At 46.7% G+C, this 63,015-nt stretch overlaps 4 protein-coding genes, 3 long non-coding RNA genes and 1 pseudogene across 17 annotated transcripts; 2 read left to right on the plus strand and 6 right to left on the minus strand.

Annotated features, from left to right (window-relative positions):
- Positions 1–8,388: 8,388 nt before the first annotated feature.
- Positions 8,389–9,594, plus strand: LOC112271829. Its single transcript, XR_002965305.1, has 2 exons — positions 8,389–8,526; positions 8,745–9,594. It is a non-coding gene; the product is annotated as an uncharacterized LOC112271829 (long non-coding RNA).
- Positions 9,595–12,370: 2,776 nt separating this feature from the next.
- Positions 12,371–13,870, minus strand: LOC100835740 (phosphoenolpyruvate carboxylase kinase 2). Its single transcript, XM_003572873.4, has 2 exons — positions 12,987–13,870; positions 12,371–12,872 (listed from the first exon to the last, which is right to left on the minus strand). Exons 1-2 carry the CDS (start codon positions 13,789–13,791, stop codon positions 12,826–12,828), a joined length of 852 nt encoding a protein of 283 aa, XP_003572921.1. The 5' UTR covers positions 13,792–13,870; the 3' UTR covers positions 12,371–12,825.
- Positions 13,871–20,955: 7,085 nt separating this feature from the next.
- Positions 20,956–27,852, plus strand: LOC104583840. 10 transcript variants are annotated; one of them, XR_001407330.2, is made up of 6 exons: positions 20,956–21,493; positions 21,591–21,997; positions 22,468–22,548; positions 22,832–22,976; positions 25,020–25,383; positions 26,965–27,583. It is a non-coding gene; the product is annotated as an uncharacterized LOC104583840 (long non-coding RNA). The 10 variants fall into 10 exon arrangements; XR_002965466.1 differs by lacking the exon at positions 25,020–25,383 and having other exon boundaries at positions 20,957–21,493; positions 21,591–21,799; positions 21,876–21,997; XR_731889.3 differs by lacking the exon at positions 25,020–25,383 and having other exon boundaries at positions 20,958–21,493; positions 21,591–21,676; positions 21,876–21,997.
- On the minus strand, positions 23,671–26,350 carry LOC100836048 (wall-associated receptor kinase 1). The gene is made up of 3 exons (XM_003572874.4): positions 25,426–26,350; positions 25,155–25,322; positions 23,671–25,069 (listed from the first exon to the last, which is right to left on the minus strand). The coding sequence occupies exons 1-3, from the start codon at positions 26,348–26,350 to the stop codon at positions 23,877–23,879; spliced, it is 2,286 nt and encodes a 761-aa protein (XP_003572922.3). The 3' UTR covers positions 23,671–23,876.
- A 972-nt stretch (positions 27,853–28,824) lies between the features above and the next one.
- LOC106866473 lies at positions 28,825–29,650 on the minus strand. The gene is made up of 2 exons (XR_001406847.2): positions 29,416–29,650; positions 28,825–29,232 (listed from the first exon to the last, which is right to left on the minus strand). It is a non-coding gene; the product is annotated as an uncharacterized LOC106866473 (long non-coding RNA).
- A 645-nt stretch (positions 29,651–30,295) lies between these two features.
- Positions 30,296–33,392, minus strand: LOC100821612 (probable anion transporter 7). 2 transcript variants are annotated; one of them, XM_003570315.4, is made up of 2 exons: positions 33,133–33,392; positions 30,296–31,989 (listed from the first exon to the last, which is right to left on the minus strand). In XM_003570315.4, the coding sequence occupies exon 2, from the start codon at positions 31,783–31,785 to the stop codon at positions 30,475–30,477; it is 1,311 nt and encodes a 436-aa protein (XP_003570363.1). In that variant the 5' UTR covers positions 31,786–31,989; positions 33,133–33,392; the 3' UTR covers positions 30,296–30,474. The 2 variants fall into 2 exon arrangements, with proteins under 2 accessions (XP_003570363.1, XP_010235946.1); XM_010237644.3 differs by having other exon boundaries at positions 30,296–32,079.
- A 3,023-nt stretch (positions 33,393–36,415) lies between these two features.
- On the minus strand, positions 36,416–47,661 carry LOC100836359 (annotated as a pseudogene).
- A 6,317-nt stretch (positions 47,662–53,978) lies between these two features.
- On the minus strand, positions 53,979–55,827 carry LOC100836663 (protein G1-like6). Its single transcript, XM_003572875.4, has 2 exons — positions 55,472–55,827; positions 53,979–55,326 (listed from the first exon to the last, which is right to left on the minus strand). Exon 2 carries the CDS (start codon positions 55,258–55,260, stop codon positions 54,526–54,528), a length of 735 nt encoding a protein of 244 aa, XP_003572923.1. The 5' UTR covers positions 55,261–55,326; positions 55,472–55,827; the 3' UTR covers positions 53,979–54,525.
- Positions 55,828–63,015: the final 7,188 nt, after the last annotated feature.

Raw genomic sequence — 63,015 nt, forward strand, 5'->3', positions numbered from 1 at the left:
AGCACTTGAACTAAGCATGTTTCACGTAGGAGTATTTTACATGCTGGGAAAGCAGAGAGTGAGACGACGACACTTTTCGAGAGCTGAACCTAAAACATGTCCCAGAATAGGAACGGAGACCAGGCAGGAGCCAGCGCCCAGCGAGGAGGAAAAAGGCCAGCAGAGTGTAGTGATTCGAACAGGAGAGGAGAAAAAAAGAAGACTACAAAGTATAGGCACGTACTAGAAAAGCACGCAGGCTGCTGACCTGGGGTCTCCTGACTTTATAAAGGAGGAAGGATTGGAACGAGGACGAGGGGCACGAGCAAATGCATCTCAGCATCATGATGATCTCGAGTGGAGCAGTAGTTTGTATTGTTCCTCTCCATAATTTTTATCGTTGTTTTAGTTCAAATTTTAGTTCAAATTTATACTAAAACAACGACAAGAATTATGGGACGGAGTAAGTTTTCTCTTTGCCTATTTGTATGTGGCCGGCCACTTTCTTCGGCCCTGCTGCGATGTCTGTCCTTGAGAGCCGGGCCGGGGAATGAGTATGAGGTCAACTGCAACTTTGGCCGTGGTACTGAAAGGTAAAAAAAGGCTGGCGAACTGAGTACATCGTTCGAACCAAAGCGAATGTGTTAGATTTGCTAAACCGGCCGGGAGAATCATATGAGCGTTTCGTCCTGGAGGCCTGGATAGGTTCAAATTACTATAGCTCGGATGCCTACAGTGGCTCCATTCCATTCTCTGTGTGCAGTGTAGTTACAGGGAGCAGGGACCAGTCTCATTCACTCACTCCCACACAGTAGCGAGGTGTCGATGCCCAGGGCCGGCGGTGACAAAGAAATGGACAAGCAACTAAGCAAGCCCTCGTTTCTAAAAAAGAAAAAGAAAAACGAAAGAAAGAAAGAAAGAAGAAATGGATGAGCGGCGATTAAAGTCAAAGCCGTTCGATGTGTCCCGTGCTGTCAATTCACTGCGCCCCGCACACAACGCCCCATCCGCACATCCTCCGTTGCTTTACGTGTCGCCGAGGACCGAGGCCACCACGTTTACGTTACGTGCTCCCCGACCCGGCCAGAAAAGAACACGAGCAACACGGCCACAAGGTAGCTGCAACTGCAGCGCGTAACGTTGCGTGTTCTTTAGTTTGGGTACGGTGTTCCCTAAAAGAAAATAGTTTGGGTACGGTGTTAATTGGAGAACCATTTTTTAAGGGTTTGCGAACCAATTTTACCCGGCCGCGAGCGAGACGAGCAAAGCGCGCGCGCGGGGCCAGTGGTAGTAGTGGATGGTGACGCGAACTAGAGAATTAAACTGACACTGCGCATCGAGCGAACACAAATCCATATCCCATGCTCAGCCAATTTGCGACCATGCGTTGATTTTCTCCCGAGCAGCTGGAATCACGATGCTAATCTTGAACATCGGCCTCTCATTTCATTCTACGCACCGGGCCTACTATTGTACTTGGTAAACCACGAACGTGCGCACGTCCGTCCGTGACCGTCCACCGCATTATTTGACCCGGAAAAGATTGATTAGTCTGCCTTGTGCGCGGCAAATCCGATGATCCTTTCCTCCTTCACCAAGCGACGCCGCTCGTCAATCAGTCAGTGCGCGGCATCTGGACTGCACCCAACTCAAGTGGAGTAGTAAAACGACCAAGGAGGCCTGGCAGTTCACCGATCGATCGATCCCCACACGAGATAATCTCGGCGAGATTGCCTCCTTTGTTTTGTTGGGGCTCAGTTTAGATTTACCTGTGCCAGCCCAAGACGGCAGGCGAGATGCCTTCATGCCATATGCCCATGCCGTGCCGCCTGGCAATGGCATGGCTGACCCGTCCACTCGGCCGTGCGCTTTTCTTTGACCTCGCCCATCAATCTTCCATCCATGATGACGGATGGGTGCGTGCCTACGCGCTCACCCACTCCGACATCACCACGTACGTACGTTACGTCCCCTTGCTGCCTGCCCCATCCATGCAAATCCTTCGTCCATTTGTTTTTGTTTCTTCAGGCCGGCATCATGCAATCTTCAATTCATCCATGGATACATGTACTCTGACCCCCGTATGTCGCACGTCATCGTCTGCGTCTCCGGTATAAAGAAGGAGAAAACAAGAGACATTTCGTGGTTACAACTTTGAGAGGGAGAGAGAGATTATATTTTATAGGGTCGATGCAGGCATGCAGCGGGAACAATAGGCAATGGAGCGAGGGACGTCCGAATAATCCCCTCCCCTCCTCTCCCGAGTCCCGAAGCGGGCCAAGGCCACGACGGGTCAAAGTTGTTTTAGGATCCAGAGATGTGATGTGGACTCTCCCGTTTACTGTTCAAACACCGGCACATGGATCTCTGAACCCGGCTTGCTTGCTTGGATAATGCAACAAAATTCGCCGTCGGCCTGCTCCTCTAATTAACTCTCTTTACTGTGTGCTGGGTCCTCCGTACGTTAGACTTCAGGCTGTTATTTTATTTTTTCCTCGTGAGATTTTTGAGACAGGTAACCACGTCTGACACGTCGTAGTAGTAGTCTTGTGATCTTAAATAGCTCGATCGGTTCGAGAAAGTTTGATTGGTCTACGTACGACTACGCTTAACTATGACATCTAAGATTTTCATCTTTGCCCTACCGGTAAAGAAAGTGGGGTAGTTACCATCAAATGCAATGAAACGCGGTTACGTATATGCTTTGTGTTACAGTCTCGCTTTGTCCCCAGGGCACTACTCCACCATGCATTGTTGCAGATGCAAATCGCGGTCGAGGTCATAAAAAGGCGCAAGTTCAATTTCTTCCGGCCGGCAGTGGATTGGATAAACGATCGATCGAGCCGTCCCTTTCACCGCGCAAATGTTTATCCCATCTCCCCCACTTCAGCACCGCTGATCGAAAGCAGACAAAACGACGACGAACAAGAACGAGCGTAAATCCATGTGGAACGCATTAGCCTAATCCGGCAATCAGCGCAATTAAACAGGGTCCTTTCGCGTCTGTCTCTGACAGGTAGGCCCTGCCGCCGCGCGCAGCCTGCTCGCGGACCCGTTTGCCAGTGACCCGTTCAGAATATTCCGTGGAACCGCGAGACGGGAATGCGTCGTGTCGCCGTCGCGCCAACTCAGCACTCGGAGTGTGCCCGCGGATTTGGGTCGTTAGCTAGAGACCAAAACAGGAGTCTTCCCCCCGCATTGCACATGGCGTGCGACCCTCCAAATTTAAGCAGTCGTGATCACGCATTTGTATTTCCATTTCCATACGAAGCGATTTAAGCTTTGCTTCTTCTTCTCCCAAGTCGCTGTTGAATCTCGTACGCTGAGATATGTGTCGAATATGTGTACGAGTAGGGGTACAATTGGACTTGGATTAGTGGAGGGTTAGGTGTTGGAGTCGAACACGTGAAACCCGGGCCTAATATATAAAGCCACCGCGGTGTAGCCCAAAGTGATCATGACAACATATAGCAATACGCTCACAGGGGGAGCCGGCGGCTTGTGCCGGCGCCCAGGGTGGCCGGTATTGCGGTATTATGGGGGGAGAAGCGCCCGTAGTCATGCTCCGGAGATGTAGGCTTCGTCCGAACCTCGTTAACAAATATCGTGTCTCGGTGTCATCCTTGATCGTGCATCCGCCGATTTTCGTAACAAGTGGTATCATAGCGAGGTTGGAGGGGATGCGGGAGATCTTGTGGAGGTGCGACGATCATGCTCGACGGGTGCCACGAAACGTCCAATGCGGTGCAAGGTGGAGCATGGCGGCGATCGGATTTCCGATCGGTGGAGTCGGACACTTCAGGCGGCCTGAACCGTTCGATGGCTGCAGTTGGCAAGGATCGACCAGGCGTGGTGATCGGGCCGACACAGTGGCCGGGAAGACGTCGCGGATCGGACGACGGCTTTGGCTCGTGTTCAGACCGGCAACCAGATGCGGGGGCGACCGGATAGATCGGGGTGGGATGCATCGTGGTATAGCGGTGGATCGGGTGTAGCACGGCGGCATTGTGGCACGTTGGACGAGTTGTGTCGATGATGATGCACATGGCCAGGGTGCAACACGGGCTTGTGCATATAATTTGTACAAGGATGCGACTGTTGTTACATAGTGCCGGCGACGTGGTCATGCGGCAGGTGAAAGACAGCTGAGTTATCTCATCAGACGAGGCTGTAGCATATGGATTAAAAGTCTGAGTCAAGGGGCCGTGACTGTGTGTACCTACAGACGAAAAACAACCAACAGAGGCCAGCGCGGCGTAGCACATCCGAAGAATCGCACGACGAAGGGAGCCACGTGAGGGTACAGTTGCAAGCCTATTCCGTTTCAAATTGGATAAGGAGAAGGATTAGTGCAGGTAATGTGATTTGGCTATTTGGGCATGGATTCCAAAAGAAATAAAGAAAAGGTTTGCACGAAGGCTCAGGTGGGAGAGCAGGGCTTTGTCTAGAATACTAGTCTCTTGTCGTGGCGTGAGTTGCTACTCATGACGGATTCGAGTAGAAAAAAGGCACGAGGCCAGCTGCTTGCAGGCACAGGGGAGGTCAGGGTTAGCTCCGAGCGGCAGACTGGAAGGCTTCCGCGGGGTGTAGCAAGGGCAGAGGAAAGGCGCCAGGCGTGCATGCGCGTGTCGTGGCCGACGGGTTTGCAACGCAGGGCAGAGGCTGTGTAGGCTTCGGTGTGGCGCGGAGGGCAGGCCAAGTAGGACACGGGCACTCAGAGAGGTAATCCATAAGATGATTCAACGTGGCAAGGCAAGGCAAGGGTACGAACCAAAGAAAGTCTGGATACATGCGAGAACCAGAGATCAGGTCGTCTGTTGTAGATCTAAATTTTTTCAGTTCAGTTCTGCGGGAAGGAAAAGAGGTGATTGCATATGGAGGGTCTAGCTATTTCAGGAGTTTCTTTGAAGAGCAGGCAGTGTTGGTTTGTCAGGAGTTTTGACAGGACGTTGGATGCGGTGCAGCATGGCTTTAGGCGACGAGAGACGACACGCGTATAAGGCTTGGAGTAGCCTGGAGCGTGTCGTGAGGATCGTGTGTCAACAAGGCGTCGAGCAATACATTTGGTGTTGGATGGCACGACGCAAGGTGGAGCACGGTTACAGTCGAACAATTTTGGCTGGGGTCAGACGACAGTCTGGTGGATCGATAGAGATGTCGGTCGGAACAGAAGAGGATGGTGAAATCGGCGAGAAGGACGTAGGAGCGTGAGGGTTGATGGTGTCCGAATTCTGTGGCGTGGCAACACGTGGCACAGTGGGGCCTGAGATGGTGTGGGTATGCTACCCAGTAGATCTTGGCCAAGATTGCGGATGCTCGACGCGGTAATAGCGGCGAGGTGTGCGGTAAGCACGGGACACGGCTACAGATCAGGGCATTTGCGGTCAGACAGCAGTTTGACATGTGTGCAGGGGTGCTGAAAGCAGTGTTGGCGAGTATCAGATTCAAGTTGGTGACTGGGTCTATCGGGATGGCCTGAAGGTCTGAAGTGATGGACAAAAGTCGACCAAAGGGAATCTGAGAAAGTGTTTTAGAAAAGTCTGAATTGTCAAAAGCTTAGAGAGCACATGGCCTTATATTATGTGATGTTCGATGCACATGGCAAAGTGCAGGTGACGGGATGCAGAAGGAGGCGGAGTGCGGTGGCTGTGGGACATGTAGACGACTATCCGGAAAGGATGAGACAACTGTGAAATTGACTCAAGGTGACTCAAGGGCGATGGCGACATTCCTTCAAGTTTCATGAGGACAGTCAACGATTGCGAGGATAATGAGTTCAGGTAACTCTTATGTGGCACCTAACATGTGAGTTGTTTACTTTCACATAGATCAAGGAAGAGGCTATCAGGATGACGATACACGGTGTTGTCGGGTATGGTGACCTTATGATCGGTGTGTGATGGCGTTGAACGAATACTCCGGGAAGTTAGGAACACAAGGCAGGAGTTTGGATGAACTTATTTTTCATGGGAGCATTGATTGTTAATGAAAAGGAAGGGACTACGGTTGCAGGTGGAGTCATGTGATGTCAAGAAAGTAGCAGTGAAGCTCATGTTCAAGTCCAAAGTACATGAAAGTTCGTGCATGACGGCTTCAAGGTTGCGAGGAACATATTCGTCAAGGTGGAGTTTGTTGAGATATGTGTCGAATATGTGTACGAGTAGTTAAAATTGGACTTGGATTAGTGGAGGGTTAGGTGTTGGAGTCGAACACGTGAAGAACCGAATATATAAAGGCACCGCGGGGTAGCTCAAAGTGATCATGACAACATAATAACAATAGTCTCGCAGGGAGAGCCGGCGGCTCGTGCCGGCACTCGGGGTAGCCGGTGTTGTAGTATTACGAGGGGAGGAGCGTCCGTAGACATGCCCCGAAGATGTAGATTTTGACCGAACCTCGTTAACAAATATCGTACCTCGCTGTCATCCTTGATGGATGGAGGCCTGTTATCCGTTCTGCAAAGCGTAGCGCATTTTCTTCCCCTTTTTCTCCTTTTGGATAGAGCCGTGTCGTGTCCAGTTAGGTTGCGGTCAGCCGCGCGACCGTGCATCGCCGCGACCCACCCAATCCCAATCTAAGACCACCCCGCTGCACAACCAACACGGTCCTCAAAGGACTTAGTAACTGCTCTGTATACCCGTGGTGTATCATGAGATATTTTTTTCGTACTACTACACGTCTATGGAACTCACGGAGCTTAACCCTCCATTCCATCATATAAAGAGCACCATGAAAATTAGTTAACACAAAATTTTAGATAAGAATCGCTGTCTTTTTTTTGCGGCGAAACATAATCACTCTATTAGTTTGTGGATTATAAGGCAATACAAATCCACGTCAATTATGTCAATTATTTCCAGACGGAGGAAGTATGAAAGATATGAAATCATAATTACCAGCAAGTACTTTTGAGACGAAATTAGTATATTGTATTAACAAAATTATTCATGATAAAATATATTTTTAATAAATGAAATATGACATATATTATGGAACCGATGGACCAGCACTAAGAGACAGTTTTCGATGGCTTCCATCTCAGGACGTCTTGACAGTAACACACCGTGGAGTAGTACGTACTAGTTCAGATACGGTTTCTACGGTCAAGTAGTAGGGTAGCTAGCTAGCTAGTGCTGCTAATAGTCTTGGAGATGCTCTTTTCTTGTCTTCCACATGCGACGATCCCTAGCGATTGACTGGATGTACGTTGTTTGCCTCATCTGCACGCTACGAATATGCTACTCGATCCTACCATTCAACCGTCACGCATAAGGTTAACATTAGGGTCAGACAGTCGTTTTACTATCATTTCTCTAAAAAAAACCACACTTGGATGAACACTAGAGTCTAGGAGTCACTCTCCAGAAAAAAAATGTAAGCTGCCTATCCAGAAGTTACCTGCAACCATATAAAATCTCCAGTATATAGACCTCAGAACCTTATACACCACCCTTTGGATTCACTGATGGAGTGAAGTGATGCGGTGAGTGCTGGAGCTTAGTAAGTGCTTAACTCTTTTTAGGACAAGGTACCACGTTTGCCTCTTGGCCAGGCTGTCCAGCTACTGATGCGTACGTTCATGTGGTGTGGTTCTGGTAGGATTATCTGAATAGGAAGGCCGTGGCTTGACTAGCTAGATCGTATCGGACGAGACGTCCCTTCAGTGAAGCAGCACATATACGGCCCGGCGGCCGTGCAGGTGCGCAACCAAGGTCAGGTCAGATCGGAACGAGGAGCAATAGCAGGGCCGGCCGGCGGGAAAGCGCAAGCATAGCATGGGGCTTCGAACGCTTGTTTGGCCCTTCTCGTGAAGGAATATTTTCTCCGGTGCGGCTCGAATATTAATCGCCCCCTAGGTGTTGGACGGTTGCAGAGTTGCTTCTGCGCGCGCAGAAAGTTATATTCGTCGATCCCATGGTTTGGCGTTACGCAGAGAGACATGTGCGTGCGTGATGTGATTAGGAAAGCCTTTGTGTCTGTGCGTCTAGTATAGTAGGAGTATCTGGCAAGCGAATACGTGTATTTATCTGCTCCCTCCATCGCATATTAAATGTTTTAAATTTATCCAAATACGAATGTATCTATACCTGAAAAACGTCTAGATGCATTTAATATGAGACGAAAGAAGTACTGTGTACTCCACGGTCGTTCGTGACTTTGTGGACAGATACGGCGCTGTCCATTTTGACAAGTGTCGTCAGATACTGACGAACTAATCGCCTGGCCTGTGCGAGAACGAGGAGTCGACCCATTTCGAATTTGGCAGCTTTTCTTATCTCTTACTGATGAGAGCTAGAATTTCATGACTTCGTGAATGTGTCTCTCACTGTCTGCGGGAATGACGGGATAAACCTATCTACAAAGGAAGCTGAGCTGCATGCAGGCCGGTTGCATATATGCAGTGATCGAGAGAGATATCAGTGACACCAGCAAACTACTTCCTCCGTCAACGTGTTCTCTCTTCTTCTAAATGCAAAGCAGCCGCCGAGACTACGTGCTCCGGGGAATAGAATGCATGCTCAACCGCGTTTGGAAACTGATCTAAATGTTCGCATCTGATTCCCAAGTTCTCATGGACGCCTCATCCATCACATCGCCTCTTCTTCTTCTTCTTCTTCTTTTTTTCTCTTTTTCTGCAACGTACAAATAATGCCATGTCACATGACAACAAAATATCATGAGGAATCCTATGGGCGGCTACTGCTCAATCGTGTCTTGCCGGTGCTGGCTTTCACTGACACATGCTCTCTTTTTTTCCCTTTCAGGTGGGGGTAAAATATATTCTCCTTTTGCAGATCGGATTTATATGCAAAGTCATTCTAGTGGACACATAAATCTATGTCTATCGAGGACCTACTGGTGCAAATCATCTCCTTTCCATCTCTTTAGAGAATAGCACACTATGCCGCGTTTCCTCTCATCACTAGAAGTGTTGCAGAAAATTACAAGTACCTCATGAATCCACCTAAAGCATGCGTGCATTTATTTTAAACAAAGTGCTGGACTTCATAGACAAGGCATTCTGCTAGCTGTATCAGAACTGAGCTTGATCTTTACTCATTCCATGGTGACCACTAGGTAGTATATATTGCCATATTGGTATGAGAATAATCAGTGTGATGTGGAACCCAGTGTGGTTTGTCGGATAAGCATAAACGTGAAGCCAAAAAAGCACTGAAAAGTATACCCATTTTTTTAGATAATCAAAGAGAACTCTCATTCTAGTACTGAAAAGTATACATAGTTTTTTCTTCCCTTTAGCAAACGAGTTGCATTACAAAAGCTTTTTTTCATGAGCTCATGGCTTCAGCATATGCACCCGGGGGAAGTGCTTGGGTAGAGGTAGCTGCAGCCGGCCTGACATACTGCGCTGGTGGTATTGGAGTTGGGGAGCAACCACACATGACATAGAGGAGCTGGGGCAATGCTAGGAAAGACAGCGATGACGATGCTTTGTCCTTTTGCCGTTTTGCCTACTCAAAGAAGCATTAGGTGAGGAACAATTAGTGTCGTCTAAGCAAGCGGTGATCTCATGGGCGATCATGTACAGCACCGATTTTGTCGATGATTGTAGTATTCGAGCGAGGATGAGTAGTTGCGAAAACAAGTGTAATCTGTAATGATTTCTCTTGTGATTAGCGGTTTCCTTTTCTATTTTGTGTCACTCCTTTTGGATCACCGACTTGGGCCCAAAACAATCTCAGTTCCAGCGGACTGGATCATAATGAGTGCAAAAATGAATTAGCCAGAGAAATTCGCACAAAAACAAAGCCAGATAAAATTTTTTTTGCGAAAAGGAAAGCCAGAGAAATTTGCATACACACACAAAATGAGAAAAGTCCATTTTAAACCCTGACTTCGTAGACAAAGTCTGAATTGGACCTTAACCTTCTAATCCCTGAATTGTGAACCCTAACCTTACTGATCCTTGTTAATTAAAACCCTTAATCCCAAAAATCATGTTTGGTCGATCGTTTTCGCTAACATGGTTTTGGGAATAATGATCGTTTTCGCTAACTTGGTCTTCATGCCAATATATCGTGAAAACAAGTGTAATCTCTAATGATTTCTTGTGATTAGCGGTTTCCTTTTCTATTTTGTGTCTCTCATTTTGGATCACCGACTTGGGCCCAAAACAATCTCAGTTCCAGCGGACCGGATCATAATGAGTGAAAAAATGAACTAGCCAGAGAAATTTGCATACACACACACACACAAAAACAATCCTATGCATGATTTTTGGTACTTGCACATGGAAGTGCTTTGTGTCGCACGTGAGTTGAATCAACCTTCCCAAGTTTTTTTTTTAGCAGCAACCTTCCCATTTACCAAGCTGTTTGCCCGAATCACACTCCTAGTTTCGAGTGACTTTGTTGCCAACGATTTTGCTCGGCCCAGTTATTAGTTTTTTTAGAGGAGGCGCAGTTGGTTAATGGAAAGAAACCCTCTTTCCAGGTTTTATTGAAAAAGGTGACCAGCTTGTGCATTTGTGGATCCACTGACTTAAAGTCAGTGATTTTATGGTCACTGACAGGTGGGGCCGTGGCCCATGTTGATACTTGATACCATCGAATATTCGAATGAGCCCATATTTAAGAAGGTCTACCCACTTACGACTTGGTGTATTAAGCCCAGTACTTATAAGTGTACACCCAATAATAGATAATCTTACAAGGCCCACTGGAACCCACGACGGAAGCGTGTCCTGTACGACTTCCGTTTCGTTACTGGGAGAGACATTTCCCAGTTCCCGTTTTAGCATGGGCCGATCGCCTACAGGTGATTGGTGAATGATGCCTTGAGCCCATCGACTACTGCACGGCACTGCCTTTTGTCTTCTTCCCTTTCAGGCCTTTCTTCGATTGGCTAAACAGGCCATGGCAAAAAGTGGGGCTGAACCTCTCGTATTTTCAGCTCACACACAAGGCTAACCGACCCTGACAGTTTGGGGTTTCTTGTGATGTGCAATACTGTGTCGTGGAGTATACTACGGAGTAGGAAAATTATTTACCGATTTCAAAACGGCCACAATAAGCGGACGGAGACACGGAGAGAGAGGGGGAGGGAGTACCACCATTTATTCTGTTACACATCGAATCAAAAGATTATGCTTCCGGTTACCTTCCGTGACCATCTGTGTCTCTTTCGTTGTCAGGGCATCTCCAACGGTGGTTGTTACTAATTTTTTTCTCTCTCTTCTTGAGTATGTCTTTCAATTTTTATTGTCTTCTTTTTGTTAATGGACTCACATGTCAACCTCTTCTCTTTCTTGATACTCGTGTAGAGGCTGTTACTTCTTCAAGTAACCACTACCTCTTTATTTTATTCAAGTGTTGTTTCCATTGGTCTAGTATCTTTTTGGTACCCGTGTAGTAATAATCGTTGAAGACGCCTCAGAACGTAGAGCTAACACACTAAAGACACCTCCGATGGTTTATATGTTAACCAAAATGCCCATGTCGTTAACCAATAACGCATCATAGATGTCGTTAACCAATAACGACACCTGATGTAGAGAACTGCGCGCTGAAAGTAACGACGACGGCGATTTCAGCGGAGGCATCACACCACCACTCAATCTACATGCGTGTACATAATGATGCTGCCCTTTAATTTGCCCTGCCTCCTCAACGATCGCCATGCAAAGCAGCTGCAAGCTTTCCAGGGAGCCGAGATCGTGAGGACAGGTAGGTAGGTGGCGGCTGCACAAAGCCTTTCCCGTTCTTCACAGGCAGCCCGACGCAGCGCTTTCTCCGGCAACAATCTCGCATGGTTCCCGACGTACAGTGGCTAGCTGCAAGTTGCCACAGACGGGATGGGAACGGGATCACCTTACAAGACAGTCGGTGCTCGTCACGGGAGACCAAAATCTTTCGCCGCTGCTGCAGGAGAACGGAGGAGAGTAGTTGCTTAGCGAGCAGGGCGCAGAGCGTGAACCGAACCAAGTAGTACGATGTCTGCGGTTGGCCATTGCTTTCTTGGCAGATGGTAGGATCTGACGGCCCGGAATCCCCAACAATGCTTTTGGAGATTCAGCAACTAGTGAAACATATGGTGGTGGAAAGAGGTGCCGCAGGGAAGATGCAGTATGTTTTCAGGGGGGTTTTAGATGTAAGTTGTGTGTTTTCAGGTAAAGAACTCGGACGAGCCATCATGTGATTGATGCGATGACATTCACAAGTTGCAGAAAGTTCAGAAATCAGAACCAACAGAACGACAAACACGGATACGGACTCTGCAAGTTGCGACAGAGATTAGAGATTCATCCAACAACTACTCTTAAGTCTGAAAGAAAATTTTCGGCTGAAACTATCATGAGCCCAGCAAGCATACAGAATGCAAAAGTGTCCTGAATTAGTAGTGTTCGAAGGCGTGATTTCTCCGAATGAACTGAAGAGTGAATTTGTAAGCAATTGAAGCGCAAAGAATTACTGACCAGTTAAAATGGAAACAAAGCATGAGTGAATTGTACAAAAACATTCGCATTCTTTTGTTCCATTTTCCTCTGAACGATGAACGAAGTCTTTCTACCACCCCTCTCATGTTCTTCAGAACTGAAGAGAGACTGTACAAGCACTACAGGCTAACATGACGACAGACTCGAGGTGGAAGCTTCTAGAACTCCAGGTTCACGAGAGGTCGACCTAAAAGGATCACAGAACGAACTAGCACTAGTCCTACAAAAACTCCGGCACCGCCACCACTACTACTCTGTCCATCGCTAATTTGCCGGAAACAAGGCAGGATTTGACAGCAGAAGGGTCGTCGTCTCTGAACTGGAACTGAAGAAGATCTATCTACAGATGGATGGAGGAGTGCATGCAGCAGCCATGTCTCAGATTGACTTCAGTCAGCCACCGCGTCCCCCCCACGGCTCGCAATCCATGGATGCCCTGCAGAAATAAATCAATCACCACCCGATCGAAGACATTTAAAGAAATGAACATTTGAGGGGCGGAAGTAACGGGAGATCGATGCGTGAATTGAAGAGGCGACGATTTGCTTACTCAGGACTTGGTCGGCGGAGAATCTTCTGGAGACGTCCTTGCAGAGCATGCGGCGCATGAGGTCTTTGGCCTCGGGCGAGACGGAGGCGAAGGCGCGCGGCGGGAAGCGCAGGTTGCCCCGGAGCACGGACTCGAAGATCTCCGGTGCCGTGGCGCCGTAGAAGGGCACCGTCCCGGAGAGCATCACGTAGAGCACCACCCCGGCGCTCCACACGTCCACCTTCTCGCCGTACTCCCTCCCGGCCACCACCTCGGGCGCCACGTAGTAGGGCGTCCCCACCAGCCCCGTCATGGCCCGCCCGTCCCCGAACCACTCCGCGGACCCGAAGTCGGCGAGCTTCAGCGCGCCGGCCGCGTCGAAGAGGAGGTTGTCCGGCTTGACGTCGCGGTGCGCGACCCCGCGGCGGTGGCAGGCGGCGAGCGCCGCGGCCAGCTGCGCGGCGAGCCCCGCCGCCTCGCGCTCCGGGAGGCGGCCGCCGCGCGCGGAGAGGAGGGAGAGGAGGTCCCCGCCCGCGCAGAGGTCGAGCACGAGGTGCACGGCGTGGGCGTCCTCGAAGGCGGCGTGGAGCGCGACCACGTGGCGGCTGCACGGCGGGGAGGAGACCAGGAGGTGCACCTTGGGCTCCTGCTCGGCGAGCGCCAGGTCTAGCGGGTCCAGCAGAGGCGCCTTGGCCGTGGACTTGACGGCGAAGGCCTCCCCCGTGGCGGCGGAGTGGCAGCGGCGGACGGTGCCGAAGCGGCCGCGCCCGATCTCGTCGCCCACCACGTACTGCAGCCTCAGCGCCTCCTCGCCGCCGGTGCTCATTGCTATCCGGTCTTCTCTGTTTGGGGTTTGGTTGTTCCGTGCTGGTGTGGTGTGGTCTCCACTCCGCGGACGGCGAGGGGGGCCGCCTATAAATGCAGAGAAACCAGACTACCGGAGCGGCCAGAGAGGCAGAGGCGAACGGGAATATTCTGCTCTGCCTCTTTTGGCATCTAGTCATGCGTTGGGATTTTATTTTTTTGCAATTTACAGAACGTAATTTCCTAAACCAAAATAAGTATCCTACTTACCGGAGAGCGTTGTCAGTTATGTTATCAGTTGATTATACCGGCAATTATCGTTTTTTAAACAACGGGGTCTTCGCACCGATTTCCATTAAAGACCGAGAAATGTATTTAAGCCAAGAAAACCAAGATACGCATTTCAACTGATGAATGATTGCATTTCTCCCTGTTGCAGCATTTTAAAATGCTTGAAATACTTCTTGTCTCTGTGTTCTTTAGAAGCATAGGAGACTCACTTTTCTTTCTCTAGTCAGTTAGGAATTCTCTAGATTATTATCCGGGGCCCAATTTTATAAGATGCATTATTAGGTTCGGTATAATTAAGTTTAAGGTCTGTTTGCTGAACTGTAGTGTACCATTTTTTAGTAAGTTGTTATGAGAAAAGAGTTACGGAAAAGCGACTTGTCTTACGTATAACCATTGATCTAGGCATAATAACTCAGCTCATAAAGTACACCAAATATTACAAGCAGTACGGTTAATTAACACTGTTAGGTAGGAGGAGTACTTTCTATTTTTGCAAGCGTACTAGCAAAAGCGGGTTCAGGCAAAGTGATCGCTGTAACCGAAAGCAATACTACCAAACACAAATTGTCATCCAGGCCAAATTGTTTATGTCACATTCAACTTGTACATGTCTACGAGATATAATTGGAGTGGGCAACACCCGTCAAATTATACATACGAATATCTATACAAATTTAGGTTCTCCCACTACGGTTTTCGTATTTATGACTTTATATTGTTTCTCCTTGCATACGGTTGGAGATCGATTAATCTATACAATTGTATGTTTTTCTATTCCATCCTTTGCATACGGTTGGAGATCGATTAATCTATACAAGAGGTAGATGTTTTGCTTCTGCTCAATGGATGGTTTTACGATAAGATATGTAACTAATGCAGAAGCAGATGCAAACATGGGATAAACGTCTGTATTAGGGCCCGAAAGCATGCGACGTGTGGCTTACCCGTAGTCTGTAGGGCACGAAAGAATTCAGCAGCAAGTTTTCTCAGACTCCGAGATCGATCGATCACCTAAATTGAGCGCTTTTTTATCTTTTCTGGAGAGATTTTATGTACTCTCTCCGTTTCATAATTCTTGTCGAAATAATACATGTATTTAGACATTTTTTAGGAATGGATATATTCATTTTTAAGTAAATTTGAGACAAGAATTATGAAACGGAGGGATTAGTTTGCCGAACTGAAAAACAGTCGAACCAAATGCCGCGTATAAACCAGCCTACAACACCTGTAGGCATGCCCTGCAGCACCTACGGGTATGTAACTAATTGGAGAAAATTAAAGGCGTCGTAGTCAGATATCTTCATTTCTTTTGCCTGTCCGTCGCTTGATATATACAAACGGTTGCACACCACAAGAACAAACGTGCATGCGGAAACATTTCCCGGTGATCTACTGCAGTTATTTGGCGTTTCGGAAGCTCTATTCGATCTAGCTGCACCTGCACGACACTAGCTAGGTATAAGGTATATTCTTCAGAGCGCCCACACAACTGCATCTGGAATCTCTGGACGCATATACTGCCGCCGATCCAGAGGTGAGATGTCCAGACCAACCGGCAACTGACAGCGACACTAAGCCCTAGTTTAGCAACAAGGCGAAAAGCGTAATGATTTGTGATACCTGGCTGCTTGAGGTGATATCTTTGGCAATAAAGAAGCCGATGAGAATGGAACTGTGGGTTGGACTAGCATGCTTTTCCATGGGACCCGGCTAGGCCGTTGGACAAGACCGGCCAGGAGATGGAAATAGTACACTCCCCTGATCCAGGCGGTTTTCCCAGGAAACACATAAACTTGTTCCTAGTTGCCTGCAAAAATGGTCCACCTCCATTCTGTACTCGCGATTAAAGAACAACTAGTTAAGAGCCCGCGAGTTGTTACGGAAAAAAAATAAATGCAAAAGATAAAATTAATCTCATAATTTTTTTTCTTTTCTTTCTTTCAATCTTATTTGGTTTGACATGTCAGTGCACATTTGACGATGGATGACAACTCATTGAGCACTAAACTAAAAACATGTGACAATGACAACACTCATACATAGTGGAATGGAGGTGAAAATACAATCAACTTAGATTTTATACTTTTCCTATCCATAATAAGTGTCTTAAATTTTGTACTAACTTAGTATACAAAGTTGTACTATCTGGATGGGAAGGAGTAACTAATTATAACGGGCAGCTAAAATAAAATACATTGTATGTTCGATCAGATCTCAGCTCTAACTGTGAAAAAATCAGTTGAGAAAAAGAAAGCTTCACTCACTTCAACGTGTACCAAATACCTGTGCATTCCCAACTTAATTCAAAGCGGTCAACAATCAAGAAAACAAATTCGTACTTCATGTCGTTAAGAAGGAGCATAAGCTATTCTGAATACGCAATAAACATTTATCCATCGAATTAGGAAACACAAATAGGTATTTCCACAACTGACCCTTGCCTTACTTTTATGCAACCAACACAGTATATATAGCCACTTCTTCCCCGCTACCTCTTCCCAAGCAACACTGCAGGCTGTAAATTAAAGAATAGGTAAGATAGCCATTGCTTATAATCACATATTCAAGATCTTGTCTTGCAAGACGAATACATGAAGATAATGTTAATTTCTAAAGCACTCAATGACACCAATAAGATCATCTTGGCAAGACAATGTTAACATATTTTATGGCAACTGTGGTTTTAATATATTAATTTCTAAGCACTCGATGACACCAATAAGATCATCTTATTGCCGACCCAAGACAATGTTAACATATTTCTTAGGTTTCAATTTGATTGCTAAAGAGATAATAATAACAGTTCTAAAGAATCCGACTACTTGACCATTCAATTTACATGTACGCCTTCGCCAACAAAGAATATATGTGCGTTTAGCACTTCTGCTGAACAAACAGTGAAGTTTGGATCATGGACTGAAGACCAAGACCAGCAATGAATTAGATGTAAAACTAAAACACCAGCTTTTAGGGCACCACTTCTGCTCAACAAACGGTGAAGTTTAGATCATCGTAAACAGATGTCCCAAGTATATTCCTGAACTATATTATTTGTGAATACTGCATACTACCGCAACATCCTTGTCTATCCTAACATATCACTGAAGTAGTGAACTGTACATCAAGATTTATGTTTGTACCTGAGATACTGAATGCTATTCACTGAAGCCCTTGTCCATCCTTCTGAAGCAAACTTTTGCATTGAACATGACCTTAAAAGAGTGCAAATATTTCCAGCTGAAACTGATAAGTGCATATGTAACCTCCTAAATCTCCCCATCTACAAATCACTGGCTCTATTCTCATCTCCTCTAATATGGGATTCCTCATCTCTAGCTCCATATTGAACAGCCGCTGAAACTACGAGTACCCTAAACATGATAAAATGCAATAGTAGATATATAATGTGTTGTGAATCATATTTTAGACAATAATATTCTCTATCGACCCTAATATATACCGTGTTGTTCATCAAGCCCTTTAAGTAAGCATCTACTACTTATCTACTATTGGCGAGTAGAGACAAAATATAAATTTATCTTAACCAGAAGTACGAATAACAAAAAAGATATGCAGAGTAGAAAATGCAAAACCGTAACACCTTATTTTTGCTCCAGTTTTCACATTATTCGTCATATTGAGCAAACTTAGAGTCTTTGGGAAGATATTTATTGATACTTAAATTCTGACATTGTGACCTATTTCATACGATGGAAAGATCCATCGCAGTTTCTGAACTATTAATGTCTCAGGTGAACATACAAATCAACCCTAAAGGTCACAACAAATGGAAATTGCAAAAAGGATTGGAAACTAACCCAGCCGACGCATCACCATAGCAGCAGCACTTCTACTTCTCCTTCTGGCATCTCCCTTTATCCTCTATCTCTGACCGCTCTCTTTTCCCTGCTCGTTAGGAACATATTAGCCACACTGCTGCATGCCTGAACCTCCCTTCTTCTACCTTTCTTCACATTGCAGAGTCGGGGGCCATGCTGGTGGATATTCCCCAGCGGCCAACAGAGGTGGAGCTAGGTGACCATCGGATATGCACAGGATAGCGAGGCCCGTGGTTCCAATGGGTAGCCTGTGATGGCAGGTGGACGTCCGGCATGGCAACAAGAGCGGAACGCGGTGCAGACAGTGGCGACGAACAGTGGTGCAGGCAACGGGTGACGACAAGGCTGAGCCGTTGAGGCACCAGCGGCGCAAGGAATCGAGATGCCGGGAGGCCCAGATGCGGCCCATAACAGCCGCCGTCTCGCCTCAACTGGCCACCGCCGCTGCAGGCCCACGCTGCCACGACCACGCAGCCACCTCGCCATGGCTGCTTCCGTGCAGCAACCTGGAGTGCCGACCGCGGAGCCCCGCAGCCGCAGTCACTGCACGGTCTTGACAAATTAAAACCATGTCCTGAGTCATGTAGAACGTACACAGGAACGAAAACCAGAGAAGACCATACCGAAACGACACCAAATTGTTCCTGCAAGCACAGATAATCCTCTCAATCCCTTCACGACCCATCAAGTAGAACAGATTTATGAAAAGATAGTATCCTACTGCGTGCACGTAGCCTCGGCAGCGGCCATTGCGGCATCCCTGTGGTCCTCCTCGATCCATGTCCAGTAGTGGTGCTTAACAGCGATGGCCGCGCCGCCGCCCTCGTGTCCCTCGCCCTCGACCACCTCGGTGTCCACTGCGTGCAGCACATACCTGGAGGGGGGATCACCGGGGTAGGATGCCGACTCCCGCTCTTCCACACGCGGCTCCACCTATGGGCCTCCCACTCGCGGCCTAAGATCCGGACGTGGGCGCCAGGGAGAGGAGGCGGCAACCTGCGACGGCAGGGAAAAAGGAGAGGGGACGGCCTCTGATCCAGATCTCGGGAGAAAAAAGTCCGAGAGAGAGGCGGTGGTTCGGCGTGCGGGTGGAGGTGATGCAGGTGCTGCGGCGGCGGCAGAGGTGGAGATGTAGCTGGCCGGCTCGCCTCGCCTCGCTGGTGGCCGGGTCGCCGTGGTCGAGGCGGAGCGGGAGGGTGGAAGAGAGGGGGCAGGCGCGGTGCGGGAGGGATGTTTTTTCGAGGGTTCAGATTGGGATGGTTTTCCTGTGTTGCGGCCTGCGGGATCGAGCGGGCGCGGGGCGAGATGGGGGTGGAGAGAGCCCGACGGACGACGGACGAACTTACGTACCAAACTCGAAATTAAGCAGCAGTAAAGATACAGAAATACGTCTCGCTACTTGCTGCAGTTTGATAAATAAATACTACTCCTACTCTCTACCAGCTAGCTATAGGTCCAAGCCATCCCAATTTGTTGAGTAGACGTATAATTGTTTTTCTGGCCTTCTGGGTGATAGACACCTCGCACCAAACAAGAATTATTTGCGTTAACTACTCTTTTCTGGAGTTGTAACCTCTGCAGAGGATAAGCTTGCTATGATTAATTAACGCCTAGCTCAGACTTCATGCCTGGATATAATTCGAGCAAATTAACACTTGCAATATAATTTGCAAAATATAATGTCCATATATGTCGCTGCTGCGTGTGATGCAAGCAAACTCTCGGACGAATCGTGTGCTTCTGATCTGTACGTGCTGCCAAGCTAGCAAGCTACTGCCCGCGTGCTCGATGAGGTGAGCAAACCTGCCGGCCGAATTTGATTAGATCTTTAGACTCGACGCCGGTGGTTATACATAATGTAATTTATCCTCGGAGTAGAATAAGTATTTGCATGACGTGCATCGACTACATGTAAGTCAGTAACTGAGTCTCGACTAATTGCGTGGGCGTGCCTATATACAATACTACCAGGGTTTTGTCTTCTGTGTGGCCACTAGCTGTCGATCGAGCCTTAATTTGCAGCCATCTCGACAGGTCAGGAGTGGGGCAATGATCATCTGTCTTTGCCGTGGTGTTTATAATCGGAGAAACAAACGTACGTATACCAAATGTACTTGTGGGTCTTTCAGGGGTCGGAATAATGCACGGGTACGTCAATACGCCATGCGTCTGAGAGCTTGTGGGTGCACTGGTGTTGAGCCCATTGGTACGAATGGTGCTCTCTGGACGGTGCTGTGTACGTCATGCATGATCATGCATTTTAATTCATATAGCACCCCGGCCAGCTAGTTTTAAATTCGCGTGCGGCTAGCAAATCTCGTTTGGATCTCTTATTAGCCTTCTTTATTGATTCCATTTCATGCAGATGTGTGAGATGTTTTTTTTCTTCTGGATATGTTATTTTAAGGAAGTACTCTCACGCATTTTAAGATTTTTGATTTAACTATCAAAATATAAATTATATGATGTAAAAAGCATATCGTTAGAAAGTTTATTTGATTATGAATCTAATGATATATTTTTTGGCCCCACGTTGGGTCTCAATGAAAAGTTGGGACGGGGGCAAGCTCCTGATCATCTAAAAAAAATAATAATATATTTTTTGTGAAATATAATTTATATTTTGCTAGTTAAATTTGTAATCTTGGGATGCGTGAGTGCCTCGTATATTGGGACGGAGGGAGTAGGTAGCTAGTCGTGCTCTTCTTCTCCTCGACCGTCTGTGTGACTGTGTACGTGGTTTTCAGCCATAATTTTTTGGTCACAAGTTGAGTTGATTGCACCGTGCGGGAGGAGCTGAGGGAACAGTCACAGCGTGTTTTTGCATGATGCATGCTTGGTTCGGGACACTACCGACTATTGTTTCTATCCATTTTATCATTTTTATCTTAATTTGTCTAAAAATGAATATATCTATTCCTAAAACATGTAGACAGAGGGAGTACTGCTCGGCCCAACCCGGAGCCATCAGAAATCCAACAGCACGCTTCTATAGGCCGAAAACCTGACGCGGCCGGCCCACGTGTCACGATCTTCTCCCAAGTCCCAACTCTTTCCCAAACTCCTCTAAAAAAAAAAATCTTTCGGGGCACGCACGGAGGCACGGAGAGCTCCTCCTTCCCGTTTCGCCTCGCCGCCGAAACCAAATGCTGCTGACTAGCCCGGCGAATCGGCGGCGCTCCTCCTAGGGACAGGCAGAGATGGAGACCCCGCTCTTCTTCCTCCTCGCCGGTGCGGCCTGGACGTCCCGGCCGCCTCCTCTGGGCGCCAAGCACCGCCTCGATACCCTTCTCGCGCACGCGCGTGTACTGCTCCTACTTCCTCCAGGGGCCCTACCGATGACTCCACTCAATCGTGCGCCAGTGAGGGGAAAGGCGATGCCCGCGCCGGTTACCGCCGCCACTAGCGCTCTAGTGTAGTTCTGCCCGTGAGCTCCTCTTACATCTGTTTCGATTTGATTTTTTGTAGTGGCTGGGTGGCGCTGCGAGATGTTGATTCTCTGAGCTTGTACATGTTTGGGGTGGGGATCTGCAGGCTCCACATCTAGGAAAATAACGACCAGGGTGTGGATTTGCAGTTTGACACTGTCACGTCTGTATTTTGCCTCTTCTTCTGGTTTTATCAAGGGGGATTCTGAATTTGGGGTCTCTGTGTTCTCAATTTTTTTGTGGGGTCTCTGCTATTGCAGGGGACGGGCTCCACTGATGAGTAACAGAAGGGTGGCATTTCGGAGCTCTTCAGCGAGGCTCGACGGAGTAATTGATTAATTATTGGGTATTATTGTTCAGCATTATGTTCGCGCCACAACTTTATGATATCATCACATCAGTTAATGACTTAATGTGTGCTAGTTAGTTTGTGTCACAACTCACGACACCGGAGGAGCTGTCTGTTAGAGTAATATTATATGCGCATCACTTTGTTTGTTAGCTAATGAAGAAGCTGTTCTAATTTGGTGGCTCGTGTCTTGCAGATATCATGTATTGTCACACGCAGCAGCTCTGCAGCTTGGAGCCTTGGAGGAGCCGAAGAGATCACAAGATCAAAATAAATCGCTTCTTCGGGAAATAGAAGTTCTAAAAATGAAAAGGCAAGGTGCATCTGAAAGCTCCCCTGTGATTAATACTAAACTAAAATGAAAAGTATTAAAGGAAACACAATGTGCTTAAAAAAGGAACCAGATGTGAACTTGCAAGACCTTTAGCATTCAATGCTGCTTATTTAGATGGTAAAGTAAAACGCAGATCTAAAATTGTTAACTATATGTATTTCTTTTCCCTCTATATAGTTTCTGTGAGTTGCTTCTGTTTATGGATACACTGGCCGTTTCTGGATTATTGGCACGGCAGAAGCATCTTATTTGAGAAACAAAATTGCCGACAGTCAAAACATCATACAAAGTGCATTCTCTGATATTCATCACAAGCCAGAATGCCAGAGCGCCAGTACAGATTAATTTTCCCAGTGATGGATTCATGTAGAAACCACACACATGATAGATGAAATGTTTTATGTGTCAGTAAGGAGTAACTTACGGCTCCGACCTTGAATTTACTTGCAACCAGGCCATCTGACCGTCATCACTACCGCAACAACAAATCATCTCAACATCTGGAGACATGTCTCTTTCCCAAGCTCAGAGCACTGTAAGTTCATAATGTCCACACCACTACCTTTCGTTTTTTACAGAACAGGGCACCAGCTCTCATGGCACAGTGTTGGAAGTCGTCAATCACGTATCAATCGTCTCTGCATAAGTTAATTAAGAGAGGTTCTGAACCATCAGCATACACGAAGTTTGCAGTTAATCAGTTAGGAAGCAAAATCTACCACTCGCAATAAGCTATACTCTGAACTTATTTGCTTCAAACATAGCTAACTTAGGCCAGGCCAGGACATAGATAACATAGTTTACTCTCCCTTTTGCAGAAGAATGAACCTTTGTAGTGGGATTTGCAGATTCAGGATGTATCATGGGGAGCACTGAGTGCTTTGACCTACATTAGGAAGCTACTTCCTTTAATATAAGGAAACTCAGGGAAGTTCATGAGACACCGGCTCCTCAAATGAAAAGGTACAACTTAAAAAAAATACTAGTAATACTGTAGAATTTTTCCACAAAAACAATCTTGTCATCTTAGATAGGATGTGGCCTGCAAATCAAGTTAAGTATTTTCCTTGCAGTAATTATCAGGGCCGTATGGCCCGTATCTGAGAAATTGGAGGGCCGTGCGAAATCTAGAATCAGACCCCAATAAAATAACACAGTGATGCAGTTGTGAAGATTTTGAAAAGATAAATCTTCGAACTTTCAGTATTTACTTTAGCAAAAACATGCATGCAATCCTTCAGATGTCATTAATTTCTCATAAGTACATTCTGCAAAATATTATTTCGAATGTCTTAATATCATAGACAATCCATTAACTCTTTCTCGAGGCACCGTAGAACGCATGCAAGTATGACTAACAAATTCAGTTTAGAAACCTTTGCCACTGCAGTAGTGAGAACAAAATTCAATATGCAATAATTGCAGTGGAAAAACTATCTTATCATTTGAAAAAAACTACCGGGAGGTCCCATATTTTCTTTGGAATGAAGTTAGAGAGAGACAGAGGGACGGAGTAGGGAGGAGTGAGGAGCGTACTAGTGCAGAGTATCATAGTAGTACTAAGTAGAGGTGCCCCATACAGGCTTGGTAGTTATCTAGTCGTTAAATGCATAAAAGATCATTTGCAAATCGCTTCTACAATTTTTTTTATTAGTGGGTATAATAACATTTTATTGGCTTAGATTATTTCTATAATCCCTTAAATATATGCATACAATTTTGTGGAGTTATACAATCGGTATGAACTTTAGAGCTTTGTCTGTGTTCAGTTTTCTGCAACTGTCATATGTGCATTTGTTTCCTTACATCCCAAAGAATTCATATCTGAAAGGATATGCAGAAAGAATGGCACAATGTTTCAACCTACGAGCTAAAGCTGTATGTACTACTTCCTTCAAAATCAAGGACGTTATCCTGTGTGAACATGTAATTCACATTCTGTTGTTCCATGGAAAGCAACCTTTGCCCCTCCTCTGGATTGGCGTCCTCTTGACCCCATGGATGGTGCTGACATCTCCTCAGCATCTCCAGCCTCTCTGCAACCTCCTTCATCGTTGGTCTATTCTCCCCACTCATGTTCAAGCATCTCATCACGAGGTGCGTGATCTCTTCGAGCGCTTCAATTTTCATCTCATCCCTCATTTGGCTGTCCAGAAGCTCTTGGTGCTGGCCTGACTTCACTGCCATCATGAAGCATAAAACAAGACTTTTTTCTTCTTCTGGCCCGTCCAAATACAGCGCCTTCCTCCTTGTCAGAAGCTCCAATAGGACGACACCAAAGCTGTATACGTCGCTCTTATCTGTCAGCCGGCATGTCATTAAGTATTCTGGGTCAAGGTATCCGCAAGTTCCTTGCACTAATGTTGCCATCTTGGCCTCATCACCTGGTGCCAGTTTTGATGCTCCGAAATCTGAAACTTTTGCAGTGAGCTTGTCATCCAACAAAATGTTCGCTGTCTTGATGTCACCATGGAGGATTGACGGTGAGGCCGAAGAGTGCATGTATGCCAGTGCCTCGGCTGACTCTACTGCTATCCGGAGAAAGGTACTGAAGGCTGTGTCAGCTTTGAGGTTCTTGCTGTGGATGTAGTGGTAGAGGGTGCCATTTGAGACAAACTCGTAGACCAACATGGGCACTTCTACTTCAAGGCAGCATCCGAGCAGCTTGACGACATTCCTGTGGTTAATCTGGGAGAGGATGAACATCTCACTTGCAAATTCCTTGGTCTGAGCCTTTTCCATCATCTTTGACTTCTTGATCGCCACCACTGTCTTGTCCTCAAGGACACCCTTGTAGACAATGCCGTGCCCGCCACGGCCAAGAACAAAGTCAGCAGCAAAGTTGTTAGTAGACTTCTCGAGCTCTTCCTCGGAGAAGATCTTGAAACCTCCAGCATGGGTGCCAGTGACATTGTAGGCACGCATCTGCTGTTGCAGGAAAAAGCCTCCGTTTAGCTCGAAGAACTTCTGCTTTGTTCTGATAAGGTTCCTCTTCTGGATCCCCAGGTAGAGCCAGAAGCACATGAACACAGGCAAGAACACTCCAACGCTGACTCCTGAGTACGACAACAAAATTGCAGGAGCAATGACAAAATTGAAGGAGCATTCGAAGGGACAAAGTTGCAGGATTTTCTGTTTTACCTGTAACCACTTTCAGGGCTAACGAGAAATTGTCCTTTGGCCGGCAACCATTCTTGATGGTGGCATCTCCACTAGTTCCAGGAGGGCATTGACAAGTGTAACTTCCCGGCGTATTTGTGCAGACTCCGTAGCATGGATGTTCTTCTTTGAGTTGGCACTCGTCAATGTCTTCCGATCGGCAAAATAATCCATCAGACAAAAGTGGCAGAAGGAGCAGGAAGCAGAACAGGTAAACAGTTCAGCTGTGTTCAAATTGTAGCAAGACTCATACCGCTGCATCCACCGTCGAGGTAGGGGTTGCCGTTGTAGCCCTTGGAGCAGTTGCAGTAGTACCCGGGGCCGTTGGTGGTGTCGGCGCACTCGCTGCAAGCACTCCGACAGGCAAAGTCCGCTGCGTTGCGCTTGGCAGTGCTGCAGTTGCCGACATTCCGGACAGCCCAGTCGAGCACGACGGGCACGGCAAAGTTGTCGGTCCGGTTAATGTACTCGCCGTCACCGCCCTCATATGTGGTATTCAACCAGTCGGTCTCCACCAGGAACACGTACCGGCAAGTTGTGCTGTTGCTGTAGAAGATTGGGTCCCCCACCCGCTTCGGGAATTCGAGCATGTATGGCTCGTAATAGTCCACGGCGGCGGGTATGGTGCTCTGGCAGCAGGCGACACCCGTGCAGGATCCCGGTTTGGTGAACCGTGACGGCCGGCACACGGACATGCAGCCACTGACGTAGTAGCCGGCGGTGTCGACGAAATAGCCAAGGTTGGGGCAGCCCAGCGCGACGAGGCGGTTCCTGGCCTGGGAGAAGAGGTAGTGGCTTCCGAAAAGAGGCACTGATGTGCCGGTCTGGTTAATGATGACCCCTTTGCTGTCGTAGCAGTGGCGTGTCGCGTTGATGTATGCCCAGGCCTCGCCGGTGGTGATTGACAGGCTAGTGATCTGGACGCCATAGCCGGTGACTGCGAGCCGTGGGGTCGGGAAGGAGTCGTCACACTCAAGCTCAAAGCCCCCTCGGCTGTCATTGCGGAAACAACTGGCGCCGATGCCGAAGGGGTAAGGGATGGTGATGTTGCCGCACTTGTTGCGGCAGTCCGGCCGCACGACCTGTGGTGGGGGCGGCTGCTGCTCTTGAGCCGAGACCCGTGTCGGTGGCAGTACAAACAGTAGCATGATTGCCTGCAGGTGCAAGATGGCGGCCATTTCTGCTCTGCTACTCTGCTCAGACAGTTGGGGAAGTGTCAGCTGCTCAAGCATCGCACATTCATATACACATCCAGATGACCAGATGCTGAAAATTCTGTCACTAGCAAGGACTTGGTCAATTATGCCCAGCAATAGCAAACAATGCATTATCTGGAGCACTGACGGCGATGACACGGACCATTGCCGTTTAGCTAATGGCAGAACTTGTTTAACAAGGCCGCTCTTTGCAGAGCCATACATGTCTAACCACATGCCAGTAGGCGAGTGGTGCGGTGGTTAACCAAACTGCCGGCCAGCCATCATTGGCTGCCTTGTTCCTTCCCATAATTAACCAAACATACTATGGCCCTCGTCATCCAATCCAGCACGTGAGACGTGATTCAAGACAAATTAGTAAGCGCTCAGTTACAAAGATAGCGTCGCCATTTAGCTCAAGAGGTGGTCAAGCAAATGCTCGCTGTTTTCTTCCATCACTACATATATATTGCTATATACATATAGAGAGCTGCTACTGCCGCCTTACAGTTGTTCAATGAAGATCGATGACATCATATCATACTTTAAGCCGTTAAACTGATAAGCATCCTTGAATTCTTCGTTGTCTTTGACAGGATGACGGCATGCTAGCAGCCTAGTGATTTCATCAGGGCGCTATTGGGAGGAAGCGGCGGGCGCTTGAACCACGGCACGGGCGCGACGAACTTGCCTTCTTCTCCGTCGATGACGCTGCGGCTGCCTTCCTGCTCGCCTGACACGACACATGCAACCAAAATTAACACACGGAGGTATACATGAAGATTTGCATCGTGGATCTCGAAATAGCTACTGCCTCCGTTTCTAAATTCTTGTCAAAATATTAAATGTATCTAGATGTGTTTTAAAAATATATACGTCGAAATATTTTGGTAAATTTGAGACAAGAATTTAGAAACGGAGTAGGTAACTGATGGCTGCATGCCAGTAGGCGGTCTCCCTTCATGCCGTTAATCCAACCGAGGTGCCGGCCATGGGCAAGCTTGCCGGCGGAGGCGCTGGCCACGAGCGCGATCAAAACCGCAGCCACGAACACCGCTTTGGATGCCATCTTCCTCCTCTTCTTCTTCTTCTTTTTAATCTGGCTAGCTATGCGCTGCACATTCATGGTTCTACCAAGACATATTACTCCATGTATATATACTCCAGAGGCTCGATCGGGTTGCGACAACAATGAGATTTGTTTGGTGCTCATGAGTCATGCCTAAGAAAGAGAGTGCACACGTAGGCTGTAGGCAGTTATGCAAAGGCCTACCTTGTGATTAATAATTGCTGGCGGAGGGAGAAGCTTAAACCAGTTTTAAGCATAGAGGGCGGGAATCAATATCTTGTAGCGCTGTAGACTTGTTGGCTCTAACTAAGCTTGACCAAAATGCTCGTATGGACAGGCAGAATCGAAATGGAAACAATGTCAGCATGTGCTCCATTAGTTACTCTCATCATGTTACGTGATAAAGGTTTGCCGACGGTGGGTGTGCACGGGTGCGTAGCTCCTGATTTACCAATATTGAAACTTGAAAGCATTTTTTGAGCTTGGTTCAAATTATGTATTCCCTCCGTCTCAAAATAAGTGTACAAATCCACGTCACTTATTTTGGGACGGAGAGAGTAGTAAATGTATTCTTCGTCTCAACTATATATTGCGGAAGTTTGGCTTTCTCTTTAACCTTTTTTTGTTGCAAATTTCGTCCCTCATTTGTGATTGGCTTTATCTGGTAAATTTGGTCCTCGTGCTGATTTATTGTGATTGATAGATGGATTATTGGCTTCTTTGCCATGTCAGTGCATGGTGTGGCTATTTCTCATCCCATGAAAAATTGCCACATCATGCGCCAATGTGGCAAAGCAGTCGACCATTCATCTACACACGTCTGGTGAAATCCAGTCGCAAGGAACAAATTGATCCGGTACTGAAATTTGCACAAAAAAGGAGTCCAGGGAAGAAGTTCAACTAGAAACCTTTTCGGATTCTAACACCTAGAAATCTTTTCTATCGAGACTCTTTGGTTTAAAGAGTGGATGCTCCAAAATTCCTGTGGATATTACGGACACATTTTATCCCATCAACGACATACGTCAATTTTGATTGAACAAGCCCAACTAGAAAATCAGGGATAACCACGAAGTTCATAACGGGTAAAAATTAACTAAAAGCTTGAGGGGCGCACACATGTGTTGCTTTATTCCGCCGCGCGGCGAGTGAACTGAGCCTAAATACCTGAAGGTCGGAGACTACAACTTTCATCTCCCTGAACATCACGTAGACACATGCCGATCACTATTCCAAATCAGTGTGCCCTGCTGAGACCAGAGTCTAACAATCTGTTTCGATTTCTTTAATTTCCTCCATACCCATTTGCTTACTAGCCATGCTTTCGTAGCACCACATATGACTTTTGCTGATATGAAGTGAGCGGTAGCTAAAATAAACGTTCTCGTGCGAGCAAGATAAAGTCTTATTTACTTGCTAAAATGTAAACCTTACAATGTTGGGATAAATTCATGTTCCTTGATAACACTGAAGATTCAACCTCTCAGTACACACTAGTAGTACATCGTTTAATCAGACCAGTCCTCCACCATTATACCACTGATATATACGAACAAGTTCCCCATACAAAGAAGGCCCATTCGGTACTCAAGCTAGATGGATGTGCGTGGTTTCCATAATATATTCTGTCTTGGGGTTTGGCCAGCTTCCATGGCTGCATTCCCTCCCAGCTGGGACTAGCTGGCGGAAGGCGGGACAGGAAGCGGCCGGTCGTGCGCCGCCGGCAGGCTGTGGATCATGAAGGCCTTCTCTTCTTCTTCTTCCCCGCTCAAACGCCTTCCTCCATGATCCCCTCCTATATACGATCCCAATTCCCAAACAGGCAAGAGTCATTATCAAACATACCATCACACAAGAAAAAAGACTAAACCACATGTGTGCACAAATCACACGACAAGAGTTATAGGAAGAATGCAATATCGTAATGACGCGATCGAGAGATTTAATTAGCAGCCGTTAAGCAATTAGCTACTAGTACCGATTGTGGAGTGGCGATGGGTAGTGTAAGGAGATGGCTGCATCCCAGCAGGATGTCCTCCCATGATGCTGCCGCCGGCGTACGGCGCCTCAGCATGGCCGTGAATCACAAGCTCGCCACAAAAACACACGAGAAGAAGCAGAGCTGGGAATGCTTTGGGCGCCATCTGTTTTCTTTTTCGTCTTACTGTAAGTTTTGGTCGTTTGGTGTTCTATGTAAACTCGGCGAGTATATATGCATCGGTAGACGAACTAGCTGGAGTAACAGATTTTGCTTTAAAACAAAAGCTAACAGATTACTAATAGCCATGCACTAGTTTGGCCTAGGTCATAATTGTTTAGCAAATGAAAGGAGGAATCGGTATCTTGTACTCAATACTCAGTCCACAGGAGTAGAGTACTAGTTTATTTATTATCAGGAAGATGGCGTAATCAAACACACTGGTGCAAATTCTTGTCATATTCAAACTTATTGAATTTTCAAACAGACGCCATTGCAATTCCACGTTTTCCAAATTTCTGTCACCCTACAAATAACATACTTCCTCTGTCCAACAAATGATGTCTCAACTTTGACTAAATATGAATGCATCTATACACTAAGTCATGTCTAAATACATTGAACGGAGAGAGTACAATTATCTAGTTTTATTAGAAGAACCAAAGTAAATTAAAAGAAGAATGAACCAAAAAAGACATCTGATTGATTCCAAGAGCGTACAGGTACAAGAAAGAAATGCATCATCTACTGCTAGGTCTCAGGGAGATACAGAACTGTGGAAAGATACATACTCTCAAGTAAAATAGTAACCAGGCTTCCACGGAGAACAAATAAAAAATGTTTGACATTCTCATATAAATATCAGTTCCTTAAAAAAACATTACCAATCGCGCCATGATATATATAAAGAACATGTTATTTTTCCTAACAATATTTCTTAAAATGTGTAGGATGCAGTCTGAACTCTGAAATTTGACAGATACATATACATGTAAATTTCCCGTTTTGCTATCCTGTCTCGCTGTAAATGGGAAGAAAACACAAAAAAATAATCATCCTCTATTCAAAAATCTTCTCACCAGTGGAGAAAACCAAGAAAAGGACTGAACTAAAAATACAAAGGTATCCTGGAACAAAGAAGACTGTTTTCCAGGTTTCTGAGCTTTTTAGATCCATGTTAGAAGCCTTTGCAGCCTCCAGAATATTTCCTGTGAGACCGACGCCAACTATACCAGCCAATGTCCCGGCTGTATTTGAAACCCCCATCACTATGCTAGCAAATTTCGGAGCAACATCCATGTGATTCACAGCAAAACCTGCTCTTCCTAGAGCCAGAAAACCAAGAGATACCGATGAACAAATCACAGTCCCTGAGGGTGTCCCGAAAGAAGGAAGGGCCATAAGTGCAACAGCCGAGACAACAAACCCAATGGTGTTCAGGAGCTTCCTTGTCTTGGTAACTGATAAAATCTTTCTTGTAATCAAGTGATCGGCAACCACTCCACCAACATTGGAAAATATAAACATGTTGAAATAGGGAAGCATCTTCGAGGATCCCATATCCTGAAGGCTAAGCTTAAGGGCTAATTCAAAATAGGTAGGCAGCCAGTTCATGATAACATACAAGGCATAGTGGAAGGTAAAGTTGTTCACAACAATTGCCCAAACAGGCAGACTGAAGATTATCCTTCGCCATGGTATCTTTACAGTGCGAGGTACCACAACCCCACCTGCTTGTGCCTTAATCTTCTCTGGAGAAGACACCTTTGATATTGACACTTTTGGAAGGTCAGAACGAGGAGGTTCACTGGAAAACTTTAACCATATTACAGACCATGCTACTCCCAGTACTGCTTCAACAAAGAAAACTGATTGGGGTCCCATGTGCTTCACCAGACTTGGAAACAACAGCATGCCACCAGCTGCCCCGAGGTACATCCCAGATGTTGTTAAAGATACTGACCGAGAGCGCTCCTGTGGTGGCACCCATTGTGCCAGAACAGTGTGGATGGCAGGAAATATAAAGCCTTGTGCTACACCAACAAAGAGGCGAGAAAGCACCAGAATGGCTACTCTGTTGGCGTCTAGTGGAGTTAAACCACATATCAAAGACCACAACAAGAATGACAGCAGAAGAACACGTCTACCTCCCATTCTCTGGGCTGCCCATCCACCAGGAACTTGTGACAAAACATAACCATAATAGAACATGGAGAGCACCATGCCTTTGTTTGCTTGATTCACCTCGATTGCATCAGCTGCTACAGTGTAAGCAATCGAGAAACCCACCCGCTCAATGTAACAAACATTTGTGCAGATGAATGTCAGCAACACTATGACATAACGCCTTGGGAACTTCATTCTTGACATTTCTAATCAGAGATGAAGCACAAAGTTTTATAGCACTCTTAATCAGGCCACCCCTTGCTGACCTCCCAGGGGTACTCACCAAGTTTTACCATAAACCTGTGTTTCTTCCTTCAATCTCTGGAGATACCAAGATCTGTAGCAGATAAATAGTGACCATTCATTGCTATGAAACAGTGTGAGATTTTTCACCCGTGCTTCATATACCTGTTCAATTTACTGGTCTCATAAGCAATTTAACAGCGATAGATCTCTATTATACTGCACATTAACTCAATAGACCTGCTCAATGAAGACCTACATCATTTGATTAGATGAATCAAGACATGAATATTATATTCAAATGTGTCACTTCTGCAATGAAATGCGGTACTCGACCACGTTCGGAATGCAACAGATGCCATTTGCGAGCCATATATGGCTTACAAAGTCAGCAGAAGATCTTGGAGTTTTGCTTTTTCTTAGAGGAAACATGCTCATCTAAACCATTGAACAAACCCATACCCATCAAAACCTACTCAAAGCACGGGCTGATCAAGATATTACTTATATCCTAGCAGCAAACAGAGAGCATTTTTCCTAAGTGATTTTGTCAGATGTCTTAGAGGATGTATGTCACTAACAAGAATAATTCTAAGCAATGACATAACTAAAGGGCAAGAGAGTGCCAAGCCAGCATACACCCTGTCTGCCATCTGACTTTAATCTAATGAAAACACAGTAAATTCAGATCTATCATACACACGGCTACTAACATTAACTTTGATCTAGATATTACTTAAATCATGAAACCAGATTACAAAAAGTAAACTTGTATTACCAGCAAATTAACCATTGGGAGCGAAATATACAAAAGGAGTTTCAGAGGTTAATATTTAGTACTGGTAGCTAGAAACACAAATGTAACTACAACGTTAATTGACCACATGTAACAATAGATGGTTGATGGGTGGACCCAGAAATTGCTCACGCCCCGGGCCAAAATAGCTTGGACTAAAAAAATTCCAAGACAATTGATCAAAATTTGGACACAGTACTCAATTGTCAAGTAAAATTTTCCAAGACAATTAATCAAAATTTGGCCCAAAATGGTTGATTGACCCTAGGCTCCCACGATCACATTGGAAAGATAGCCCCTTTCCACTGGCGGTTGTTTATGAAATGAATGACTGCAGTTGGTTTCTAAGGACAAAAGTAAGCCTCATATGTAGAGAAGTCATCATCATACATGTTAGCAAGATCAACTAGCTTGTATTCATTATAATTAGCAAAAAAAATCCTTGGATCAGACAAGCAATCTGAGGGCAATCAAATCAAACAACAGGGAATTTGAGGGAAAGAAGGGGCTACCTGCCTCAGGATTTGGGGGCAGCCTGCAGGCAGCCGGTCGGGGGAGACAATGTCTGCGGGAGAGACAGTCGCCGGTCGGGGGAGCAGAGGAGATAAGGTCGCTGGTCAGGCGATGGCAGGACGTCGAGTTCCTGACCTAGCCGGCGGCGGGGCGGGACCAGCGGGCGTTGGGGAGCCGGCCAGCGGAGGAGGCGAGGCTGGATGGAGGCGGGCACGGGCTGCAGCCAGGGCCTAGGCGCGGCGCTCTTTCTGCCTCTCTCGCTCCCTCGTGTTCGTGTTTGCCCGTATTTTCTTTAGCCGATGGCAAGGCACCCTGTGCTGGCTGGGCTGGTGGGCCGCGACGCCCCAGGCCGAACCTAGCTTTTCTTTTTCTTTAGGCTAAAAATTTGGGCCACGCTCCAGGCCGTGGCCCGTGTTGCCTGGGGCCTGGCTCTGCTTACTTGATGCCATTTCCCCCCTATGGGTTATGGGATTAGAAACACACGTTGTTGTGTTTATCGAGTAGTGATACACTACACATACAAGCTTGCAGCAGGGGAACGGAGGACGGCGGGCACGGAGAAGACGATGTGGTCGAGCGCGACGCAGCCGCGCACGGGGGGCGTGGGGGCGGCGTGACGCAGACGAAAGGCCTGTTTGGTTGCTGGCCTGGAGCATAGCTGCCTCGCTTGAAGCCTCCTTGAGCCATGCCTGAGTTGTGTTTGGTTGACGTCCTGAAGAGCAAGATGCTTGCCTGGCCTAGAGAGCATAGCGGTGTAGTTAGCCTGGCTCAGGCCTAGGATTTCGTAGGCCTGGACAAGGCCACAACTGCTTGAGGTGCTAATCCCTTTAATTTAAAAAGCGAGTGGACAGCATAAGCTTGCAAAGGTCCGTCCCACGTCGGATTCATTTTTTATTCAATACTTTAATGCTCTATCCGATCAGGCACCAACCAAACAAAAAGCTCGTAGGGCTGCCTCGTCAGGCAAAAAAGGAGGGAAATGTCCTCTTGCACCTAGGTGCGACCGCACCCTGAATCTGCTCTTTACAAAATACGTTGAGATTCGTAAATGCTATCTTCCTCCTATATGTATTTGGATCCGTATGCCCATTTTAATTTTGTATTCTTCAACAGTGCTGGGCCCACCATGTGTTTTGCTTCCTTGCACCACCACCCGATTTCTCTACCCGCACCTCCCCCCACGCTATCTTCCTCCTCTGCCTTTCTCTCTCACTTTTCTCTCCCCTGCTCTCGTCCGACGGTGGCGACCGCCGATTGCTGCTCCCGTTCGCTGCTAGCTCTGCCCTTGTCCATTTCGACTAGAAGAACCCGTCCGCCTGCTCCTCCTGTGCCATGGATGTTGTCGGGGTTCGGCCGACTCCAGAACGAGCCGCCGTTCTCGAGATTCCGGCGGCTGGATGCCGTAGTTGGGGAAGACGCTGCGACGTTGTCGGAGCCTGACCCCGTGAAGATGAACTCGGTGAAGATGTTGGTGGCATCATGGACGAGCTCCGCGATGAGAGAGAGAGGGGGGGGGGGAGGGGGGCGGCTGGTGCTGGCTGGCGGCGGCGCCGCCGCGCGGCCGTGCCCAGGCGTGGGGGCGGCAGCACCCCAGCGGCTTTTTCGTGCCCGGGCAGGGGGGCGGCGGCACCACGCGTCCGCGTCCTGCTGACCGTGGCCATGCCGTGGACGAGCTCCGAACTGCGACAACGGATCATGGCCATGCCGTGGCCGAGCTCGGAACTCCGGCGGCCCTTCCCCTGCTCCGACGATTTGCATCTCGATTTATTGCCCCGTCCTGCCGCCCTCGAGTTCTTGCTCGAACATGATGGGAAGGGGGGAGGGAATACCCAGCCAGAGCGCGTTCGATGTCGAACTGGACACGCCCATGGCCGCCTCCTTCTCCGGCTATGCCGCCATCCCGCACCGGTCGAGGTCCCTGTTCTGGCCGCCATGGGCTGTTGGGTGAGAGAGAGAAGGGGGGGGGGAGGGAGGCGACATTGCTGTGGAGAGGGCAGACAGAAGAAAGAAGAAAGGGGGGTTGGAATCCCACGTGCGTTGTCCCCACGTACGCCACTGCCATGTATTGCAAATGTATTTTGGAAACCGAAAATCAGGGGCACAGATCCCCAAAACAAGGTGGGCGGCTCAGATTTCGGGTGTGATTGCCACCCGGAGCAAAAAATCCGCTCTCAAAAAAGGACAACATCTCAGGCTCACCTCAGGCACTCAATTTTTTCAGGCACGATGCTCAGGATAGATACCAACCAGCCCCGAAAAGCGCCGCTGGTGTGGTGTCGATCGTGGGCGCCGTCGCGTGCGGTGCCTCCGTTGAACGGATCTGGGGGCACCACGCGGTTCCGAGCAGGGAGCTCGGGGCGACCGTTGGGGAGCTGGCCAGCGGAGGAGGCGAGGATGGATGGAGGTGGGCACGGGCTGCAGCCAGGGCCTAGGCGCGGCTAGCAGACCAGGTCCCAGCACCGGGGCCGGCGGCGCTCTTTGTCTCTGCCTCTCTTGCTCCCTCGTGTTCGTGTTTGCCCGTGTTTTCTTTGGCCGACGGCAAGGCACCCTGTGTTGGCTGGGCTGGTGGGCCGCAACGCCCCAGGCGAACCTAGTTTTTCTTTTTCTTTAGGCTGAAAATTTGGGCCACGCCCCAGGCCGTGGCCCGTGTTGCCTGGGGTCTGGCTCCGCCTACTTGATGCCATTTCCCCCCTATGGGCTATGGGATTAGAAACACACGTTGTTGTGTTGATCGAGTAGTGATCCACTACACATACAAGCTTACAGCAAGACGATGTGGTCGAGCCTGACGCAGAAGAAAAGCGCCGCTGGTGTGGTGTCGATCGTGGGCGCCGTCGCTTGCGGTGCCTCCGTCGAACGGATCTGGGGGCACCACGCGGTTCCGAGCAGGGATCTCGGGGCGACCGTAGAAGCAGCGTCGGCAAAGGATGTCGACAGCGAACGGTGGAAGTCGATCAGATCGGGAGAATCGTGGATCTTGGCGACACTGCGAACTATCGACGGTGCACTGACAGGTAGCGGTGCCACTAGAAAGAGTTTTCGCCTACTCTCATGGTAGATACAATGCTACCCAAATCTTTGTGAGGTTGCCGTTGGCATGATTGAAGTTGCAGGAAACACCCCATCATTTGTTCCATTCCAAATTTCCAAGACACGGGCATAAAGAGCCACGGGAGAGCCTTTCCACGAATTGACTTCTCTTCTCATATGTATATGCAAAATAATTGACTTCTCAAATGTATATGCAAAAGAATTGCACGAAACGTAGTTGACTCTAATTTTCTAAGAGCTAAAACTGTTCGTGCTGCCTCCTTCAAGATCAAGGACATCTTGCGGTCTGAACATGTAATCCACGTCCCCTTGCTGCTCCCTGCCAAGCAACAAGCTCTACTCCTCCTCCTCCGGATCACCATGGTGACCACTGCCAGCCTTACCCCACGGGTGCCTCTGGTATCTCCTCAGCGCCTCCAGCCTCTCCGCTACCTCCTTCATCGTTGGCCGCTCCTCGCCGCTCATGCTAACGCACCGTGCCACTAGGTTTGTGACCTCTTCTAGCGCCTCTGGCCCCATCGCCTTCCTCACTTGCTCATCTAGCAGCTCGTCCTGCCGACCGATCTTCATGGTCACCGTGAAGCTGTAAGTCGTAAGATCAAATCCGAATAGAATTAGGTTCTGGTTCATGTCTAGGTTCAGTCGGTTTAGGAATTGCAAAGGGAATCACGTGAGTTGATCCCTAGTTGTTCTCGTATTCAGTTTAGAGTAGAACTTGTTTGATTAGGACTGCATCTGGCCGTGTATAAGTATGTGTATACGGTCCCTGTAATCGTCCAACCCCAGAAAATAGAAAAAGGAAAAAAGCAAGGCTCGATACGGGCCTTTGGCTATCCAAACTCCAACCGATTTTTTCGTGTGTACGTGTGCTACTATGTGTATACGTGCGTGTGCTCTGCTTTCAGCCAGCAACCGATTAAACAGAGGAAATCGACCTAGCTTGCTTGCTGTTCGTTGTTGTCTGCGTGAGAGGAATTTGGGCTGATTTCCAACATTTGGTATCAGAGCCAAGGTTAATCCGGCAAAGCGGTCCCTAGTACACGGGAGCTATGCCGACGGATGCGGGGATGTCGGGAGCCGCGGCTGGAAGGAACTCAGCACCGGCGACGTTTCCAAGGCTCGATCGCAGCGACTACAGCATGTGGGCAATGAAAATGGAGGTGGCTATGGAATCTCAAGAGATCTGCGACGCAGTCGACCCTGGCGGTAACACGTACTCCAAAGGAGCGGCGAACTATCGCATTGATCGCCTGGCGTTGGCGGCCATCCATGCGGCTGTGCCGAACGATGTGCTACAACACCTGAAGGGGAAGAAATCTGCGAAGGATGCATGGGATACGATCAAGACCCTGCATCAAGGACACGAGCGTGTCCGGGAGGCAAACCTTCAAATCTTGCTGAAGAATTATGAGAGTTTGAAGATGGGAGAAGACGAGGCGGTCGACGCATTGGCAGCGCGTGTAACGACGCTCGTTAACGGGATCCGCGACCTAGGCGAGACACTCTCCGAGATCTCCGTGGTCAGGCGGTTCCTACGCGCGGCATCACCAAAGTATATCCAGATCGTAACCTCAATCGAGCAGTGTGTCGATCTGAAGACCCTCACGGTGGAGGACTTGGTGGGGTGCTACAAGGCGCACGATGAACGACTCCGGATGGTGTTCGGAGACGGCAAAGAGGACGAGCATCTGATGATGACCCGTGCGCAGTGGTCTGCTATGGCCGCAAGGAAAACTGGCGATTCGTCATCCTCCAGTGGAAGAAGAGATCAAGCTAAAGGAGGAGGTCGAGCACAAGCAAAGAAAGCTCCTCAAGGTACCGAGGAGAAAGGTGCGGCCCCCAAGAAAAAGTTTGATCGCAAGAAGGTTAGGTGCCACAACTGTGGAATATACGGGCACTTCAAGTCGGAGTGCCGAAAGCCACAGAAAGAGAAAGCATATATGGCCAGGGAAGAAGATGATGATCTGGCGCTGTTGATGGTAGAGATGTGCGAGCTGATGGAAGAAGGTCAAGAGGAAGTCATCGAGGAGAAGTCTGAGTCCGTAACCCTTGTTGAAAAGAAAGTCTACCTACATGATAAAGCAAGAGTGAAGGCGGGCAATGTGTGGTACCTTGACACGGGCGCTAGCAATCACATGACTGGCGACAAAACCCAATTCGCAGAGCTTAACCTAGCCGTGGGTGGCTCGGTGCGTTTTGGAGATGGTTCCATGGTGGCGATACAAGGGCGAGGCACAGTTCTTTTCGAGACAAGATTTGGCGATCACAAGGTACTAACCGACGTATATTATATCCCCAAGCTGAAAAGCAATATAATCAGTCTTGGTCAACTCGAGGAAAGGGGATGTAAAATCGTGTTAGAGGATGCGTACCTGTGGGGCTACGACCGACAACGCAAGCTGCTGATGAAGGTCAAGAGGGCAAAGAATCGCTTGTATATTCTTGACCTAGACAGAACAGAGCCGATCTGTTTGTTAGCTGGTCTTGATGATCCAGCATGGAGGTGGCACGCTCGCTACGGGCACTTGAATTTTCACTCGCTTCGATAACTCGGCCAGAAGGACATGGTGGTTGGGATGCCGACGGTGGATCATGTTGAACAAGTGTGCGATGGCTGCCTAGTAGGGAAGCAACGGCGAGCGCCGTTGCCCAGAGAACAAAGTACCGGGCAGAGAAGTTATTAGATTTGTTTCACGGTGATCTGTGTGGCCCAGTTTCACCTGCAACCCCAGCAGGCAATTGCTATTTTCTACTCGTGGTAGATGACTACAGTCGGTACATGTTGGTTGTGCTGCTTAAAACGAAAGCTCAAGCGTTTCAAGCATTCAAGAAGATCAAGATTGTTGCTGAAGTAGAAGCAGAGACAAAGTTGAAGGCTTTTCGGACTGACCGAGGAGGAGAATTCATCTCACATGAGTTTGCTGCATATTGTGAGGAACATGGCATCAAGTGGTGTTGTTGAAAGAAGGAACCAAACCGTGTTAGCAATGGCTCGAAGCATGATGAAGAGCAAAGGCTTGCCGGGGAGGTTTTGGAGAGAAGCGATGACTACAACGGTATACTTGCTAAACCGTGCACCGACGAAAAGTGTCATTGGCATGACACCCTATGAAGCTTGGTGTGGAAGAAAACCTTCGGTCGATCACCTTCGTACTTTTGGGTGCATGGCACATGTGAAGAATGTTTCTGGACATGTGGGAAAGCTGGAAGATCGGAGTAAGCCGATGATCTTGATGGGTTATGAAGCAGGCTTGAAGGGACACTCGAAGGCTTATCGTGTGTACGATCCACGAACAAGAAAAGTTCACGTGGCACGCGACGTCGTCTTTAAAGAAGAGAGGGCATGGGATTGGTCCTCAAACAAAGAAGAGAATCAACAAAATTCGGATGATATGTTTGTTGTATCTTACTCTGTCCCTGAGCATGCAGGTCATAACTGTGGAGAAGGCCACGACCATGACGCAGGTGGTGGAGATCCATCAGGAACGCCGCCGGGCCGCGGCGCTACACCGGTGTTCAGCTTCAGTAGAGCACCAGCCTCATCCTCTGCCGCGGCAGGATCCGCGGCAGGAACAGCGGCAGGAATCTCTCCTGCGGCAGGATCTGCGGCAGAAAATTCTGCCACGGCAGAAATCGCGGCAGGAAGATCTGCGTCTGCCACAACGCGAGAGACGGCAGAAAATCCCTCTGCCGCGGCAGGAGCAAGTGAAGGGGAGGATGCAGCAGCTGGTGGAGACGCTGAAACTTCTACCTTGGCAGCAACCTCTCAAAGGGCATCGACAATGGTACGATCGCCGGTGGAGACTCGGTCGCGGACGCGACGACCGACGCCCGAACGACTTCGACCTCTATCGGAGTTGTACCCTTCTCCAAAGAAGTTGATCCGCAAGACGAAGACGGTCAAGATGAAGCGCACAGCGAGGGAAAGGTGCTCGCTAAGTACTGAAGAACCAACCTCATTTGAAGAAGCTAGCGAGGAAGAAAGTTGGCGCAAGGCAATGGAGGAGGAGATGGGATCAATCCAAGATAACAAGACATGGAGCTTGGTTGATCTCCCTGCAGGGCATAAACCCATAGGCCTCAAGTGGGTATTCAAAGTGAAGAAAGACTCGAATGGCAATGTGGTAAAGCACAAAGCACGCTTGGTAGCAAAGGGCTATGTGCAGCAACAAGGCGTTGATTTTGAGGAAGTGTTCGCTCCGGTCGCAAAGATGGAATCGGTACGGTTGTTGATTGCTTTGGCCGCTCAAGAATCCTGGAAGCTGCATCATATGGATGTGAAATCAGCGTTCTTGAATGGTGACCTACAAAAAGAAGTATATGTACAACAACCTCCAGGTTTCGTCGAAGGGGGAGCGGAACATAAGGTGTTGCGACTGCACAAGGCATTGTACGGGCTACGGCAAGCACCGAGGGCATGGAACACCAAGCTGGACGCTACACTGGTGTCCCTTGGATTTGAGAAGAGTCCATTGGAGCATGCTATGTACAAACGAGGTGATGGGAAGGAACGGCTCCTAGTTGGAGTCTATGTTGATGATCTGTTGATCACGGGTGCAGATGAGAGGGAGATTGCAAGATTCAAGAAGCAGATGCTAGATCTTTTCAAGATGAGTGACCTTGGTTTGTTGAGCTACTACCTCAGGATAGAAGTATGTCAGCGAGGAGACTCAATAACTTTGTGTCAAGAAGCTTATGCAAGGAAAATCCTTGAGAAGTGCGGCATGGAAGAGTGCAATGCTACCTCAGCACCGATGGAAGCAAGGCATAAATTGAGCAAACACAGCGAAGCAGATCCTATTGATAGTACCGAATATAGAAGTATTGTGGGAAGCCTGAGATACTTGGTGAATACAAGGCCAGATTTGGCATACTCAGTTGGGATCGTTAGTCGGTTCATGGAGAACCCCACAACAGAACACTTTGCAGCGGTGAAGATGATTTTACGGTACATCAAAGGAACCCTGAATCATGGGTGTGTTTACTCAAAGAAGAAAGAGGAGAAGACACAACTAGTCGGGTACAGTGATAGTGATATGGCCGGCGACGTTGATGACCGTAAAAGTACTTCGGGCATGGCGTTTTTCCTTAGTGGACATATTGTGAGCTGGATGTCACAGAAGCAGAAGGTTGTGGCGCTATCCTCGTGTGAAGCTGAATACATTGGAGCAGCTACCGCAGCATGCCAGGGAGTGTGGCTAGAGCGATTGTTGGCTGATCTACTAAACCGAGAACCAGAAAAGTTTGAGTTGAAGATCGACAACAAGTCCACTATATCTCTGTGTAAGAATCCGGTGTTTCATGATAGAAGTAAACATATCGACACCCGGTTTCATTACATACGAGGATGCGTGGAAGAAGGCAAGCTTGATGTTGATTATATCAGTTCAGATGAACAACTGGCCGACATATTGACGAAGTCCCTCGGAAGACTGAAGTTTCAGGAGATGAGGAAGAAGATCAGCGTTCACGTTGTCAAGTAGAAGTTCGTTTTGATCTTAGAGGGAGAATGTAAGTCGTAAGATCAAATCCGAATAGAATTAGGTTCTGGTTCATGTCTAGGTTCAGTCGGTTTAGGAATTGCAAAGGGAATCACGTGAGTTGATCCCTAGTTGTTCTCGTATTCAGTTTAGAGCAGAACTTGTTTGATTAGGACTGCATCTGGCCGTGTATAAATATGTGTATACGGTTCCTGTAATCGTCCAACCCCAGAAAATAGAAAAAGGAAAAAAGCAAGGCTCGATACGGGCCTTTGGCTATCCAAACTCCAACCGATTTTTTCCAGCAACCGATTAAACAGAGGAAATCGAGCTAGCTTGCTTGCTGTTCGTTGTTGTCTGCATGAGAGGAATTTGGGCTGATTTCCAACAGAAGCGGGACACGAGGCTCCGGTCCTCCTCGGGGCCGTCGAAGTAGAGCGCCTTCTTCCCTGTGAGGAGCTCCAGCAAAACCACGCCGAAGCTGTACACGTCGCTCTTGTCAGTCAGCTGGCACGTCATGAGGTACTCCGGGTCCAGGTACCCACAGGAGCCCTGCACCAGCGTCGCGATCTCGGCCTCGTCGCTCGGCGCCAGCTTCGACGCCCCGAAGTCCGAGACCTTGGCCGTGAGGCTGCCGTCGAGCAGGATGTTGGCCGTCTTGACGTCGCCGTGGAGGATCGGTGTCGATGCCGACGAGTGCATGTACGCCAGCGCCTCCGCCGACTCCGCCGCGATCCGGAGACGGGCATCCAAGGCCTTGTCTGAATCAAGATCTTTAAGCTTGCTGCTGCTGCCATGGATGTAGTGGTAGAGCGTGCCGTTGGAGACGTACTCGTAGACGAGCATGGGCACCTCCACCTCGAGGCAGCAGCCCAGCAGCTTCACGACGTTCCGGTGGTTTATCTGGGAGAGGATCAGCATCTCCCTTGCGAACTCCTTGGTCTCGGCAGCCTCCATCATCTTGGACCTCTTGATGGCCACCACCGTATTGTCCTCCAGAACGCCCTTGTAGACGATGCCGTGGCCGCCGCGGCCCAGGACGCGGTCGACGGCGAAGTTGTCCGTCGCCTTCTCCAGCTCCTCCGTCGAGAATATCTTGAACCCGCCTCCTCCGTTGTCGGCACGCATCTGCTGCTGGAGGATGACGCCTCCGTTGTGCTCGAAGAAGCTCTGTTTTGTCTTGATGAGCTCCTCTTCTGAAGGCCCAGGTAGAGCCAGAAGCACATGAACACTGACCCGAACACGCCCACGCCGACCCCTGGATATGATCGCATTGGCAAAAGCAAGCATTGCATGCCAGATCATTAGCTAGATTGCAGGAAGATTAATTAATGACGCATGGTGATGGCCGATCGACCGATTCGGTGGATCAGTGTGTGTGTTTACCTGTAACTACTCTGAGAGCTAAGGTGAACTTGTCGTTTGGCTTGCAGCCATTCTTTGAGTATGCATCGCCACTCGTCCCCGAGGAGCATTTGCAGGTGTAGCTTCCGGGCGTGTTTGTGCAGACCCCGTAGAACGGGTACTTGTCTCTGTGTTGGCACTCGTCGATGTCTTCCGTTTGTAAACGCAAAGCAAATCAATTTCACCATCACATCAAACAAAGCCATCATCAATCTATTATCGGATTTGCTAGTTCTCAGTCGCCTCAGAAAAGCAATTTCTCAGTTAACGGTCTAAACGGTTAGATCACATGCCAAGATTCGTGTTGCAGTGAGTCCGGGATGTCAATGTATTAAAAACGTGGCATCTTCATTATGAGCAGTGTCCTCATGTTGGTATGGTGGTCATATACTCCTTTGGAGTATTTCACATAAATTTCGGTTCAGTACAGGTGCACTTTTTTAGATTAAAATTCACATAAATTTCGGTTCAATTGAAATCCTTGCAGCTGCAATTTTAATTCTTGCAGCTGCAATATTCAACATAAATTTCGGTTCCGTACACGTGCAATTTTTTAGATTAAATTTCACATAAATTCTGGTTCAATAGAAATCCTTGCAGCTGCAATTTTAATTCTTGCAGGTGCAACAATCTACGTAAATGAAATCTAGAGAGCAACAATGTGCATGCTGGGTCAAACTTGGAGCTTAAAAAAGAAAAGAGAAATCAGGCAGCACACACGCACGGGTGAACATGGGCGGACAACAAGTGAATCGATAGCTAGTTTCATGCTTAAATTAGGAGCTGCAGTGGTTGGTCGACTGAGAAATGTTTGTCTCAGTCGACTGAGACTGAGCCGCTCCCATCTATTATATACTAAAAGCAATACGAGGGGTACCGAAAGAAACCTCGGGGGGGAGCGAGCAGGGGTCAGACCCCCCTTAATGGTTCGCCCCCCTGGTTTTTGATCGTTGGCATCAGAAGTAGCAGGCTGTAGTGCTAGTGCTAATTAGCCGGAGATAGTTAATTGGTTCAACTAATTAGCTAGGCCTAATGACCTTGTGCATGCTCTGCGTACAGAACCACGGAGGGGCAAACTGGCAAAACCTAACAGCCTAGAAGAAATAGAAAAGAAAAAGGCCCATAAAGTCATAAGTCCATAGCTGAAATGTTGCCTGCTAATTGCTAAAGCGCCTCTTGCCTTCAGCATACAACTCCACGGCTTGTGTTTGCCGTGCCCTCACCTCAATTAGGTTGTTCTAAAACCTCAATTAGGTTAGATCACCGGTTCTCCATCTGCATGCACGGCCGCACTTATTGGCATTCCTGCTTCCTGCCACGTTGAGTCGCCGGATGCAGACACGCACAATTCTATAATCATGTCGTGATGCACACACCGGTAACAATTAATCTTCCAATCGCTCATCACTAGCATGTATTTACTTCTAATCAAATTATCTATTTTTAACCCTTACATGTATTGTGCTTGTGTTGCTATGCTTTACATCAACACATTACATTGAGATTTAGTTTTTTTTTCTCAAAGAAATTTAGTTTTGTTTTGTACTGAAACATTTGTACCTATGTTGATACCAATATACTAAATTGAAACTTCATATGTTGTGATGTTTCATCGTTCGTTCGATTTTTTTCACCCCCCTCATCGTCGAATCCTGGCTCCGCCCCTTGAAACCTCCACGTTAATCCACATCATCAGAATTATACAGACCGTTGGATATGAGAGTTGTAGCAAAAAACCGTTAGATCTACACGACACATAAATTTTCTTTTAAATCACGTGAACGTGAAACAATCTGATCTCTACGGCCTCCCCCGTATCTTTAACCTTAACGAACTCTGACAGTATCTTTTTCTTCCAAAAGAAAATCGTAAATTTTTAACTTGGCCGCAATGCCCTGAAGGTAATTAAATCCCAAGCCCCCCTCGGCCCCTCCCCATCGCACATCACATCGTGTCTTCCACCGATCTCTCCGGCCTCCCCGTCCGAGGAGAGCTAGCTCGCGGCCGGGCTAAAGGTCTTTGTAATCTAAGACACGTAATAGTTCCTGTACGGATGGTCAGTGGAACTAGAATAAAGCATGTACTGCTTAATTTCCTATTTGTGTTCACGGAAACGAATGCATGGTCCTTAAGCTGCTTCGTTTAAGTAATTGTACTCCATTTTGGTATTGTATTAAGAAAAAAAAATACTCCCTCCGATCCATATTACTTATCAAAATATTATATGTATCTAGATGCTTTTTAATCATAAATACATCGGGAGAATGCCCTCCTTTTTGAAAAAAACATAGATACATCCATATTAATTTGTACAAATTTGAGACAGGTAATATGGGTCGGAGGGAGTAGTACTATTCACGTTCCAGCCGTATAGATTTAAAATTATTCTGAGTACCGGCCTGCATAGAGTGCTTCCTCAAGAGTAGCCATTTATTCATAGTGAACTGAACTCTATCAGTTATAATCTACTTCCTCCGTCCCATATTAAGTGTTTCAAATTTGCCCAAATATGGATGTGTCTATACCTAAACGTGTCACTTAATATGGGACGGATTGAGTATATTTTTGCAGGAGTGGGTTATTACCGGGTATTAAAAAAAACTTTAGCAATTATCTACGTTCTTAATATAAATGTAAAAAGTTTTAACTTTGTCCTAAGTCAAACTTCTTAAACTTTGACCAAATTTATGGCAAAAATATATCACCTAGAATATGAAATAAGTATACTATGAAAATATATCGTGATAGATTTAGTAAAACAATTTTATATTTTTAGATGTTGGTAGATTTTTCTTAACTTGGTCAAATATTAAGAAGTTTGACTTACGACAAACTTAGAACTTCTTACAACTAGAAACGGACTATATATCAATACATGACCCCCAAATTTTAACTTTGATTACTAATTAACATCATGTACGAGCGACTGGTTGTCTAATGAACAAAAAAACTTACTAATCAAATACGCCTACAAACACACAAAAACAAACATGATAATTTATCATCAAAAAATATCAGCAACAAATATAGTCTGACATACATACGACCTATCAGTGCAAACAAGTGATTGACCAATTCAACACGTGAACTTTAATTTTTTTTGTACATATATGATTTATAAACCACAAATGGTCAATCGCATCGGGCAGGGATTGTCATCTCACAAATCTTTTGGACTATATATAGTTCTAGATGCACAACTAAATATCGTACAAACAATCAATTAGTTTGGACGCAAATGTTGATCGACCAACCAAGCTCGCATTGTAAACTTAAAATTGTCGATTGCGATCTAGAACACATAAAAATAAAAAGTTGTGTCATCTTAAAAACTTGGTATAATTTCGTACTTCTACGTGTAGTGTGATTAGTTAGATCTACTTTTGTATATGTATGTATTTTAGCTGATCTCCTTTATATCGATTAATATCCAAACTTCATTTGAATGTATATGGTTTAGTGAGTTTATTAGTTCTGTGTTTGTAACAACCATCATGCTCATGATCCACGCACTTTTCTTCTGCTCCACTAGCACATATAAGTGGCACACACCTTATATATTTGGTGTTTTTTAAAATTGTACATCAAAATATCAGTGAAGATGTTTGCGGGGGACACCATGCTAGCTAGTTTAAGTAAATATTACTTCTTCCATTTCTAAATATAAGAAGTATTAAGTTTGTCCTAGGTCAAACTTCTTCAAGTTTGACAAAATTTATAGAAAAATGTACTACATTTGAAAATACAAATTGGTTTTATTGGATGCGCCATTATATATGTATTTTCATGGTATGCTTTAGTAGATCATAGTAGAATTTTCTATAAACTTAATCAGATGAAAAAAAGTTTGACTTAACAGAAAAAGTTACGACTTCTAGTATTTAGGAAAAGATAAAGTAGTGTGTCAGCAAGTGAGGATGGATGCCTGCACGTACGTACCTGTGCATCCACCGTCGAGGTAGGGGTTGCCGTCGTATCCCTTCGGAGCAGCTGCAGCGGTAACCGGGGCCATTGGTGGCGTCGACGCAGTCGCTGCGCGCGCTCCGGCAGGCGAAGTCGGTGGTGTTGCGCCTGGCGGCGCTGCAGTTGCCGACGTTCCATCAGGAAGACGTAGCGGCAGGACGTGGCGTTTCTGGCGAAGTCTTGCTGCTGCTGCCCCTGGAAGTCGTGCTGGTACGGCTCGAAGAAGTCGAGGCCGGGCGGGATGGCGCTCTGGCAGCACCCGGACGCCCGTGCAGGCGCTCGGCATGGCGTTCTGCGAGGGGCGGCACACGGAGATGCACCCGCTCACGTAGTAGCCGGCGCCGTCCACGAAGTAGCCGAGGTTGGGGCAGCCCAGCGCCACCAGCCGGTTCTTGGCGGCCGAGATGCGGTGGGAGCATGCAAGACTTTTCAGTCTTGACGCGGATGTGGTCGCTATAGTTGATTAGTCATCAGGAAGAAAGCTGGTTTGACTTGGCTGGTCTTCAATGGCATGGTTATGGCCGTATGCATCGGTTTGATTCAGAGGCCGAGCTTTTTCACTTTTCGAAAAAAATGCCATCTCCAAATTCAGATCTAGTTGATCCGGTGCGATCGAGATAACCTGCCCATCTCTAAATTCGCGTTGCGGGTACCAGCTCTCTCTGAACCTTTTGCAGGAGAACAATTTCCTCCAGAAAAATCAAGGAATCTATGCAACTGGTTCAAAAGTTCAATGCATGGTGGCCATATAATAATATGGCCTGCAATTTTTTTTCTTCCATCTGGGATTTCTTCCCTTTTCATTACGAAAATAACGGGAATACAAAGTCTCCAACGAAACCAGATACAGGATTGAGAGATCAGGGGAGAAAGCAAAAGGCAGGAAACCCGCTGACGAGCGACTACGGGACAAAAATCTGCTCCTAACTACAGCCCTAACAGAGTTTTTTTTTTTTTTTTGCGGGGAGCGCTGACTACAGCCCCAACAGAGTAAGCTGATGAAAAAGTGCAGCAGTAAGCTGAGTAATATGGCCTGCAATTTGATGTCGGCTTCAAGTGATTGATCCTTTGGAAGGGCCAAGAATGCTTCGTCCAAACGAAAAAAGTGCAGCAGTAAGCAATGTTCATCATCACCGGGTTTCAAATATCATGGAGCGCAATGTGCATCGTTGTTCTAACCAGAAAACTAAACAACCATCATCTAGCTCCACATGAACCAGATGCACATAAACGGAAAAGTACCCCCCACACTGTGCGTTCTGGCTATTGTACGTTTACGTCGCTGGAGATCTTATAGCATCAATTTGAATCAGAAAAGAAGATCGCCATAACACTTTTTTTTTCTTCTGCTCAGAGGTTAAATCAAATCGACCGCGAGAAGTCTGGCCTGCTGCCAATCTCAACAGAGGGAGGGAGAGAGGAAACCGAAGGAAGCAGAGCCGTGTGTAAGTGTAACTGTGTTTCATCCCCACTGAGATAGCTCAAGATGGGCCGCGGCCCACTTTTTTCTTGGTAGGTAAGTCTGGCCTGTTTTATATCCGGGGAAGAGCGTGGATAGCTCAAGCTGGGCCGCGGCCCACTTTATCCTTCCTCCGCTACTGGGCGTCCCTCTCTTAAGTCATATAGTCTGCAGGCTACTTTGTCACTAATTTATATACTTCCTCCGTCCTGAAATAAACGTGCATTTATAGATTATACAAATTCTCATCACTTATTTTAAAATAGATGGAGCATATTTACTTTTGTGGGGAGGAATTGATATCAATATGATGCTAGAATTTTTCTGGTTACCACCGAAACAACATTTTGCCTGGTACTTGTGATGCATTTAAAAGAAAAGATGAGTGTCTTTTTATTTGAAAAATGAAACCAAATCCTTCAAAAACATTGGAACAACAAAAACAAAGATGCATGTGATCACTATGACGGGATACTTGCTTAAGGTGCCTCAGGCTTGGGATCATTGGAAAACCAAAATACATTCTCACGTACCCAAAAGCTATTAATTATATTTCGAATTTGGTTTGCCAGAGTAAGTTTAATGATTGATTTATACTATCTCAGAGGTGTGCAGTTGCAGATCTGAAGTACTCCGTAGCAGTTAAATGTGGACGACAATCACTGTACTTCATGCTCTCCTGTGTACAGTACACATGCGCACCGTGGCATGTGGGAGATGCATGCTTGGACGCAGGCCTTCAAAGGAATCCCATCTCTCATGTCACAACTTCCCGTTCTCTCTTTGGTCCGTCTAGAGCAATGCGTGTCGACCCCCGTTGTACCTGTACATGCAGATCATAAAACCCCTACAGGTACCCAGCTAGCTAGCCAATAAAATTCTTTGCGCCAGCAAGAAACAAATTACAAGGGGGTTGTTTCATTTTTTTTAGAAACTCAGTATAAACGCAAACGCTCACAACACATGCGTACACTTACTTCTATGAACGCATACCCTACCCCTATGAGCACCTTCGAGAGACTGAGCCGGCAGATCTTAAAAGATTAACGAAGTCGGTTAAATTTTGGAATAAATTCAGGTTAATGTTAGCACCCATGTCAAGTGTAGAAATTGAACCTGGATGGACTGATTTCATCACAAGGAACTAGAGCACCTGAGTTATGCTCAGTTCACGGTTGCTCAATTTCAGTAGTAACCGCAATACCATTTCCACATAGTCCACTATAGGATGTATAGGCTATCACATTAATAAATCGCCGTACATAAGTTGATCTGTCACACGGATCGATTCTGTAGAGAGTACTGTTATTGACAGATGTATGTGCTGCTAGTAAACATGTATGAAAATAGTCTAACACTAACGGTAAGTTTAGTACAATTATTGTAGCATACACTATAAGCCAATAGTTATGTATACTATTTAACAAAAATCGACTATGTATGGCACTATAATAACAAAAGGTGTACTATATACGGTGGAATATTGATCTACTATTCTGTTAGAGCATGACTGTGCATGTGTCCAATTAGTTAATTGTTTGAGACGAATGTACATTTAGCACTTGCAATTCCCATGGCAACTAGTAGATAGAGTGCAACTACTTGTGGACTTCAGAGTACAATTGGAAGGTACTATATATTGTGTGGCCTAGCCGTGTTCGTGTAACAAATTAGTAAGAGATCTACGCGTGATAGGAGTTGGAACTTGGAAGACTAATGCGAGAGGAGTAGGTAGACTCTGTGATATCACCAACAGTAGCCATGTCCTGGATACAAACACCGGATCTATCCATCCACCTATCAGTGTTACTGCTAGTAACTACAGTCTACATCATCGAATATTTGTTACTTGAGGCTCAGCACTTTTCAGCAGTATGCCACTGCATGTGCTCCCCAAAAAGAAAAATCGAAGAAAATTCAGGGAAAAAAAAGTAAAGTTGGATAGCTATGTGCATCTACAATAATTTCGCCAAGAAATCGCATTTCGCACATGTGAATTATTTGTCGATTTAATATTCTCCTGAACTCACTATATATCTCCACGAATTCTTTACATCGTCCATCCCATTCACCCTACAGTAATTTTTCAGGGTAATGAGTCCATATGTTAGAATTTGTACTTGTTCTCTGTTTTCCTTTTTTTTTCTAGGAGTGATGGCAGCAGAGAAACGTTAATTTTCCTGATCAGCGAGTTGAAATCACGTTTTTTTAATTCAGCTGCTGGAAATAAGATAAGAGAAACAGATTTGTTTCTCTCGCTGTTTTATGGTGTAATTTTTCATTAAATGGTCCTTTCTTAAGCTTAATTGCAGTTTTTGGCCCTTTTCACTAAAAAAAAAATTGATTTCTGCCACCCCTGTGTCGATGCCATCTCAACTGGTGTGACCAATACAAGTGTGGGCACCAACCGAACCGAACATGCGGCCATTTTCGTATTATCGATGCATTCGGCCCCTTGATCAGACCTAATTATGCTTTAAAAGGGGCCATTTAAGTAAAAGTTACACCTGCTGGCGGTGTGTCCGTGTGTGTGCATGCGCGCGCGCGCCATGTCTACCTGCGGTGCCTGAGTTTCATGGTGCATGCCTGCCGTAAATTCTTCGATCCCAGGTCAGTACAAGGATCAGAGGAGCAGCCAGAACCACCAGCATGAACCAATAGAATGGAGGCGTACGTACGTAGAATTTCACATTTTCTGGTAGCTTAAGTCTTCATAATTTTAAGAACCACATTTTTTATGGCAGTAGTCACAAAACCACAGTTGTTGCTAACAGTTTCACAAAACCACAACTCTTTTAGGACAGGGAGTCTCAAAAAACCCTAATCTCGATGATTAGTCGGCTTGATGGTGTTTCTGACGGCCCGAACCCACAAGTCAGTTGCCACGTCAGCTTCCCCGATCCGTCTCCAGTGCCACCCGGGCCCACAAATCAGTTGCCACGTCAGCCTCCCCGACTCGTCTCCAATGCCACGGTCCACAAGTCAGTTGTCACGTCAACCTCCCTGACCCGTCTCGACCCAATGCCACGTTGTGGGCTCGGGTCATCAGAAACACCATCAAGCCACCTAAAATTATCGAGATTAGGGTTTTTTGAGACTCCCTGTACCAAGAGTTGTGGTTTTGTGAGACTGTTAGTAACAACTGTGGTTTTGTGAGACCACTGCCACAGAAAGTGTGGTTCTGTGAAATTTCCTCTAATTTTTAATTACCGGGCTAGCTGAATTAAACTTCATTTTCATTGTGCAAATGACTGAACTTCCACATATTTAATATGCATGCAAGTTAGAAAAAAATGAAATGGTAGAAAAATGGAAAGCTTGTTATGATCATGCGTGTGTTTTTCCATTCAAAGAAGGTTTGCGGCATTACGTACGTGATTGTAATGAGAAAGTACAATCTTTTACGCTAGCTGATCAAGCTTTCTCCGTATATACGATCAAATGCATGTTAATTTGTACACACAATGCATGCATTTTGATGCATGTATACGTACCATGCGTGAATGTACGTACCCAGACAGTTCCGTTTCGGCAAATGAGTTCTATTTCATACGAATATAGCATTATCTACGTAAAGCGAGCATAACCTATATATATAGTACAATTCATGCATGTACATGCATGTGTATCTATCCAATTATAAGGTTGAAAATGATTATTTACTACAAAGACGCTGCTAACTATATATAATTAACACCACTATAAGAGTATATTGAATGAGAAACCAACAAAGGAAATTGCCTCACGCAAATGCATGGTTCATGCATACAAAACAGAAGGTTGTGCTTAGACATGATTCTATGCTAACTCAAAAGAAAATCAATTACTGTACCGAGACTTTGCTAAATGCCGAAACAGGTTGTGCCGGGGCATGCAGTTCAAATAACCCGGACGATTCATAATTTTGAACATGCATCAATAAATGCTCGGTTCAAAGAATCATGCACCAATGAAATTGCACCTACTAGAAATAACAATTTTAATAAATACTTGTAGTTTATTTAAATTATTGACCAATGGAAAAACATTTTTACAAATAGATAAACTTCACAAGATGTAATTAACTTACTCCTACTAAATTTGAAAGGGAAGTACTAGTACAAGACGAGATAAGTGCACTATTTGTATAGCCATACCTATAACTTATAAGTACTCCATTAGCTTTATCATTTAATTCACGAGTTATATATTGGGTGTCGACCACTTCATTCAGAATGTAGAATTGAGTTTTTTTTTTAACACAATACAAGAGCCCGGACCATCTGGAGCCAGTGCAACAGTTTCAGTCAAGGAGGCAAATAGTCAAAAATATCTACACTACTGTTCAGAGATAGACTGAAACCATCAATCAGGCAAACTTTGTTTTGAATGGCCTATGTGTATGAATCAGACATCAATACATTGACAAAAGGCTAAGGCCACGTGTAAAAAGAATTATCCTACAATTCGAAAATGAGCTACCCTATTAAACTAGCAGCAGTAGATTCATCTTGTTTGGTTGTTTCCGGAGGGAAAACAAAGGTATATGATCTATAAACAACTAGCCTTATCAAAGTAGCAGAAGGAATAGGAAAGATTTTGTATGTTCTCTCTCCATATCAAAACCCTCTTCTCACAACTATGCATTGAAGGGACAGGCAAAATCTAAGATAGTGATGGATGCTAAGGCCCAAGAAGGCAAGAACTGTTTAAACAGGAATTTGAATGTGCTCTAGACTCTTGACTAACATACATAGTTTTCAGGCAAAAAGAATAAAGTGTGAGGCACTAACAAAGATAGCAAATTAACTTTAACCACAAAGAGAATATCGGTTATATTTAGTTTTTTCCTCAACTTGACCATTGATTGAGTGCATATGATTGAAAAATAATAATATAAATGTGTGTTCTCTACTCCATTAGGAAAGGGACAAGTCAAGACAAATCAAGCCAAATCCAATAGGCCTAACATGAACAAGGAAAGGGAGCCAGGAGCATCAAAGCATGGGCTAAAATAGGGGCTGCCAAATTGTATTGAAACCTTATATATTTCTAGGGTCTGCCCGTCTTCTTTTTTCCTGCTCTTTTGAAAAGACTACCCTCTTTCTTGCTTCTTTTGCTTGTTTCCTCATCTATGTGCTAACTTTTGCAGATTTTTGCACTGCAAATGTGAAGCTGGCTGCAGATAGCTAGTACTATATGTCTTTCAAACTGGCACTACATTGTCCTTGCATATATATAAAGATCGAGGAAAGAGCAAGCAATACATTTGCAATTTTAGTGCCTAGGTACCACGGATCAAAGGAAACAAACCATAACATATAACATTTTTTGTGTTCCAAGAAAAGTAGACATTTTATTTTTAAATAAGACAAGTACACAAACACACATGTTGTTCCTGTCTTTAGCTACCATGGCAAAAATCAGTCCCCTATGCCTTTTTGGCTCTCCTAACAAAGGGGCAACCACCAGCAGTATAGTAGACATGAATGAATGAAGCATTGCATGCTGCCAACACAAAAGTAGTACTTGTGCCTTAATTAGCAAATCTAGCTGTTACAAGAGCAAATTCTAAAGAGATGCTACCACACCAGCAAGCTAGCTGCTTTTTTGTTCTTGCCAATGTCTCCCAAGGCCAAAACGACTCACTAGGAATAACTCCAACTAGCTAGAGATTCTCAAGGTGCTAGCTAGCAAACCAAACAAAATCAAACATCTAATCGGCCAATTCCATCGACCAAAATTAAGCCAGAGAAAAAATTAACAGAAATAAATTAGTGCGCTCACGAATGACGACGACCTTACTTGAGAAGTAAAACAAACAATGGAAATCAAGAAGGGGGAGAAATCTTTTGCAAAATGCAAGAAAAGGCGAAGAACAATCTAGCTATCCTCTTGTGTTGAACCAGCCAGCAGCACTACTTGCATTCCAAGAAGCGAAGGAAGGAACTTCTTGTGTGCTAGCTAGCTGTGCTCAGATGGACGCGCGCCCGCAGATTGCCATCATGGAAGGATCCCCTAAGCAGCTAGTAGGAAGAACGAACGAACGAGCGAACTCACGGCATGATGAAGTGCGGCGCGTCCGGCGGGCCAGGATGCGGCGGCGGCGGGCTTCCCTCGGACGACGGCCCACCGCCGCCGCCTGCCGCGGACCCGGACCCGGACCCGGACGCCGAAGACGGCTTCTTGCGCTTCTTCTTCTCGTAGCTGATCCCCCTGGCCCTGGCCTGCGTCTCGCGGACCTCGCGCAGGTACAGCCTGACGGCCCTGGCCCCGAACGGGTTCATCTCCGGGGTGCCGCCGTTCTCTTCGTAGGCGGCCCGGAGGCGGCCGATGAGCGCGTCCAGGGAGCCCCAGGCCTGCCGCAGCGGGCACGGGCATGGCGCCGGCGGGTTGGGGTGGCCGTAGAAGGGGCACATGGGGGTGTGCACCTTGGTCTTGCCGAACTGGTCCATGTACTTGAGGAACTCCAGCACGTGCGCGCCGCTGCACCGGGACAGGGACAGCGGCGGGCGGTGGTTCCGGAGGTACTGCCCGAACGTGTTCCAGTCGCGCCGCTTCTGCGACTCGTAGCGGCTTAGCGAGGGGGAGGAGCCTGAGGGGGACGCGGATGAGGTGGCGCCGGCGGCTGAGGAGGAGGACGAGCCGGCGCCGCCGGAGCCGGAGAAGATGGCGGCGCCGCCCGGGCCCAGGAAGAAGGCGTCCGGGGTGGGGTTCGTGTCCGGCGCCGATGGTTCTTGGCCCGGGATCATGTGATGATGGTGGTGGTGGTGGTGATGGTGGTGATCCATGGTTGGTTACTAGCTCTTCTTCTTCACTAAAGCTTCACGATTTCTCTACCTCCTTTGCTTGGTTCCCTGCGCAATGCAAAACAAGAACAAAAGATGCATCATTTCTTGCTCCGATTCGAGCTATCTACCCATCCGGCCGGCTAGGTCAGGAGATCGAACGACCGATCCAAGAGAGAACCTTTAATTAATTAAAGCCAGGAGATTTGCATACCGGAAGGAATCTGGCCCTGGCTTCTGAGTTCTGATCCAGTACTCGATCGATCTCCGCCGCGCGCGCGTACGTGTGCAGCCGCACGAGCGTTTCTCAGGAATCTCCGACGGTTGCTAGGTAGCTGCTAGGTGGTGAGTGAATCGAGTGATCCAATCATGTGCCCACTCCAGCCGAGAGCAACAGCAGGAGCCCGAGGAATGCCATGTTCAGGTGGTCAAGTCATCCTTGGGAGAGGGAGGGAGAAGGGGATGGATGAACAGTGGACGGTGTGGCGGCAGGGCTGGAGGATCGATCGAGATGGGGTGGATGGGATGGATGGCCTGGGGGAGATATAGGTTTTAACCTTTTAGCTAGCAGGCAGCGGTGTGGTCTGCTCTGTCTGAGAGGAGGAGGGGTGGTATAGTAAAAATACTAGTAGTAGCGACAGGGGGTGGTAGGGTAGAGTATAGCTTGGTAGCTCTAGACAGAGAGGAAGAGAGAAAGTGGTAGGAAAGCAACAGGAGGGCTCACTGAATCACTGTATCTTTTTTTTGAAAAAGTTTAAGGGTACGTTTGATTGGTTTTGGTTTAATTGCCTTTGTCGTGTTACTCTCTAAATTCCTTTCTCCAAAACTTGCACCGCCTAATTTGAATTATATGCCATATATGGCTGGAGCGCCATGTTTGGATTTTGTTTTTCGAGATCCTGTGTGTTACTCAATTTATCTACTGCAAAAGTAGTTTCGTTTAAAATACGGCGTAATTTCCCTGGTTACTCCTCTCAACTCACATCCTGCCGTTTGTCTTTAATACCGTAAGTCTCGATTTTCATAACATGGTGAATAAATTGAGTTTTTGGGATTACTTTAGTGACTAGTATATTTTACTCAAAAAAATACCAAGACTCTCGAATTTAATTTGAGTCATGTAAATTGATAATTATGCCTAGATTAATTTGCTGGCAAGATGGGTTAGCTCCATGTCTTACACTAGTAAATATTTATTATTATTTTATAGTAAAGGACTGAAGGGTGCATGTAATTCCTTCCATGCCCTGCATGACATGACTGCAGGATAATCGAGTCATGGTCACTTCCTTCCTTTTATTTTCCCTGTCGTCCTATTTGGACCTTATTTAAAATTTCTGCGGTTGCAGTGTGTAGCCCAGCCGGCTGGGATGGGATGGGGCTTCCATGGGCGTTGCACGGGCACTGATAGAAAAATGCACAAAGGAACAGACCATTTATGTTACTACTGTAGACGACATGAAATATGGTACGTGGTGCACAAATATATCATATATGTGCGTCCCTGGTATATACACGTATATTTGTTTGGATAGTTTTGAAAACTGTAGGCCATTGACTACTAGTCAAGATTCCATGTTCCACCTGACATGCTGCATCCTCTCCTTGCTAGTTGCTACTATTTATTTACTTATATGATTTTTGGATATTTTTTAGGTGAGTCTATTTTTCGCCTCCCAACAACTGCCACAGAGTGTGAACTTTGTCCTTTAACTATTCTTTTATGCGGATTTTATCCCTCGCCTTTCAATCCCGGATAAATTGCGTCCTGATCATACCGGTTTAGGATGGTCAAAGCCATGTTTAATTGACCTGACGTGGGCGCATAAAGCTCAAATGTGCCTGCCTGCAACCAGAGTTTGGATTCGTCCAGTGCCAGTGCAACCTACAAAACATGAAATACTTGATTTGGTAAGCTGCCTCAGATACCAGAATATATATTTAGTTTGGTTAGCCAACTTGGGTACCGGAATATTTGATTTGGTTAGCTGCCTCAGATATCGGAAATAAGGGAGTACATGCTACGTCGTAGCAAAATACGGAGTATGACACTAAAGGTTCATTTGTTATTAGAGCATATGTAACTTATATACAAATGGGACTACAACTTAGTACTTGGATGCCTGCCTTGATCCTATTAGGTTATCGCGTGCTACCTAGGAAAATCAAGGGTTTTGCTTTGATCATTTTAAGAGAAATACATGTCGACGTCAATGATGGTGGGAGGGTAGAGGCCATCGACGAAGAATGGGGGTGAGGTGGAGTGAAGCGGACACTTGTAGGGAATTCAACAACAAAGAGAGGGTGCTCGTAGGTCGTAACTTGTCCCTCCATGCGGGGTTATCAACCCTAGATGTATTCATTCTTAGAGGGATTGGGATAAATCCCCTGGATGATTTCATCTCCAGAGTTGTCAATTCGGACAAGATCTGATGAATAATAATCAAAACCATTCATGGGGTAGCTAGTAGGAAACAAATTTAATGCATATAGACCGTACCCAATCTAATCTCTGTGCTTCCGGACCCAAAAAAGGGTATAGTAGTTATCAAACAAGAAATTAATTCAAGCAGAGGACAATGGATGTGAAATGCTGAGCTGGCACCGAGACATGCTTAATAATACTTCGATCTGAACATATATATATATATATATATATATATATATATATATATACATTGTCCTCTGCTTGAATTAATTTCTTGTTTGATAACTACTATACCCTTTTTTGGGTCCGGAAGCACAGAGATTAGATTGGGTACACGTATATACGCTAGTAGAATTAATGTTGGAGGCCGACCGAGACAGAAATTTCCCATCGATGGAGTGCTTTTGAAGTGAATTAAATTAGGATACGTACATCAGGATGCTCCAAAAAATATACTCCTTCCGTTCCAAAATAAGTGACGCGGATTTGCATATGGTACAACGGTCGTATTCTCTGCAGGCAGGGCCATGAACATACGTGGCCGGCCACACCACACACATGTACAAAAACAAAACTCGCACTCTCACTCGATGGGCCAATCGCTCCTCTCTACCCCCGATCTAGAGAGAGAGGGAGAGAAAGCAGTACAGTCTGCTGTCAGGAGAAAGAGTTTGAAAGTTGTTTGGAACGGACGACGGATCGGAGGAGGAGGAAGGACGACAGTGACAAGTGAAAGTTAATTATGTAGTTTGCATGCATGTGGGTAAAAATTTCAACACGAGCTAGCTACAGGCCGGGCAGGCCGGCAGGATACACAGCACAGTGTTCTAGTACAGATGACAGCAGCCCGGCCGCCTCTCGATCCCAGCATAGCTACCGTATATATGGATCTGACTATGGCCTCATTTTGTCTCAAACCCTAATTAATCATTCCTTAATTCTCACGCTTGATAAAACTAACAATGCATGTATGCATTTAATTCTCATGCTAATTGAACAATGGACAACTAATCTGATGGATAATTGTACATGTTCATTTTTGCTATATTTCAGATTACAGCTGGGAAATAATCGATGCTAACCATCTAATTTAATCAATTAGATTTATGCAAATACAAAGGGATATCATATGGCTACGAGCGTGAGCTGTTCGGTCAGTCACGACGTAGGAAGCGATTCAATTACTTTTTTTTGTTTACTTTTAGTAGTTAAACATAATTGAAAATAGCTAGTTGTGATTTAGAAGTAGTTATTTGCGCAAACTATTAAAAGTAAGGGTGTGGTTATATCTTAGACGTCTTATTTTTAAGAAAAATAAATAACACTGCACCAGATCAGTCGTTGGACGAAGATCTGAATGTCATTTCCACTCCTTCCTCCATCTCCCACGTGTCGTCAATCCCTCGGCATGTCGACATATGTCTAACTAAAAAACCTGCGTCCTCCTCATAGCAAAACCGTAAAACTAAACACAAAAGGAAATGAAGCCGTTTGTTACTAGTGACTACCACAGTTACGTACCGATAGCTACCGGCTACGCAGGTTAACTAAAAAAACCTGCGTCCTCCCCATTGCAAGAGTCGTCGAAACAAAGCATAATTAGAAATGGCTATTTCTACGTACCGGCCGCCCCGTCCCGATAGGTACTGAGGGGATCGATCGAGTACACGCGCGTACGTGGTTCTACGATAGATGGCAAGAGTCGTTGGAACAACGCATGAGAGGTCGCTATCAGGGGTACGTCGCGGTCTCGCAATCAAATCGTGCAGATCGATTTGACGATGGATCGGTCAGAGACGCGCGACGATCCAAGAACCGAATACATTTCCACGTACGGCCGTGTCGCCTGGGGCCGGCCGGATCGATCGATATCTATCCCTCACCAACTAGCGCTTTGCTCGATCGGGGCTGGCTGGCCATCGATCACATGGCCGTTCGAGCTAGCTAGCTTCGCCATCGGTGAGCAGCTATAGCACTGTTTCCGCGGGGGCCGCGGTTGAAGGGCAATCGAGATGCTCCGACCCCACCGGCCGGATAGATATATGGTATCGATGACGACGACGGCCAGGCCAGGACACTTCCTATTCTGTCAAAAAGCATGCATGATCAGCTGATATATCTATCCCCGGCCGCCCCGGCCTGGCCCGGCGCCGGGGAATGATAGGAGAGATATACCCATATATATTGGCAAACCATCCCCGGGGAAGAAATTAGGCAAAAAGCCGATCGAGCAAAGCATGCATGGGCGATGTTTGTTCCGATCACATATTCCCACACCACTAATTTCTCTTTTTGGGTTGCATACATACAATCAATCAGGGGCCTGCATGCCTATAATTGTCTTGTCGCGCCATCCACGCTGTAGCGCAATCGATCCCAGATGCGCTAAACCCAGCGTTGTTCCAAACCCTGGCCGCCCCCCCGCTGTGCATGCATTGATCCCGCTACACCACCGTTGCCCGTTGGGAAGCGCTATACCCCGTACGTGGGTCCAACCAGGAAGCAAAAAGAAAAGAAGAAGAAAAAGAAGAGGTAGATTCGTTCTGCTTGTCGTCATATTTCTTTTGATGTAATAAGTTTGTCGCGTGGTAATTTGAACTAAAATTTCGAGATTCCCTTGCCAATCCCCACCAGTAATGGTGGAACCAAACGAGGCCTTTTAACGGGTGAGTAGCCTATGTCATTTAGCTAACCATAAGAAGATGCGTCAACGGTTGGTGGAGTAGTTTTTCCGCATTTCGGAAGTGAAGAACTCTTTGGAGTGGCCGGCACAAGCTTGAGCACGTAACATACATATTTGGACAATCTTTCTAAGAAAAAACATGTATGTATGAAAGGATAGTGAACCTTCCCTCTTTCTGGCGCTAGCTCCTTCCATATTTGGAAAATCTTTCTAAGAAAAAGTATGTATGTATGAATGGATAGTGCTCCCTCCCTCTTTCTGGCTTGGCTTCTTAAGATAATATTATGGTACTAGATTGTTCTCAGCTTTTTTGTTGGATGATATCGGTGTGAAATCCGAATAAAAAGAGATGTGTCTCTCCAACACAGCTCAAATTCTTGGTCGTTATATCTGGATGCATGACGGTGCTATATATGTGCAAAAAAAGAGAGAGAAGTCAAACACACCTTGTTCTTTACAGAACTTCGATAGCTGGGGCTATCATATGATGTTTTTGTGTGAATAGTTCGTGAGAATTAAACTGCAATCCTATCCAAATAAAGGGGACGACTTGCTGTCTGTGGTTGCAAGTTCCTGTACGTGTATTTGGCCGGTTGCACTTGTTGGCAGTACCTATTACATGCCCACTTGGTCGATCGAAGCCTTGAACTGTCTTTTCTCTTCACGAGCTCCTTGGATGTGTACAGAATCTGGTGATATGGACCATGCAGGAGTACTTTGCTAGGCAGCTCGCTCGTCACAATTTAATTGTAGCACCCCCAACTAGCTAGCAAATCAATCTCCGGTCGAAAACGACGTGACTGGCTCAGCCATTGACCATTAGTAACGATCAAACAACTCACATATCATCTGTCCTTGTCACGTCTACTCATGCGCCTCGATCTCAAGTTGAACTAGTAAGGATAGCACACATGCATGCATACATATATAGTAGTTGTCAGGGGTATGACACGATCGAATGCCTAAGGAATTACTCCAGGAGAACATAGCTTATTTGCATCACGACACAACTATAGTTTAGGCACTACCTCCGTCCAATATATCAGGCACGCACGCATTTCAAGATTTTAAATTTAACTAGTAAAATATAAATTATATTTCATAAAAAATATATCATTAGATTTATTCGTAATTAAATGAACTTTCTAATGATATATTTTTACGTCATATAATTTAATTTTGATAATTAAATTGACGATCTTGAAAGTTGGGACACGTGCGACGGAAGGAGTAGCTTGCTAGCTAGCTAGGCAGAGACGTATGGATTGAGAGTACACATTGGCATGCATGAGTCGATGGGAGATGGATTAACACGCATGCATGCTTCGTTCTGGGCGGCCAGGGAAAAGGTATGTGCGCAGCTGCTTGCTGAACGAATGAGCCGCTGGCATAGCAAGGAGATGGATGGATGAGCAGTACGTGCAGTAGTCCAAGATATGGGTAAGCTCTAGCTAGCCGAGATGGATCGAGGGCATGCATGCAGATGCAGTGGTACATGGTGGGCAAATGGAGGACGGCGAGGAGCAGTGGAGTTTGGCGAACCATAGAATGTCTGTCCAAATAAAGCAAGGCAGCTAAAGTGTGAGACCCTGGCCGCGCGAGACTGTACAGCAAAAGGAGCTTGGCTAGCTAGCTAAGCCGCTCTACCCACAAACCACAGGCAGCAGCATACACGCACTGCTGCAGCATGCATACGACTGAGCAGTAGCATAGTACTGAGAGTTAGCTGCGAGCCAGTCGTCCGTCCTGGCCGGCATGTGTGTGTATGCCTAGGGATCACACCCCTCTCCTTCCCGTCTACTACTAGCTTGGCTGCTGTAGCTGACACACACCACGGTAGTACTACTATTCTTTCCTCCCAGCACCGTACACTCACTCGCTCGCTCACAACCGGCCAGCTCTGCCAGCCTCACTCTCACTCACTCACTCACTTGCACACTTGCTAGCAGCTGCGCGTACCTCGCGCCGTGCCCACACAGTTTATGCCCCTCTGCCCTCTTTGACCGTTTGCCGCGCGCCGATCTACGTACACTAGCACTCCTGGCGCCGATCGGCCGGCCCGCTCTCCGTGAACCTGAACAACAATGACACATATGCGCGGTGAATATGTGTGCAAGGACGTTTTGCATGCATCGATATCAGTGTGCGTTAATTGTTGGCTATAGAGATCCATCCATGGATACAGCTGGGCTATACAGGTAGCATGACACTGTGCGCGCACAGCAGCAGCAGCCCGATGGATCGGCTCAGACAAAGGCAGGGAGGGGGAGCATGCATGCATGCTCCATGCGACAGGGCCGGCCAACCTCTGGTTCAGATTCTGATTCTCTCTCTCTCACACACACACCCCATCGGTGTATCGGTCGACTAGACAAGGCCGGCCGGCCGGGAACGGAGTGAGAGGTGCTGTAGGATGTGACGGGTTGAGATCGATTTGTAGTACGGTTAACATATATGGGCCGGTCAAACGGTCGCCGTTTTGGTCGTGGCCATGATATCAATTGTGCGCCTATAGTCGTCTTTTGTCGCCCGCCCTGCACACATATATGATATATTCGATCATGCCATGTGATTCGTCTATATACACATGGGGCCGGCCAGCTACTCACGCCATGTGATGTGTAGCTATAGCGTACGTACGCCGACT

The sequence above is a fragment of the Brachypodium distachyon genome, chromosome 3, assembly GCF_000005505.3.
Source record: "Brachypodium distachyon strain Bd21 chromosome 3, Brachypodium_distachyon_v3.0, whole genome shotgun sequence".
Lineage (NCBI taxonomy): Eukaryota > Viridiplantae > Streptophyta > Magnoliopsida > Poales > Poaceae > Brachypodium > Brachypodium distachyon.

Coding starts and splice junctions, on each gene's coding strand:
- LOC100835740 (XM_003572873.4), bottom strand. CDS start 13,791: ATGAGCACCGGCGGCGAGGAGGCGCTGAGGCTGCAGTACGTGGTGGGC. Junction 12,873..12,986: donor CTCCGCCGACCAAGTCCTGA/GTAAGCAAATCG, acceptor TTATTTCTGCAG/GGCATCCATGGATTGCGAGC.
- LOC100836048 (XM_003572874.4), bottom strand. CDS start 26,350: ATGGCCGCCATCTTGCACCTGCAGGCAATCATGCTACTGTTTGTACTG. Junction 25,323..25,425: donor CCTCGACGGTGGATGCAGCG/GTATGAGTCTTG, acceptor GCCGATCGGAAG/ACATTGACGAGTGCCAACTC. Junction 25,070..25,154: donor AGCCCTGAAAGTGGTTACAG/GTAAAACAGAAA, acceptor TGTCGTACTCAG/GAGTCAGCGTTGGAGTGTTC.
- LOC100821612 (XM_003570315.4), bottom strand. CDS start 31,785: ATGTCAAGAATGAAGTTCCCAAGGCGTTATGTCATAGTGTTGCTGACA.
- LOC100836663 (XM_003572875.4), bottom strand. CDS start 55,260: ATGGATCACCACCATCACCACCACCACCACCATCATCACATGATCCCG.